Source organism: Lissotriton helveticus, chromosome 1_1, assembly GCF_964261635.1.
Source record: "Lissotriton helveticus chromosome 1_1, aLisHel1.1, whole genome shotgun sequence".
In the NCBI taxonomy this organism is placed as follows: Eukaryota; Metazoa; Chordata; class Amphibia; order Caudata; family Salamandridae; genus Lissotriton; species Lissotriton helveticus.
The window spans coordinates 103,276,570-103,348,658 of record NC_136057.1 but is presented as its reverse complement, the minus strand read 5'-3'; the positions used below and the strand labels follow the sequence as shown (position 1 = coordinate 103,348,658).

Below are 72,089 nucleotides of genomic sequence, written 5' to 3'. Positions count from 1 at the left end.
AGCACATGTTGCCTGTACCAGCCAGCACTCAAGATGGCCACCACCACCACCCACATGGCCAGTCCACATCAACAGTACACCCCCAAAAAACAGAAAAACAGCCAGAAATCACCACAATCCAATGCCATCCATGATGTTTACATCAAAGAGAGTGAGACCACACCACAGGCACACTCAGTCCATGCACCCCACCCCTGGGCAAGCAAAAGGCCACACCAGCAGCCCCCCAAAAACGACAAAAAACAATAAAATAAGCACAATCCCAACCCATCCATGGCCTCAATTATGTTTAAATTCAAGAAGACACCCCACAGAAAGACTAGGCCCATGCAACACTCACCACCCCTGGGCAAAGGGCCACACCAGCAGGCCCAGAAAAACGACTAAAAACAATAAAATCTGCACAATCCCAGCCCATCCATGGCCTCAATGGTGTTTAAATTCAAGAAGACACCCCTCAGAAACACTAGGCCCATGCAACACTCACTACCCCTGGGCATAAGGGATGAAAAGTAGGCAAAATAAGTGCAGGCCTCAGACACTGCCTCTCCTCAAAATGGCCCCCTTACACCCCAAGCACATGTTGCCTGTACCAGCCAGCACTCAAGATGGCCACCACCACCACCCACATGGCCAGTCCACATCAACAGTACACCCCCAAAAAACAGAAAAACAGCCAGAAATCACCACAATCCAATGCCATCCATGATGTTTACATCAAAGAGAGTGAGACCACACCACAGGCACACTCAGTCCATGCACCACCACCACCCCTGGGCAAGCAAAAGGCCACACCAGCAGCCCCCCAAAAACGACAAAAAACAATAAAATAAGCACAATCCCAGCCCATCCATGGCCTCAATTATGTTTAAATTCAAGAAGACACCCCACAGAAAGACTAGGCCCATGCAACACTCACCACCCCTGGGCAAAGGGCCACACCAGCAGGCCCAAAAAAACGACAAAAACCAATAAAATCTGCACAATCCCAGCCCATCCATGGCCTCAATGGTGTTTAAATTCAAGAAGACACCCCACAGAAAGACTAGGCCCATGCAACACTCACCACCCCTGGGCAAAGGGCCACACCAGCAGGCCCAAAAAAACGACAAAAAACAATAAAATCTGCACAATCCCAGCCCATCCATGGCCTCAATGGTGTTTAAATTCAAGAAGACACCCCTCAGAAACACTAGGCCCATGCAACACTCACTACCCCTGGGCATAAGGGATGAAAAGTAGGCAAAATAAGTGCAGGCCTCAGACACTGCCTCTCCTCAAAATGGCCCCCTTACACCCCAAGCACATGTTGCCTGTACCAGCCAGCACTCAAGATGGCCACCACCACCACCCACATGGCCAGACCACATCAACAGTACACCCCCAAAAAACAGAAAAACAGCCAGAAATCACCACAATCCAATGCCATCCATGATGTTTACATCAAAGAGAGTGAGACAACACCACAGGCACACTCAGTCCATGCACCACCACCACCCCTGGGCAAGCAAAAGGCCACACCAGCAGCCCCCCAAAAACGACAAAAAACAATAAAATAAGCACAATCCCAGCCCATCCATGGCCTCAATTATGTTTAAATTCAAGAAGACACCCCACAGAAAGACTAGGCCCATGCAACACTCACCACCCCTGGGCAAAGGGCCACACCAGCAGGCCCAAAAAAACGACAAAAAACAATAAAATCTGCACAATCCCAGCCCATCCATGGCCTCAATGGTGTTTAAATTCAACAAAACAGTTGTATCATGCACCCATAACCAACCCTGGTCCTACTGGATACTGTGGCTACCCACAATATAATTTATTTAATTTTCTGAAAAAGTTCCAAAATTGTACTTGCAGCAACTGTAATGCCCCAAACAAACTTACTTGTGAAAGTTGATTTCTAATCCAAAAGTGATCCAAAGACAGTCAAAAAGGCCTCAAATCCAAATATCCAGCAGCACCCACAAAAAGTAATCCTTCCAGCTCCAGATCCAAATGAAAGTGACCAGGAGATGGACAAAGCACTGGGAGGAGCCTGCTGGACAGGAACAGGAAGTTGGAGACTGTGGGGCACTTCCTTCCTCCCCCCCCCCCAAAATGGACTCCTTGCAAAAAAAAAGGCCATGCAAATGTCAACCTGAGGAGTGATTCTGATAAAAATCATAATTTTCTGAAGGTTTATCCTGTTTGCTGGTGATTTTCTTGTGCGAAATTGCAAAATCTCTATTTTGCAAGTGCGAGATTGTTCCTTTCCGCCGCAACTACGTGTTCGCAATTGCGAACTCTCGCGAGGTGTGCTGTGCAAGGTGGCAAGCCGCGAGTACGTATTCGCGGGCGACAAACTCCCGCGGGAACACGCAGCAAGATCTAAAATGGCGCGTCACTCGCAAAGAAAAACAACTCGGCAAACGCTAAAATGACGGAAAGTGAACGCCGTGCACCACGCCGCGCGCCGCAACCAAGCAAAAAATCCGCCGCGAGCGGATTCACGGATTTTCGACAAATTCGCGAGAGTTCGCGGATTGCGAATTTGCCGAAAATCCGAAAAATCAGCGATCGGAGCGGATTTTACGCCCATGAGTCGACCACACACCCAACAATTAGTGGCATTGCTGGTCTGGTGTGAATAATGTAACATGCGGATAAAAGAATTGTTACGCATAGCGAGGCGATAAGAGAGTTCATGAGGAGGCAGATCACTAAACGTGTGCTCTACTGTAACATTAGAAGACTTATTTACATGAGAAACTGGAAAATACAGATAAAATGCATAACTGGTGCAGGAAATCATAACACTGAGAAATAATATGAAACTTAGAAAAACGATACATCGGATTGAGTTTTGACTAACTCTCTCACTATGGGGGTCTATTTTATACATGTCAGAAACCGGTCTAACCGTTTCACCTAGGGGAGGACTTAGACAATCAAACTGGCTGACTTATTTTACTAGACCTTAACTTAAGTTTATACTCCTGTTGCGGAGTTTTCTCTAACAGGGAAGGGTTCGTAGCAATGTCTTTTGCGGGACAGTCCTTAAGAATAGTACTTTGGCAGTCTTTTAAATGCTCGGAAATGTTCTTTGAAACTGGTTTCAATCCATAACATTTTTTGATGTGCGAAAGATGCACCCAGCCTTTTCGTCCCTCCAACTTCACGGCTGTACGGGTGGCCAAGAGGACCTGTCGGGGCTCCTTCCAGCGAGGCTCCAGCGGACTTGAACGATCAAAGTTTCGCACTAGGACCATGGATCCGGGAACGATTTCATGCGGTGCCACCTCGGTATTGTCTGGAAATGCGGCAGCAACCTGTGAACGACAAGAGTTGAGGGCAAACATCAAGGAAGCTAGGTAATCTGTCAGCATATTACTTGATACATCGGTAATACTTCGGGGTCTAGGTGTACCCCACATGTTAGGGGGGCGGCCGAATACGACCTCGTACGGGGACAGACCTGATCTGGAATGTGCGACCATGCGCATGTAGAACAGAGCAACTGGCAGAGCTACTAGCCAGTCCACACCTTTCTCTTGACAAACTTTTGCAATTCGGATTTTCAGGGTCTGATTATGTCTCTCTACGAGACCAGCTGCTTCAGGATGGCGTACACAATGGAACTTCCACTGGTACCCTAACAATAGGGAAACGTGCTTCATCAACTCAGATGAGAATGGCTGGCCGTTATCAGAATATACGACTCTAGGGAGTCCATAACGGGGGAAGAACTCACGAACCAACTGCTTGGCAGTGGTCGCGGCTGTGTAATCTGGGACTGGATATGCCTCTGTCCACCTGGACAAAGCGCATACAACTACAAGGACATACTTGAAACCTCAACATCGCTCCATCTGAATATAATCCATCTGGAGGACTTCAAAAGGGTGGTCAGGAGGTTGGAATCCACCTTGTTCCACCGGCACACTTTTACCTGGATTAAACTGGCAACATATCATACAGGTACGGACTTTCTGCTTGGCTGCAGCTCGTAAATGCTTGTTGAACCAAATGTTCTGGATACTGTCTAACATAGCTTTTTCTCCTAAATGTGCTGGACTATGTGCGGTATTGATAATGACTTGAACCATAGAGTCGGGGAGAAACCATGTGGTTCTACCCTTCGTTAACCATCCTTGATCTGTCTGGACCCCTCCTTGTTCGGACCATTTCTTGATTTCATCGGGAGTAGCATGTAACTGGATATCTATGACATCTTGAGTAGGGTCTTTAACTGTCATACAGGTAGTCGGATCTGGAGTATGTGTCGGTGTCTTATTAACTGGAATGTCTAATGTCTGTGCTGTAAGCTTGGCTGTGCGATCTGCTAGATCATTACCTTGGGTAATAATATCAGTGACTTTCGTATGTGCTTTGCACTTCATGATAGCGATAGATGTCGGTAAATGTATAGCATCTAACAGAGCCTGAATAAGGAGACCATGCTGAATCTTGGTTCCATGAGAAGTCATGAAACCTCTCTCCTGCCAGAGCACTCCAAAGTCGTGTACGACTCCAAATTCGTAACGTGAGTCTGTGTAAACATTAACTTTCAGATTCTTGGCGTGTATGCAGGCTTGTGTCAGAGCAACTAGCTCTGCTGCTTGAGCAGACAGGGTGTCAATACGGTGTGTTTCTATAACTTCAGTGTCAGTAGTTGTCGTGTATTTCTATAGGTTCTGAATCGATCCCCCTATTCCTGACCATATTCTGGTTAACCTACCTAGCTAGTTAACTAACAGTCAGCCCATGAGGCAAGAAATCCCCCATGATGCAGATACCGTTATCTGACGCAGTCACACTACGGCACAGGAACGTGTTATCTGATTAGGTCATAACGCTTGAGATCTAATTAGACAAGCGACATTCCTCCAGCCCCTGATAAGGCATACGACGTTCTCATAACAAATCAAACCTATGACAACCTGGATAATCCGTGCGGCCATTGTTTTGATTTCACAGAGAACTTTAGTAAAGAATGTGCTAACGAGCAAGTCGTATGACATCTTTATTGACGTACCTATGTCCATCCTTACGTCAATCCCGGCACCTTTAAGGTATAAATATTGCCGACCTTGCCCTATGCAAACACACGCGTGGTGACAAGACGGAGCAGCCACCCTTGCCGAAGCCGAGAGCAGAAGCAGACCCCGCTGGCAGCAGCCCCGCCTTCCTGACGCGCTGAGAGACGCGCTGCTATCTCAAGCCGAGAGACCCAGCACCGGCGCTTCCGGGCAGCCCTCGCAGGCAGCCTGGAATATCGAGAGCAGGGAAAGAGATACCATTCCTCATTCATCCTAAATTCCAGGTACAGAACTGAATAACCCCTCCTAGAGAATTCTTTAGTTATTCACTTGGCAAAAACAAACTTAACTTAAACTGTAACTTTCTATTCCCGCCCACGTATTAGACTTAGGTCAGGTACACGGGGTAGGCGTATTTAGAAACACCAGTTGAGTACGTTTAGTCAAATGTATATGTGTATGTAAATATATTTTAATCATTTTAAACATCATATGGCTCAGAAACCATATCAATGTTTTTACAGTATTATTTTATACTATTGCTTTTAATGTATGCACTTTACTTAACTATAAGTATCGCAATAATATCGATCCATTTCTCTTGTACGAGAAAAGAGACTGATCAATAAATAACATCTTTTATTGAACACGCCCGTCTCTTCCTTTTCTCTACACTCTGATGAGACTAAGAATGCACGTACTGACTGAGTAAAATAATTGCCTTGTGCTCACACGACTCTTGAGATTGACTCTTGATTAGGGGAGAGCAAAGTTGTCATGTTCTATGGTTGTCAGAAACTAAATCCCTTCTTGTCTAATCAGGGGAGTTAATCCTTCCTTGAACATTCGAGAAAGTTTCTAGCGAACTCTGAGCTTAGCTGGCAAACCCAAAAATTAAGTCTAGTATCGACAGTAGTAGACCTAGTTAACGTCTGGCCTAGGCCTTTACTGCTGTAGGTACTATTCCAATGCGCAGAGCCTATTGGGAAAATAGGAGCTACACTACATGGCGCCCAACGCGTTTGGAAAGGGCGATAAAACTAACGTAAGACATTTAGAGTAACTCAGTCGTGCTTTCTCACTCAGACCCCTTTTCCCAAATACTCCAAAGACGTCTGGAGTGGGTGAAAGGTTATAATATCCTCCAAAACCTCGCAGGAGGGAACTCCTATATATGGTTCTTGGTCTAGTCAACGTTGAAGGATACACTGTTCCAAAATATTGTGCATCTAATCTCTGTTTCCATAAAGAAACCTGATCTGCAAATAAACATAATACCATCCTGTCAGCAAAATGGACAGCGATGAAGAACGAGAGGTTACTAGATTAGCTACTGAAATAGCAGATGCTGATGCTACCATGCAAGCAGCAGACGCGGATATAATACTCATTCCGGTCGCCAAAAGGAGATCTATAACCTTAAAACTTATAGAAAATGGACTGACACCTAGAGGTGGCACAGTCATATTCGTAATCGAGGCACACGAATATCGGCAGACAGAGGTATACTATACATGGATACATTTTCCAGCAGCTAATACTATAACAAAGTACTTCCACTATTACAAAGTAGAGGAACCTCCTAATGAGTACACTCCTTTCGAGGAGGTGGAAGTAGCACTCAAATTCCAAGAGCATTTGCTCTTATTTGATGGCGCCCTAAAACATAATAATCACATTACAAGGCTCGGTCCTTTAGGAAGACCAGGAGCAACGTGGCCGGTCTTAGCCGGATACACACCATATCCAGACATCGAAAGAATGCCTGCAGCAGAGCTGTTAATACAGCTAAAACAACTACTAAAAATTCACAGACAATTAATTCAGTATGTAATGCGGACTTCAACAATTCAGCCAGCGATTAAACTTCCACAGCTGACCCCTCACCAGGGGAACACAAATAAAATTACACCACAGAACATCCAATCCTGCCTAGGTAAAGTTCCAGCTAAACGGGAACAGATACCATTCTGGTTGGCACAGAAAATTACCCAAATAGAGGCGGTGTTTCCTGACACCACCCCGCAGGAAAAACACAGGATTCTGACTATATGTCTCCCAATGGGAATCGCACCACACATTGAGGACTGTGACACTTGGGGTACAGTCTTTGCTTCCATCTATACAAAAACGCACGGTGTTCCATCCATTTCGGTAATACCAGATGTGCTTAAACAAATTCAAGATGAATACGGTCCAGAACCTGCTTTAACTCTTGGTATGAAATTACTAAAAGACTTCAAACAGGTTTCGGCTATATTACTAGCCAACATAAAGGGTGAAGCAGCAAACGTGGCGATCCGCCAGAGGTTAAAAGAGACAGATATAGCAGACCAACCAGCTGAAATTGCCAGAATCATAGAAAAATCCTATGAAGAACTAGGCAGAGATAGTCTAGGTGGAATACCAGTAAAACCGCAACTGACTACAAGTCCAGAAAAAATATTTTTTAATAATAATAATAATTCACCAAAAAAGAACTGGGATGGAAACAAACAATCCAATCCTAAAGAAAAGAAATTCCAGTCCAGAGGAAGGTCTCCTAGGCGAAGAGAGAAATCTCCAAACCCGAGACAAAGGTCACCTCAGAGTGAACCCTCTGGGAATAGATATAACCTTAGAAATAGGGATAATATTAAAAAACCTGATAGATATCAAGACATTGATACCCGTCCCTCTCAATCTTTTCAGAATTCCTCGCAGAAATCGGAAAGAAGAGGACGATCAGAAGAGCACGCCAAGTCCAAAGACAAGGAACCTGCTCAACTGAAAAAGAAATCACAATTTCCAAAAAAGAAGGTAGCCAGTATCAAGGTAGTTAACAATGCCGAGAATACTGAGGACACAATTGAAAAACGGAGAGTGGGCTCAGACAATGCTAGACAGCGCAGCAGAGGTGAGCATAGCTCGCAAAGTCCTTATGAATCATCTGGAGACAGTGGACACGAATGAATACCTTCAAGTGGAAACTGCAGATACCAGAGTTAGCAAGCCCCACAAAATATACGAGATAACATTACGTATAGAGGGAGATAAGACTAGGAAAATAAGGGGACTATTTTGGGATAACCTCTCAAAGGGTTATGACATACTTCTAGCTGAAAAAGACTGGCCACCAGAGTTTGTCAGGGAGTGCCCTCATGGCGAAGAAGTAATTATGCCTGCCTTCTCGAATCAAATCCAGATTCATAAAAAATACACACTTGCTAGAAAGTGGGCAGTGGCCTTAGCACCTGCTTTATATAAAAATCATGTAGGATGGGATGAGGATTCTCCTCCTCACAAAATCCAGTTAAAATCACAACCAACTGCACAAAGGCAGTACCCAATTAAGCAAGAAGCTAAAAAACAAGTAAATGAAATACTAGATCAGCTAGAATACCAGGGGGTGATTGAAACTTGCACCTCACAAATGAACAATCCTTTGTTTCCGGTCTCCAAACCAGACAATTCGTACCGTCTAGTTTTGGATTACCGACACCTTAACACATGTTGCAAAACTTTTGAAGTGCAAAACTCACACAGTGCTGCGCTAATGAATAACATAGTGCGCAAAAAATACAAAACTACCTTGGACATCTCCAATGGATTCTTTTGTCAAAACATAGCACCAGAAAGCAGATATTTAACTGCATTCTCAGTAAATGGCACTCAAAAACAATTCTGTCGGTTAGCCCAGGGGTACAAGAATAGCCCGGGGGTATTCTCAGCGAGAGTAACAGAATTACTACAACAATATGATGATGAAGCATTATCTTATGTCGATGACATTTACTTAACAGATGATGACTTGGAAACTCACTTGAAAAGAGTGAACACCATAATACTTGGTTTCGCTGCAGAGGGTTACAAATTCAACTTTAAAAAATCCAGAATTGCCCATCTGACGGTCCTATTCTTAGGATATGAGTTATCAAGTGAAGGCAAAAGCCTGGCAGACAATTTCCTAGAGAAATGTGCCGTAATCCAAGCTCCTAAAACACTAAAAAACCTACAGTCAATTCTAGGCTTCCTAAATTTCGGAAGAACATACATTGCAAATTACGCAGAAAGGGTCAAACCCCTTTATGATCTAATTAAGCCAGACTTTAAAAGATCCAGTTGGACTCAAACACACACAGAAATTTTGAGATCCTTACAAACAGACATGCTAATTAAAACAAAATTAGAAACACGTGATAACACACGCAACCTTGTGATCCGAGTCATCCCAGGGAGATGCGGATTCACATACCTAACCTCTAATGAGGGAGATAAGGTACCAATTGCATTCAAATCACACATGTACACAGAAGCTGAACAGAAATTCAGTAATACAGGAAAAATCATTCGTGCAGTTCAAACCGCAATAGCTAGAGAAAAAGACATAGCTGACGGTAGACATATCACAGTCAGAACAGCTGAATCAGCCTTTGAGGCACTAACAGCACCGTGTAATTTACCAACAACAACATTGAATCCGGAATGGATACAATGGGTGAATTCAATCACAACGGACAAAGTAGACTACTACTTTGATCCAGAACTAGAAGAATTAAAAAATCTAAAATATGAAAAGACGTATCCTCTGCCAATCGACATTCTGCCTCTACGACATTACGCCTGTGTAATCTATACAGACGGACATGCTCAACCCTCCGTTTGGGGAGAACAAGCATACAACCCCACATGTGAGATTACAAAAGAAGTGTGGCGCGGAGGTATATTAAAACCTCTATTAACAAAATCACACTCAGTAGAAATTAATTCAGAAAAACAAACTGAAATAATCGCATTGAAAATGGCGCTAGATAATGCGGATCGCGAATTCCCGACACTTATAGTGTCAGATTCATATTACTGCATCAAATCATATAACAGCGATTTGCAGACATGGATTCAGAACGGTTACAAAGATGACACAGATGCACCAATAAAGCAGAGACTGCTCTGGGAACAAGTAGCTCTTTTGAAAAAAGAACTACCAAAGACTCACGTGACTCACTCACTGAGTCATCAGCGTGATGGCGTTCACGTTGTAGGGAATTCATTGGCTGAAACAGCCGCAGCGGCAGCCACTAAACCGGCTCCCGTAGATCGAAAAAAGCGTACATTAAAATACATTGACGGTGAAACATTGCTGGCGGTGAAAACGTCATCAAAAGGCGACTGCTCAGCGTTACCGATCAACTATCCACTCAATTATACATACATAATCGATGCAAACTCCGTCCCTTTTGCTCGAATCCCTGGAGTGGGGGATAGAGTGATTCCAAACATGGACAGGAGACACTTGTTAATCGCAGACGCACATATGGGCGAGGGTCTTGGACACCTCAAACTAAAAGATTCTCTGGAAGATTTACAATCACGGTACTGGTGGCCTGGCATGAGCCTACATCATACCATGTTTGTAAAAAACTGCCCAAACTGCAACAGAAATCGCAGTGGGGAGAGAAAAAATAAAATACGGTGGAATCTGACTGCAGATAACATCACCACTAAAAAGAATGGCTTGCGATTAACATATACAGGCTAGTTTCCACTTATAATGTAGATCACCAGCACTCGGCTGACGTCCGGACTGTTATACAAGATTTGCGAGTCTAAATGGCATATACGCTAAGAGCATGCTACGTTCGACCATTGTTTTCACTCAGGCAATCCAGCCTGGGGGGGAAACATGGCCAAATGAGCACAGCCCAGCGGGAATCTTCTCACTTCCTTCCTGAGGGTACGGGATGGTGTAAAGAAAAAACCAAGGCAGAAAGCAATCTATAATAGAAAGGATATTAGGTTCGGGAGCTGGGTGGGTCAAACATCTAATAAGTGTCCAACGTAGTCTAAATAACTTGCAAAGAAATTATCTGAAGGGATTCAGTCCGTACGAATTATTATTCGGAACTAGGATGTTGATCTCTGACCTTGATAGTCAGACTTCAGTGGTAATAGAAAAAACCTTTGATGTCAAAGACCGTTTGGCTATTTTACAGGACTTAAACAAAACAAGAAAAGACCTGAGCAACATACAGTTGAAACAACAGCCAACAACCACTGAAGAATCACCACCTGTCCCAGCAAGACCTGTCTGGATTCCAAAAGTCGGGGATCTAGTCAGGGAGAAGATCGCGGTAAAGAAGGAATTTGGGCCTTCTTACAGAAAAGCAGTTCCTGTCTTGTCTGTCAACGGGACAAGATCAGTTGTACTACCGCCACTTGCTGGAAAAAAGGAGAACCGAGTTGTATCCATCGACCTGGTAAAACCACAACATGTGGCCAATAACAAACAGTAGGCCAAGTGGACTCCCAATAAGTAGCAGAACACCAAGGTTGCTACCAGTACAGAGGTCCTAACAAAGAGGCTCATCACATTCGAAACGCCTACAGAAGAACAACAAGGACTATGCAACAATGCAATAGAACTTAGACCTCTGAAAACCCAAATAAAGACATTTAGCAGAGACACACCAATCTATACTGAAGTACCAAGTGAAAATGCAAAAAACAAAAATCCTGAACCAATTGGAACAATTGACAGAACTGCATCCGGTTACTTCATCAACTTCGATGATTCCTCTGAAGGCTTCAGCGAACAAAAGACACAGCCATCATCAAAATCCTTTAAAGACAAAGCGAAGGAACTTTTGAAACAACTAAAAGAAACATATCTGATTTCTCCATGGATTGAATTTTGGGTGGGTTTTGGTGCATTTATCCTCATACTTTGGCTCATCATGGTATTTACTTTGGGACGCTTCATTGAGGGAAAATATGCTAAAATGGACACAGCAAGTCAGAACATCAACTTGGTCCTCAAACCACACACATCTTCACACGTCGAGAAACGAGAACTTTCTTCAGAACTTTCTTCAGCCAACTTCACAGCAATTCCAATACCTGGTGGGGTAGCCTGGGACAACACTGACTATGAAATTTATGGTCCGGTCGAGATCCTGAAATATCCACACCAAATTAAGATCTCTTTGAGTGACTTTGCAAAACCAAACTCATTTGCTGATGATTGGGACTTTGAAAGTATAAACAATATGATGTCTGACTTAGTAATGTCTGCTAAATTTACAAAACATGATTATTTGCAAGGTTCTACAAATTATGATAGTATGTATTGCTATAACCACTATGGTAACCATTTCTTGCATAAATCTGCACAACCTAGAAATGTTTTAAATTTTAATCAATGGGAACATTGTGCTACTCCTCCAAAAGGGAGCTCTAGAACCGTTTATGACAAATATTCATACTTTCAAGGTTTTAACACTAGTAATGCTGAAACATTTTATTATAAATTATCAAACAAGACAGGGACCAAAACCATGATAACCAACACAAAATTGATTTATTCTGATTCATTCTTTGAAAAAATGAATACTTTTGGATTCGATTATTGGGACAAAAATGTTGATTTGAAAAGTGTTTGGGGCACAAAAGAATGGCAAGTACAGGGTTTAGAAGCTTTGTTTAGAGCCTGCATGATCCCAGAACAAATGATATTTTTAAATGACACTGTTCAACAAACCACCTGTCTTGGCTTAGCCAAAATCAAAGATTTAAATAACCCGTCTATTCCAAAGCCAACAATGTTTAGCAATAACTCTGATACAGATGAAGGAATAGACATAAACCATATACTTAACCAAAACAGAACAAATCCTGATTGGAAACAATGGTTGATCTGGCCCACAGATACAAATAACTGTCAAGATAGATTCCTGAATAAAACACAGGGTTTCAAAATGACCAGGCCAGACCCTAGATATCCCCAAAGACATCACCCAGGGATAATAACAACCTACAGTGTGGGCAAATTATGCCTTCAATGGCTACAAACTTCCACACTGCCTGAAATTAAGCAACACCTAACTTTACTTACTGATGGTGCTGACTTGCGTGATTTCATAATGGGACCACGCAAACAGCGTCAAAAGCGTTTCATAGCAGCCTCTGTATATGCAGCATACAATGAGGCCTGGAAGGTTACTCAAATTGAAACAGCAGAGAGAATACGTGAAATTGATCGTATTAATTTGGAAAAATCACTTTCTGTAGTGGACAATGGGTTAATGACTCTGTCCTCCAGAATTTTTTCATTGGACAGCATTGTGTCTTCAGCAATCGATATATTATCGCAAGACTTACTGTTATTACAACATGGTCAGTCACAATTGCGTTCTATCGTACAGCTTGGCTGGACGTTACAAAATCTGCGTTCAGGCTATGTGCCTTGGCGTTTAATCAACACAACGTCACTATTCCAAATCTTTAACCTTACTGATAGACAAATCGGTATGGCGCAGAAGGGTGCTGATTATACAATCTTGAGCATTGAAAAACTAGAAAGATTACCAATGACAATGTCAGAACGACCTGTCAGTGAATGGATAATCCACGGAATCATAAATATTCCAATCTCAACCTTCAGGTTTCAATACTGCCAAAAATATATACAGGCTGGCATGTACGAGAAATTGGGAAAGGGGTACCTTAAAACAACTTGGAACCTGCCCTATTCACATGCATGTGTCAGTAACAAAGGACAGAAAGTGTTTCTTAGTGGCAACAATTGTGCTATGTCACTAAGCGGCACGCTTCTGTGTAACGGTATTAGTTTGCACGGAGCCTGTGAAGGGAACTCATACAACCTTTCATGTCACCAGCAAGGCGCACCTGCAACTGAAATAGAACCATTCTTTCAAAGACTCTATAATGGGAGTTACATTCTTATTGTAGACCGCAGATGCTGTAGTCTTATGCCCGGGACTCCTTATCTCGTCACTACGACGGCGAAGGTCAAGTGCTGTGGACGTTCTTTGTTCCCCAGCTCCTTTCCAGACAGGGAGGCGAGGGCATGGCCCAGTTTGAAAATTACTTCTATTCGAATAGACACTTTAAGCAGAATGAAAACAGTGCTTCTTCAGACGCCTACAAGGCTCACGTCATCAAAAGAAACGTATGATCTACAAGTCGCAAGGACGACTGCAGAGATACATACATTATTATCAACCAATTCCCCCGTACATTTCGCGGAAATCCTGAGCGAAATCTTAAATATTTCTGATACCACAGGGGTCTCAAAGGTATTTAAGACAGTATTTTCGATGGCATTAACACCATTCAAAGCCATACTGGGTATTTTTCCAGATTTCGTCCATTCGATTTTTGGCGGACTTCCCTTGATCCTGGGACTAATTGCAGGAATCCTATTCCTAGTCCTTATTTTTCGATATGGCAACCCATGTCACAGATCAAACTCTCGCGACAATGGAAGATACGATCCTAGCCATTGGATACCGGGACCGGATATCAAAAATCCTGGGACTCTCCCGGCTTAGAGACCTGAACATGACTTGGTTTCTATCATTTCGACCAATGTGGCAAAGGTGTGTTTTACCTGTACTAAGGTGTCTGCTATGCGGAGAAGAATGCGTGTTAGACACCTGTCTGACGCTACAATCGGATGCGCCGGTGGATGCAGATACACTGTTGGTTCCTACCAAGGTTCACGCACTGTGCTGCCCTCAAAGGCTGCCAATTCTGATGACGGCATTCCTGGAATCTTCACCACTGCGATTGAAGAGTAGTGAAGTTCAAGATGAAAGCAGCATCGAACAGGTACGACCTTCTGTCAGCAATGCAAATCAGAATGTCAATGGAGACAATCATGCACACGAATGTATGGTTACCCCTATTTCCGACTTAGAGGAACTTTCCCATGAAGCTGTTGACAGTTTTTTCGAAAGCCTGAATGATATGATGTTCTCTCCGGAACAGAAATAGAGACTTTTGAGTAAACTCGCACACGGCGTGCCCTGAATTCGGCCTTCAACTTAAAAAATAAAGTCACATGAACAATTACAATCCAGTTCACGGACAGCAACTTTTTTCAGCAAGCCCTTAAAATATTTTTCTATATATTTTTCCCCGGGACACTGATCTTCTGCTTAAAGTAAGAAACTATTCCTAGAGAACTAAGATTTCTATTTTTTTAGATACTTTATAGACTTTATATAGACTTTAGCTGCCCGCTGGTATGTTCACAATATATTTTATGTGATGAAATGGTTTCGACTTTTTTTCTGTATAGCCATATTAAGAGCCATTTCATGTGTATTTCTCATATACCAAAAAGCAATAATGCATAACGATGCATGTTTACTTTTGCATTTAATTCATAGCTTAAGTGCATACTATATATATGACTGCAATTTTTCAGTATATTTGAAAATTTCAAAATGCATTTATGTATTTTGGGGTGGTAAGGTATACACTATACTCTATAGTATGTTGTACTATGTTATACTATGCATAGATTAGTAGATATGACCATAGTTAGCGTGGAGTGGGTGTCGTGTATTTCTATAGGTTCTGAATCGATCCCCCTATTCCTGACCATATTCTGGTTAACCTACCTAGCTAGTTAACTAACAGTCAGCCCATGAGGCAAGAAATCCCCCATGATGCAGATACCGTTATCTGACGCAGTCACACTACGGCACAGGAACGTGTTATCTGATTAGGTCATAACGCTTGAGATCTAATTAGACAAGCGACATTCCTCCAGCCCCTGATAAGGCATACGACGTTCTCATAACAAATCAAACCTATGACAACCTGGATAATCCGTGCGGCCATTGTTTTGATTTCACAGAGAACTTTAGTAAAGAATGTGCTAACGAGCAAGTCGTATGACATCTTTATTGACGTACCTATGTCCATCCTTACGTCAATCCCGGCACCTTTAAGGTATAAATATTGCCGACCTTGCCCTATGCAAACACACGCGTGGTGACAAGACGGAGCAGCCACCCTTGCCGAAGCCGAGAGTAGAAGCAGACCCCGCTGGCAGCAGCCCCGCCTTCCTGACGCGCTGAGAGACGCGCTGCTATCTCAAGCCGAGAGACCCAGCACCGGCGCTTCCGGGCAGCCCTCGCAGGCAGCCTGGAATATCGAGAGCAGAGAAAGAGATACCATTCCTCATTCATCCTAAATTCCAGGTACAGAACTGAATAACCCCTCCTAGAGAATTCTTTAGTTATTCACTTGGCAAAAACAAACTTAACTTAAACTGTAACTTTCTATTCCCGCCCACGTATTAGACTTAGGTCAGGTACACGGGGTAGGCGTATTTAGAAACACCAGTTGAGTACGTTTAGTCAAATGTATATGTGTATGTAAATATATTTTAATCATTTTAAACATCATATGGCTCAGAAACCATATCAATGTTTTTACAGTATTATTTTATACTATTGCTTTTAATGTATGCACTTTACTTAACTATAAGTATCGCAATAATATCGATCCATTTCTCTTGTACGAGAAAAGAGACTGATCAATAAATAACATCTTTTATTGAACACGCCCGTCTCTTCCTTTTCTCTACACTCTGATGAGACTAAGAATGCACGTACTGACTGAGTAAAATAATTGCCTTGTGCTCACACGACTCTTGAGATTGACTCTTGATTAGGGGAGAGCAAAGTTGTCATGTTCTATGGTTGTCAGAAACTAAATCCCTTCTTGTCTAATCAGGGGAGTTAATCCTTCCTTGAACATTCGAGAAAGTTTCTAGCGAACTCTGAGCTTAGCTGGCAAACCCAAAAATTAAGTCTAGTATCGACAGTAGTAGACCTAGTTAACGTCTGGCCTAGGCCTTTACTGCTGTAGGTACTATTCCAATGCGCAGAGCCTATTGGGAAAATAGGAGCTACACTACATAGTCACTGCATACGCGGCTACTAGTTCTCCTGTATTTGTTCTCATACATGAACCATCCACATAAAGTGTCATGTCTGGATCTGGTAATGGAATATCTGTCAGATCTTGTCTTGGTTTTGTCGTAATGTTGACTACTTCCACACAGTCGTGTGTGGCAGGATTTGAATTAACTGACGGTAACAGTGTAGCAGGATTTAGAACGTTGCAGCGTCTGATTTCTATGTGTGGCTGGAACAGTGTCAATTCATAACCTGTTAAACGTGCAATTGTCAAGTGCTGAGTCTGTGTTCGGTTTAAAAGAACTTCCACGGAGTGTGGAACTTGTACTGTCAGGGAGTGTCCTAACACTATGGAATCACTTTGTCTGATAGCTAGTGCTGTGGCTGCAACTGACTTGAGGCACGCAGGCAGAGCCTGGGCTACAGGATCTAATGTGCTAGAAAAATAAGCACAGGGCTTGTATTGTCCTGCTTGATCTTGTGTAAGAACAGATAATGCTGTACCTTCGCGTTCTGTGACGAAAAGTGTAAAAGGCTTACTGTAGTTCGGTGTAGCTAGAACTGGAGCTTGGCATAAAGCTTTCTTTAACTCATTGAAACTAAGTGTATGTTCAGATGTCCAAGGGAGGACAGTCGATACGGCTGCCTCCTGTGTCGTTAACTGTATCAGTGGTTTAGCTAGAAATGCATACTGAGGAATCCATTGTCTGCAATAAGAAGTAAGGCCGATAAAAGCACGTACCTCCTTCTGGGTCTTGGGCTGAGGAAGACTCGCTATTAACTGGATACGGTCTGGTGTCAACTGCCTACCCCTCTTGGACAGTAAGTGGCCTAAATAGATCACTTGCTGGACACAGAATTGAAGCTTAGAAGGGGACACCTTGTGCCCCATCTCGGCAAGGAAATACAAGACTGTAAGGGATGCTCGCTCGCAAGCACGTTCAGAACGGGCTGTGATCAGTAGATCATCGACATACTGGAGCAGGGCAGTGTCAGTTGGCATGTGAATATTGTCTAGTTGTCTCTTAAGTGCTTGACTGTAAATACTTGGACTTTCTGTGAAACCTTGAGGAGCGCGTGTGAACATATAGCTCCTTCCATTTAAACAAAAACCGAAAAGAAACTGGCTGTCTGGATGAATGGGGACACTGAAAAATGCGTTCTTGAGGTCTATGACTGTGAAAAATGAAGCTTCTGAATCAATGGCTGTCAATAGGGAAGAAATATCTGGGACAACTGGGTACTGGGGAATAATACATTTATTGAGTTCTCGTAGGTCAATCCCTAATCGATATACTGGGGGTGCATTCGGATCAGTACGTTTCATGACAGGAATGATCGGAGAATTACATACATTGGAGTCAGTTTCTACAACTACTCCTTGAGCGATGAGCTCGTCAATAATTTTGGATAAGGCTGCTACAGCCTCAGGTGGCAATCTGTACTGTCTGATTCGTGGTAACACTACACCTGGCTTGAGAGTCACACGATGGGGTGTGATTTGCATATAACCAACATCAGTTGGACCTTGCGCCCATAGATGCTGCGGAACATTAGACAATCTCGGATCAAAATCTCGTAATACATAGTGACCCTTGAAGTCACGTAGGAACAATCGTATTCCCTCTGGGGAACAGCAAATAACTGCACCTAATTCTTTCAGTGTTTTAATGCCCAACACATTTTCTGGACAGGACTTAGTAAGTAACAGATCAGTAGTGCGGGACAATGGACCTACTTCTAGAGTAACTGGCTTTGATATTTCATTTACAATAGGTTTTCCTGAAAATCCAAGGGAAACATTTCTTGAGCCTGAGAGTGGAGCCCCTGGAACTTCGGCGTGACTGATGGTGGTCCTACTTGCCCCTGTATCAATCAAAAACTTTCTGTCTTTCCCTAGTACTTGACTATGAACATAGGGACCCTCTTGATCTACAGGTATCTCGATGAGAGGCAAGCCGACCTCCCTCTCTAGGCTGTTTCATGAATATGGCTGATACTCTGGATACTCGGACTGTGCATACTGGTACATCTGCTGTGTAACATGCTGTGTTGCAGCAATAGGCTGCGGTGCTGTAACTGTCTGTTGTGCATTCTGTGGTTGAGGAGTCTGTGTAACTTGTTCTTGTCTAGGCGGACGTGGTCTTTCTTTAGTCTTACCGGTAGCTATGTTGTGTTTCAGAACTGCACACTCGTTTATAAAATGACCTGGCTGTTTACAATAATTGCAGTTCCCTTTAACGGGAGCTGCAGGGTGACTGGCTTGATTCGGACCCCTCTTCTGACTGTCTTGAGGAACAGATTGTGCAACTAGTACTTTCATTTTCGTGTCTTTCATACGTTTTCTCTCGTGTTCTTGCTCTTCTCTGATTCTATTCTGGTGATATTGAAGCATCTGTAACATCTGGGAAGGGGTACTAGCTTGCCAGGTACTTTCGACTTTCAAAACTCGATTCTTAACTTGTGGACTTGAATTCTCGACTAATTTAGTAACAAAAAGATGAGGGTATGACTCGCTACTTGTCTTGAGGCCACTGTTTATACTAAAACATTTCTCGAATCTAGAATAAAAATCACTAGTGTCTTCGTCTTGTTTCTGTTTACAGGCTGAGATTGCATCCCAGTCTTCTTTTCTAGTTGTCAATAATCTAGGCAAAACTTGTATTAACAATTCTGGTAATTCTTTACATTTATCTCCTAGACCGGTACCTGGTACTCGTGCCTTGTCTTCAGCTTCTAGGACTGTCCAATCGATCTTTTTCTCTCCCACCTCCCAATCTTTTTCCTTGAGTTTCTCATATACCCCTGCGGGCAATAGGACTTTTAGCATTTTAATAACGTCTGGATACGTATATTCTCCCATACGGAGCATGTCTTTTAATTCTCGGTGGAACCCTGCTGGATCTTTGTCATGACAGGGAATTAACTTTTTCATCTCTAAGAGTTCCATCTTTGTAATCGGAGTGTAAACAAACACTCGTTGCATTTCACCATCTGTTGTCCTAACTGGGTGTACTTCTCGTAACGGATTCTGTCTGTCTATGTAAAACGGTTTACTTTCTGGAGGTGAGACATGAACAAAATGCGGGTTCAAAAACATACTATATTTGTGGCGCTATTCTAGAATGACACTAATTAAATCGGTACCTAAACCTTTCCATCTATACTGGAGTAACTCGTTCAGGACATCGTGTAACGGACCTGGATCAGAATGTTGACCCTCATACAAAGTAATGAGGTGCTGGATCATATACATACCCACCAGTCGTTGCTCGGCTGGGGGCAATTTCAGAAACATTTGTGCCACTATTTCGTCTGGAAAAGTGGTAGAATCAGTAATCCATCGGATTGCTGATCGAGCTAGTTCTTGTTCATGCATAGTGCTTAACTCACTATAACCGATTCGTGACTTCAGAATGTGATCGGTAGCTTGAAATACTTGTTCTAGAGAACCTTGTTCTGGGGCTGGATGGTGGAAAGTTGGCTTGTGTTCTAGGCGTAAATGGCGATCTGGAAATCTAGATTTTCCTACATACGCTATTCTGGCGGAATTCTCGTCCTCTACCTCTTCCGCAGAGTCATTTTCTTTTTCGCTTACTTGTGCTGCCTTACGTTGATCGTGTAACCTTATTATTTCCTTACGGATTTTCTTGTACATACTCTCTATACTACTGATAGTCTTGTGTTTACCCTCGGCTATATTATCACTCCACCTTGTCAGGATTTTCATTTCGGCCTGATCTTTAGTCGGGGAATCTTGTTCTCTTATTAGACAATTAATCAAGAACTTTAATAACATGAGCTGGATCTCAACTTTCCTTTGAGACATGACGTCACTAATACTTTCTGGATCATCCCCTGTACGGATGAAACGATATATTCTGTCTAGATCTTCTTTCATATCTGGTAGGGTGACTAGATACTCGGTCACCTTTCTTACGCGTAATGAATATAAAACCATATTATCCTCGCCTGGGACTGGGTCATAGCCACATTCGGTAAGGGCTTTTCTTATTTCTGCAACAGACTGATGTCTGGGCGTACGCTGTGACGCTTGTGCATGTAATTCGACTAACGTTAAACGCTTGTGTGGCGGCGGGGTTCCAGGAGGACCTCCCCCTGCGGCCCCTAAACTAGAGTCTTCAACTGATGCTCTTCGTGCTGGCAAAGTGGGAAATTGAAATGCAGGCTGGACTTGTATGGCGGGCTGGACCGGGGGTACCGTAGCAGGTACTCCGGTGTCTGGAGGAGCGGGAATTGCCTGATTTACAGGGACCGGCGGAACAGGATTTGCATATTCCGGGACTGTGTCGTCCAAATAGGACGAAATGAAAATATCAGCTGCGGTCGGTTTGTGACGTAGCTTGGTCGGAACTAGTGGTGGCGGAAAATTACTGGATGCCTCCGGGGTCGCTTTTGGCAAGCCCTCGGCAAGAAGAGGATACATACCCTTAATAAGGGCATGCCTCTGTCTGTCTGACTGTTCTGTTTTAACTCGTTCACCTATCTCGATTAGTTCCCTTTCTTGGGCTCGTTCTAAGGATTCTCTACTTAGTTCTGACTTTCTGATTTCTTTTTCGGTTCTTTTATGAGATTCTTTGCGCCATAGCTCGATGGCATCTTTCTGTGACTGTCTGGCTTTCTTTTTCCATAATGCTTCTTCTACTCGCATGATGCACTCGGCATCCCATGTGCCTGATACAGGCCATCTATACTTTTCTTCTAACTCTTTGGTATACTCTACCCATAAATCTAGATATAATATGGCACTTATGCCATGCTTTTGATACATAAAATGACCTGGACTGTCCCTAGGCGGGACAGGAACTGCTGCTTCTAGCAGACCTTTTCTGGTTTTTAACTGACGTAATTTCGAGAATAAGGGCATGACTGAACTGTAATCTAGACACAATACAATACACAATGAACACGATAATTACTTCACATTCATACCACGACATTAAAATACATGAAGAATATTTAAAATAACAGTTCGAACAGAATACTACCTGGAATACTGGAAACAGAATACATGAATTTCTCGAGAACAGAATGGACTAGAACAGAAACTAGATGCACTGCTGAAACAGTACGAAACTTACCGGTCTCATAAAGAGACACGTCAGGACCCGCATCCACCGAAGTGGACACTTCGTTTGTGGGTCTGTGTACCACCAACCCACGGACCAGAGTCAATTAGATTGACCCTGTCTAGATACTACCCCAGCAATGGTACTCACCGGGCAGCAAGAACGGAAGGCCTCGGACTGGACTGGACTGCTTCGACTCCAGTTACGGGTGGGCCTCCGGATACCTCGGACCTTGGACTCTCGGCTTGGGCTCTGGTCGGGACTCGCCGCGTTCCTCCACCGCCTCGTCTGGATGCTGGACCGCCACCTCCATCTCCTCCGTGGGCCTGAGGGATACTTGAAGCAGAAATATCTGCACGTGGCCGGTATGGTTCCGTCACGGCTGCAGAGGGTCAGGGGGCCGGCGTGGCTTCACCGGCGCGTGGGGAAAGGGCAAGTCCCTGTTCGGGCGCCATTATGTGGTATATAAATATATAATACCGGATCTAGGTTTGACTAGGCATAGCAATAACAGATAGCTCAATAAATAAGAGTCAAGATTCGAGGTAGTAGGAGTTTGCAGGTTTAATACAGCATAAGGACAGGAACAGGACAACCTGCACAGGAATAGGATGGCAGCGCTTGACAGGGGGGCCCCGACAGCTGCCGGGCAGGATCTGGGATGAGCGCGCTAACATTTAATAACAATACACGAACATATATACTAAAACAGTTGCATTACAATACATACGATAGGCGGAGCAGTGGGTGTGGTCAATAGCAGTCGCGAAAGATAAGGGTGAAAATGGGTGTAACAGGGGCGTATACATAGACATGTGATGCCAACGTAACAGAATATGTCATAAATGGGGCGGAAACATGGAGGGGGCTACCTAAGGAGCCGGGACCTCTAACCTAATGGTGCGCGCAAACTGACAATGACGTGTTACTAGGAGAAGCTGGGGGCTATGAACTCTGTACTAGGAGCAGAGACTGGAGTCTGGAGAGTCAGGGCGACATGTACCTAAACAGTATCTAGTATCTGATGTTTAGAGAACATGTTGATAGAATCCAAAAGTTATCGGGGTAAAGGCTAACAGACTCTAAGACTGGAGCATGCATTATTCTACATGTAGTGCGTGATGAAGAATATTAAATGACCATTAAATGCAGTATTTCTCTTACATGGAGACGTAAAGGCTAGACAATGACGGAAACTATTGATGCGATTCAGTAGCTTAGGAATGCAGAGAAGGAGGGCTGGACTGATAACTAGAATCATAACATACTCTTGGCAGACTCAGAGGCAGAGCCAGGCTGAGCCGGGCACTGCGAGGCAGGAAGTAAGTGAAGGGTCGAGGATACAGGTGGGGGCTGTATCGCTCCTCAGCGAGGCTCAGGAGACAGGAGCTGAATCTAGTGTCCGGGCCCTTTTGAGGCCTAGAAACGGGGACTTTACAATGAAATAACGTGCACACTGAGAAACGTGGCAACGTAACTTTACATAGGCCTGATACTCGTAGCTTTCACGAGAACTGGAAACTGGCATACTAGAGATGGACACAACTGTAATTGCATCTTTAATCGAACATGGGGAATACATATGCATATTAATCATGCACAGATAACATATGATGGAGGACGCGTAGGGACACAGAACATGGCAAAATTTACTTTTCCACAGCTGAGTGACCCAGACTCTGTCCCCTCTGCTTTCAGGTACTTTTCGACTCGAGTCCACCCTTGGACTCCACCGGACACTTCTCTTTCACCCCGCCTGCAGCCCTTTCAGCTTCAGGCACCAAGAGCCTGCGTGACGAAACCCGACTCAACTTCGACCCTGTGCACCCGCTTCCTGTGGGTGAGGTAACTTTGCTCCACCGGTGTTCCCACACTGGTACACATCTCTAGGGTCTGTGTCTTAAGTTTTGTTCCTCTAGGTTCAGCGGAAGTGTCCTTAAACTTTAACTTTGTAACTTTTACGCACCATTGGTTAACATTGGTGCATGCGTGCGCTTTCCGCACTGCTCCCGAATCCCGTGGGCCTCTCCCGACTTCAGCACTGCTTGTCCTGACTGCTCCCAGCGATTCCCTAGGCCCTAGGCCTAACCACTGTTCGATTGGTATCTCTTATACCACTTGTTTAGTATATGGTTTGAGTGGCCACCCGCCCTCATCCATAATTGTGCAACTTGTATGTTTAAACTGTGCTTTTGATTTAACGCTTGTGCCCCTTTATTCATAAAGAATACTGGGGATTGTTTTTAGTAATAAACACATATATTTTTATAATATATACTTGTGTGGTGTCCTTTCATTTGATATTACAGGATTGTATGTGGTAAAACAGCTCGCTTAACACGACCTCTTAAGTTAAGCCTTTAGGCTGCTTAGTCCATGCTACCCCTAGGATAGCTTGTCTAACAAGGTTGACTTACAACCTGACACCATAAGGGATTGTTTGGTCTGATAATAGGTGGTTCCAGAATTGGAAACATCACCTATCAGGCCAACTTCTCACATTGTTCGATAGTTGTTTTTCAAATGTATTTTCCAAATTGTCGAAGTCAAATCAGCAAATGTTAAAACTGTACATTTCTGGTTAATTGACCGCTCGTGGAGAGCGGCGGCATCCACACAGTCATCGAGTTGGTATTTTTCAGAAATCAGTCTACAGTGAAGCATTGTTACTTGTTATTTGCTGTTCCCCAGGGTTCATGCTCTAGCAGTTTGGGCATACCTTTGTTCTCTTTATAGCATCACTTCGTTGCGGCGCATCAGTGAGTTACAGGCACCGTGCGGTCGCCCCTCACATGCTTCTTCCTGGAGGAATTATTCCTCAGAACTACATCGCCTCTCCTTCCCAAGGTGGTGACCTCTTTCCATCTGAGGCGATCTGTCACCCTTCCCACCTTCTACCCCCAAAGGAGGCGAGATTACATCAGTTCGAGCCCAAAAAGGACGTCTATTTTTATACTGACCCTAGGTGTGGACTGTAGAGGCTGCAAGAAGGGCACCTCTGCCCAGAAGAGAACCTTATCTCATTGCATCATCTTGTGCATCACAGAGGAACTGACTGAGGGAATCTGCGCTCAGTCCCCCAGAGCAGAGTCCTCTGCATCAGCACTTGTCAGGGGTGTTCATGTGGCTGAGATTTACTGTGCAGTGACATGGGCTTCCCTCCTCCACACCTTCACTAAGCGTTACTGCATGGATTCAGAGGGATGGGCAGTTCAGACGTTCAGTGCTTCAGGTTCTTTAACAGCATTATTTTCCACCGTAATGACTCTTGGTGCGATTCCAGAATCATGGAAGTCTTCCACAACTGTGATAATTCACAAGAAAGGGGGGGGGGAGATGACCCCTCCAACTATCGGCTAATTTCCCAATTAGGCAACATCAGGAAAATCTTTGGGAAAATCTTACAGTCACGACTTGAGACCTGGACAGAGGAGGACAATATTGCCTCTAACCCTCAGGCTGGATCCTGAAAAGGCCAAAGTAGAATGGACCCGGCTCTGAGGTTGTACATGATCTGTATGAAGTTTGTGTCCCTGGAAACTCCCCGCTCTACTTGGTCTTAAGAGACCTAGAAACAGCATTCGATTCTGTTGCCGCTCCGTCCTTCTGAGTCTTATGGAGGAAGGAGGTTCCCAAGCAACTATTTGAGTATCCGAAAGGATCTGCCGCGGCAATCATTCCAGAGTAAGATTTGGTGTAAAAGAAGAATGCACAGAGAAGTTTGAAATAACCATTGGCGTTGGGCAGGGTTGCGTACTTGCCCCAGCTTTATTTAACATTCACATCAGTGGAACAGATTCTCTCTGGAATCTTCGTCTTGATGTTCCGATATTGGAAAAGGAAAATATTCCGATCCCGCTGGTTGCAGATGATGCAGTAATATTAGCGCGTACTGAAAAATCAATGCATCAAATTTTGGAAGGCTTCGAGCTATTCTGTAAGGTACAGAAGTTAATATTCAATAAAGAGAAAAATATATGATAATTATTCCTAAATCAAAGGTATTGTTGACATTCAGGATTTTTGGTAAACCAACTAAGCGACGTAAAACATGACTACCTCTGCATACGAATGGATGACCATTTATATTGGAAAGCTCATATGGCGAAGGCGGAAACAAACTTGACGCCACTATTCAACATTTTGCTAACCCAAGCAGCAAGAGACCAATAAAACTAGCACTGATGCATTCAAGACAAGTGCACGTGTGGCCTGCCCTTATGGTGCTGAACTGTGGGATTTTACGAAAGTTCAGGCTCTTCTTAAACTGGGAAACATATTCTTGTAACATGTACTAAACCTGGGTCCCTGAACCCCAATGACAGTATTAAGAGCTGAGCTGGGGTTCACCGGAGGATCTCACCCCGTAAGATAATGGATGCGAGTGTGGTCAAATCTATCCTTTGCATCATATAGTATGGTTCCGCAGGAACTGCGACGATGCAGGATTACAATAATTTACTCCGGTTCAAGCACGCTGAGAACATTCTAACATACACTAGTTGAGTAGAGAAATAGAACTGAGGAATAAGGCAACACTAGAATTGGTTAAAAAGAAATATTGTGCATTCATGTGGAGCTAGCAAGAAGCAAGGAAAGGCATCCTTCCGACTAATTACCAGAAAGTAAAATGTGAACCGCGCCTGGAGCAGTTCATGGACTTTCTGTTCCCTGCTGAGAAAATGGCTTTATATATCATGTTCAGATTAGGAACTCTTGAGGTGTGGACCTTAACTAAATCATGGGTATAGCCCCTGGAGGCGGACCGGACACGTGTCCCCGTACATAAGGGGGCCAGAGTCATTTATGCATTTTAAGCTGCTGAGTTATATGTCGCATAAAATCCGAATGTACTACCTATGTCCACTTTTTCTAACACGTACTCTGAGATGCTGCAGTGCAGTACTTTTCTTATGTTATAGAACTGATCGTATGGAGATTTGCCAGGCAGTTGCTTCGTATATGCAGACCTGCCATAGACAGCAGCGAAGGAAGTGGGTTCAAACCATAAATCAACTGTAGTGATGGTTTTGACATTTTCCGTTTATCTCTGGGGGCTGTGCTCGTCCTTTGACATATTTGATCTCATAAACTGGGGCGTAGCTCGACTCCAACATGAAAGGCACTGGAGAACCTTATGGACTGGACAGAGCATCGAGAGGTATTGTTGCACATTTCTACTTGTACCTGCACTTTATAAAATGCTCGCTTAGGTGTTGGCCGTCTATTGGCCCATATCTGAGGGTTTAATTTCCACCCGGCTGTCAGCAAAACTAAAACTATTTGGACAATCCTCATTTTTTTAACACACTAGGTAACGTCTGCGCAGCAGGCTTGTGCTCTTCTTTTATTTCTGATGTTTATAAGACAGCGGTCAGGCTTGCTAGGGGTTTACTTGCTCTGAGTAGGCAACAAGCATACGGAGATGCCGGTATCTGCACCTATGTACGTGCTTGTTAGCTGGTACGCTTTGTAAGATCTAATGACCGCTCTATCTAATTGATTGGTTTTAAAAGTGATGTACGTCCACCATTTGCACTAGCATTTTACGTCAGATCATGGATTATGCGCAAAGTGTAGTATTTGTATGAACTGTGCTTAAGTCGTTTTAAATCAACACGAATTGTGATTGTTTTATTATCTGCTGTAAATAACGCTGACAATAAACCTTTGCTATCAAGTACCACACCTGCAGGAATTCTCAGTGGGTTGTGCGAAGCTAGATTTAACATGGTTGTCTGTGGAAGTGTGTCCCTCCAGAAATCAGAGTAGATCATACGGTGGGGGTCAAGAAAGGTTTATTTAAGTATCACAGATGCAGAGACCCTTTCCATCATCAAGCTAAGACCAACGGACAAATGTCTCTATTCTAGCTCACGGCCTAGCAACTATCCCCACATTCCAGAATATCATGACACAGGACATCACACCTTCTCCCCCCTTACAAATAGGGAGGAGTCACTTTAGTCTGGTGCTCAATTACATGTGCAGATGTGTCTGGTGGTGCCTGATAACTGAAAGGCACACATTTGTTTACATACAATTTCAAATATGTCTGATTTATTATTCCTATTATCGCGCTTTCAACCTTGAGAAGGCCCATCCTAGACCAGTGCGTGGACAAAACACATGCTGACAAATCGAGGACAAAGGGATTGGGACATGGTCTAGGGACACTAACAACAACTCCCACATCAAACCTCACGTTTAACTGATGAAGCGCAAAGAGCGATAAAGCGATATACTGAGAAAAAATAACCTTGAAAATTGCTGCAAGCTAAAGTAAATTTTTAAAAACTAATAAAAGTACTACATATCCACAGCTGTGAGACCTGGAAGCCGATTATTTCTCAATATAGCCCTAGTTTATGATTACCTTACAGTGCTCACCTTATCATCCGCGCTAGAAGAGATGGGAGCCTGGGGTGTCTGGTCACGGAAGCTCATTTACATACAAAGGGGGTGACAACCTGTTCACAACGCACAGCACAGCTTGTACACAGAAAAGGTTAAAGTCTTGTGTCTCTTTTTTTCATTTTCTTTAATATATCCTGCACCTCGCTCTCTTCTTCTCATTTCATTCATCATAAATTACTCAAATTCACTATTGCTTTATCAGCACGGCACAAGTCGGGGGTAGCCACAGTTTAAAGGGGTCCCCCCACTATTATCTAGAAACTTGACTCAGTTCCATCTAGATCCTTAGCCTGCGACTGTTTGTGTGAGTGGCGCAAGAGAGGAACAGAGAACTTGACAAAATTAGCCCTTCTTTTGCTTAATACACAGTAAATGTGAACCACTTTGGGGCTTAGGGGCTGGAAAAAGAATAGCATCAGGAAACAAACGCAAATTAAAAGCACATTTTATTTATTTGCTGAAAATTGTTTAAAAATGTAATTTCAAAGTTTCACATATCTGTTTAAAAATATTTACACTTTCCGTCATTTCCGAGTTTAGTTACAAACTAATAGTGGGAAAAACACATGATGTATAAAAACTGAAACCAAAAACATATTTTTACATTATTTTATGTTTCTTGTTTTGTGTTTTTAACCTCTTCCATGCTCATGACAAGGTCAGCTCGTCATGCAGTACACTGGAGCTGTGCTTATGACGAGCTGACCTTGTCATGAACAATGGAGTTTCTTCCTGTTCAGCACCCAGCGGGAATTGCCTTAGCATTGAAGGTGTTAAAACTGGCCGTCAACCTTTCACGTGAAAATTAGTATAAGGGCCTGACATCACTTCTTGTGATGTCACTACATGTGACGTCACTGTGATTTGCATATGATAATGGGCTCCTTTACTATTTTCCTTACTTGTGCGCTGTTTATTGGCATGACATGGGTCTATAGGTATTAAAAATAAACATATAAATTCACAGGTGTTCAGACCATTTCTCTGGTGATGTGACACATTGACATGTATTTGGCTGCTTCTTCTATTTTTAGGTGAGTACATATAACGTGCCGTTCCCCCTCCTTCCATTTCTCTCTATTTCTCGCCCCTTTCTTTGTCTCTCTCGCTCTCTTTATCTCTCACCCTCTCTATCTCCCACACACTCCTGTTAGCGTTAGCTTCATGAATGTCACTGCCACTTCTGGCATTCATACGACAAATCCTTTAGAAGATTTGAGGACAAGGGACAATCAAGTGTGGAAGACGAGTTGCTGGGAGTGCAACTGTTTGTCCTGGCACATATATGCTTTTGATGTGAGATTTCGCCATTTCACCACATTCTTCAAACAGAGTGTACTGCTTACAATGGCTCAATTCTGGTAAAAAGTAGAGTTTGGCAAGTCACAAACTGAATAGGGAGAGCCATGTCGGAGAGGAGCCACGGGTCACACTTAGTTATAAGGTCCGAGGCATGAGCTGATCCATCAACCGATAACAGAGTGTAAAAGATGCAGCAAACATTACTTAAAAACACTTATATGCTCTTTTATATCTAAAAACAGGTTATTTCTTGAACACCTGTGCTTCACTTTAATTCATCACATATACTGCTGCGGCATTTGTTAATAGTAATATCTACATTTTACCAATGAAGTTTCCCATCTCCAGAGCCCTGACAACGTGTTCACTCTGGGTGTGTTTGGTTTATAGGTTTTATCACTAATCCGACAAGTTAGCTGAAAATATCGTTGCTAGTCCCAATATTGTTCAGTGTTGCTTTAAAAGGAAGTGTGATCAGGTGCGATTGAATGTTTTTTTTGTATCTCTTCTTCACCAAATAAAAATCAACAATTTTTCTTTTCTTTTAGTCCACATTGTGCTAGCCTCCCACTGTGTATCCTGGTACATCATGCTGCTTTGCTATGTGTACGGAAGTGAACAATCACTGGAAAGAAACACTTTTATAACTCTGCAAATACTGTTATCTGTTTTCCTTCTTTACTGCTAGTCCGGTCTTCTATCATTTGGCATTTCAATGTCCCACATAATTTGAATGTAATTTTTTTCCGTAATTCATTCCTCTCACAATAACTGCACTGTTCTGCTATTGTCTTTGTCCTCAGATGGGTCAATATTATTTTTGATGTTCTTAAGTTCTTTCCAGAGTCTCTGTGTTCGCTGATGTGTTTGGAGGTTTGATAAGTGACTAAAGCTCTTCCTACATTCACTGCCGTTGAATAGTTTTTCCCAAGTTTTCCCAAGTGTGTGTTTGCTGATGACTTTGAAGGTGTGATAACTGACTAAAGCACTTTTCACATTCACAGCACTTGAATGGTTTTTCTCCTGTGTGTGTTCGCTGATGAATCCTTATTGCTGAAGAGTCGCGAAAACTACTGTCACATTCACTACAATGTTAGGGTTTTTCCCGTGTGTGTTCGCTGATGATTTTGTAGCACTAATAATTGACTAAAGCTCTTTAGACATCAATTGCACTTGAATGGTTTTTCTCCTGCGTGAGTTAGCTGATGATACCTCAATGCTGAAGAGCTGCGAAAACTACTGTCACATTCACTACAATGATAGGGTTTTTCCCTTGTGTGTGTTCGCTGATGATACCTTAATGCTGAAGAGCTGCGAAAACTACTGTCACATTCACTACAATGATAGGGTTTTTCCCCTGTGTGTTCGCTGATGACTTTGTAGATGTGACAATCGGCTAAAGCTCTTTGGACATTCACTGCACTTTAATGTTTCTTTTCCTGTGTGAGTTCGCTGATGATACCATAGTGCTGAAGAGCCATGAAAACTACTGTCACATTCACTACAATGATAGGGTTTCTCCCCTGTGTGTGTTTGCTGATGTGTTTGAAGGTTTAATAAGTGACTAAAACTCTTCCCACATTCACTGCAGTTGAAAGGTTTTTCCCCTGTGTGTGTTCGCTGATGTCTTTGTAGCACTGATAATTGACTAAAGCTCTTGACACATTCATTGCACTTGAATGGTTTTTCTCCTGTGTGAGTTCGCTGATGAATCCTTAATGCTGAAGAGCCGCGAAAACTACTGTCACATTCACTACAATGATAGGGTTTTTCCCCTGTGTGTGTTCTGTGGTAAATAAATAAATAATACCCTATTTTTGACTAGACTTATAGCATAACAGATAGCTCAATAAATAAGAGTCAAGATTCGAGGTAGTAGGAGTTTCTGCAGGTTTATTACAGCATAAGGACAGGATCAGGACAACCTGCATAGGAATAGGACAATAAGGCCCGGCAGCTGCCGGGGCTGGGTCTGGGATGAGCGCGCTAACATTTAATAACAAAACATTGACTTATATACATAGCGCAAACACATAGCATTACATTGCAGTGGGCGTAACAGTAGGTGGAGTAGGAGGCGTGACGCGTAGCAGTCGCGAGAGATAAGAGAAATAAGAGGTGTAACTGGGAGTTTACTTAGACATGTGATGGAAAACGTAACAGAATATGTCATGAATGGGCGGAAACATTGGAGGGGGCTACCTAAGGAGCCGGGACCTCTAACCTAATGGTGCGCGAAAACTGGCAATAACGTGTTACTAGGAGAAGCTGGGGGCTACGAACTCTGTGCTAGGAGCAGAGACTAGAGTCTGGAGGGTCGGAGCGACATGTACCTAAACCCTATCTGGTATCTACTGTTTAGGGAACATGTTGATATAAACTAGAAGTCATGAGGGGAAAAGCTAACTTGATTCTAAGACTGGACCATGCATTATTCTACATGTAGTGCGTGATGAAGAATACTAAATGACCATTAAATACAGTATTTCTCTAACGTGGAGACGAGAAGGCTAGACAATGACGGAAACTATTGATGCAGTTCAGTAGCTTAGGAATGCAGAGGAGGAGGACTGAACTGATAACTGGAACTATAACATACTTTTGGCAGACTCAGAGGCAGAGCCGGGGTGCACCGGGCACTGCAAGGCAGGAAGTGAGTGAAGGGTCGAGGATACAGGTGGGGGCTGTATCGCTCCTTAGCGAGGCTTTCAGGAGACAGGAGCTGAATCTGTGGTCCGGGCCCTTTTGAGGCCTGGAAACGGGGACTTTATAATTGAATAACGTGCACACTGAGAAACGTGGCAACATTACTTACATAGGCCTGATATTCGTAGTATTCACGAGGATTGGAAACTAACATACCAGAGGTGGACACAACTGTAATTGCGTCTTTAATCAGGCATGGGGAATAACATATGCATATTGGTCATGCACACATAACATATGATGGATGAAGCGTAGGGACACAGAACATGGCAAAATTTACTTTTCCACATTCCCTCCTTGTCACTACGTTTCCATCAGGAAACATCAATATTCATGATACCGTCTATCATTTCATACAGTACCATTTGCTCGTCTCGAATTGTCTTGGAACGGGATTTAGAACAGGGCTTGGGACTGGGAATACAAGAGGTAGCACACATGCTGCAAATCGCAGGGCCACATTGTATACAGAGGCAGCAGCTAAATATGATCGCTACTGCAATACCTAAAAAGGACAGGACTTTCCAACCCCATGCGGAAATTATATTCCAGAACCAACCGGACCATGTCCAGGTGCCTGGATCTTGGTGTAACAGATGGGCAATTTTATGGAGTCTGGTTATAGCTGAATAAACAGACGGCGCGTTATTTGGAATGAAAATACAACAACTGGATCCGAGAACTCTACAGGCCCCGCCCCTATCGGCCAGTATGACGTCAAGGACGAGACGATTCTGTAAAACGACAATTCTCATAAAGGATTGTTCTTCAGTTAAGTTACCTAGAGCGGAGGCAGTCTCATCTACTACTGCTTCAAGGGTTCTTGTTAACCTACGGATTAGCTTACTATTTACAACTGTACCTAAATAAGGGAAAACACCTTTATCTATATCAATGAATTGCTCTGCGGCAGTTTCAGTATAATCGACAATCGGGAGATTTCTCTTGTGTCTAGTGTGTATTAAGAAAGAATTCCTATGATAGTCAGGTGGGGCTAGAAAAACAGGTGGCAGTAGGAAAGCAATGTAACAGGTTCCCTCCCAATCGAGGGGCAGACGGACATATGCAGTTTGACCACAAATAAAATAAGAATGACGTGAAGCTTTGAAAATAGATTTCCCACTGTCACTATACTGGATAACAGTAGTACATTCACTATGACCTATGTGTACAGAACCATAACTACGGACACATAATTCGCCTTTGACTGGTAGTACTGAAATAGCGGGTGAGTCTGGAGTAGTATCAGACTGAACATTCAGAACCATGAAATTCGACGAATAATTTCCTAAATTATATACTTCATTTTCTAAATCTAAACCTGTTCTGTGGGGGAAACCTTGCTTGTCTGGAAAACATGTACTGTTAAGAAAAGACATATCTGTTGAGGATGACGTTAACGTGGACCATGCTCCACACGAACCATTGTGTGAGAATGGATAAGGAAAAAGTGGCAGAACTCCCTTCGGTGTCTGGAAAGGGGGGAGTCGACCACACACCCAACAATTAGTGGCATTGCTGGTCTGGTGTGAATAATGTAACATACGGATAAATGTGTTATTACGCATGGCGAGGCGGTATGCATATTCGTGAGGAGGCAGATCACTAAACGTGTGCTCTACTGTAGCATGAGCAGACATATTTACATGAGGAACTGAAAAACACAGATAGAAAGCATAGCTGGTGCAGGAAATCATTATGCTGATGAATAATACGAAACTCAGAAAAACGATACATTTGATTGAGCTTTGACTGACTCTCTCACTATGGGGGTCTATTTTATACATGTCAGAAACAGTCTAACCGTTTCACCTAGGGGAGGACTTATACAATCAAACTGGCTGACTTATTAGACCTGAGCTTTAACTTATACTCCTGTTGCGGAGTTTTCTCTAACAAGGGAGGGGTTGTAAAAATGTCTTGTGCGGGACAGTCCTTTAAAACAATGTTCTGGCAATCCTTCGAATCCTGGGAAATGTTCTTGGAAATGTTTTTGAAGACTGGTTTCGATCCTTTGAAAAGTTTTACATGAGAAAGGTGGACCCACCCCTTTCTGCCTTCCAACTTGACGGCAGTTCGGGTGGTCAAGAGGACCTGACGTGGCTCCTTCCAACGTGGTTCCAGCGGACTTGATCTGTCAAAATTTCTGATCATCACAAGGGAGCCTGGAACGATCTCGTGCGGTGCCACCTCGGTATTGTCTGGAAATGCGGCGGCAACCTGTGAACGACATGAGTTGAGGGCAGACATCAAGGAAGCTAGGTAATCTGTCAGCATATTACATGAAACATCGGTAATACTTCGGGGTCTAGGAGTACCCCACATATTAGGGGGGCGGCCGAATACGACCTCATACGGGGACAGACCTGATCTGGAATGTGCGACCATGCGCATATAAAACAGAGCGACTGGCAAAGCTACTAACCAGTCCACACCCTTGTCTTTACATACTTTTGCTATACGGATTTTCAGAGTCTGATTATGCCTTTCGACTAGTCCAGCTGCTTCTGGATGGCGTACACAATGGAACTTCCACTGGTACCCTAACAACAGGGAAACGTGTTTCATGAGTTCAGATGAGAATGGCTGGCCGTTATCAGAATATACGACTCTAGGGAGTCCATATCTAGGGAAGAATTCACGAACCAACTGCTTGGCAGTGGTCGCGGCTGTGTAATCTGGGACTGGATATGCTTCTGTCCATCTGGACAAGGCGCATACAACTACAAGGACATACTTGAAACCTCGACATCGCTCCATTTGAATATAATCCATCTGGAGGACCTCAAAAGGGTGGTCAGGGGGCTGGAAACCACCTTGTTCCACCGGGACACTTTTACCTGGATTAAACTGGCAACATATCATACAGGTACGGACTTTCTGCTTGGCTGCAGCTCGTAAATGCTTGTTGAACCAAATGTTCTGGATACTGTCTAACATAGCTTTTTCTCCTAAATGTGCTGGACTATGTGCGGTATTGATAATGACTTGAACCATAGAATCGGGGAGAAACCATGTGGCTCTACCCTTCGCTAACCATCCTTGATCTGTCTGGACCCCTCCTTGTACAGACCATTTCTTGATTTCATCAGGAGTAGCATGTGACTGGATATCTATGACATCTTGAGTAGGGTCCTTAACTGTCATGCATGTAATCGGATCTGGAGTATGTGTCTGTGTCTGATTAACTGGAATGTCTGGAGTTTGTGCTGTAAGCTTGGCTGTGCGGTCTGCTAAATCATTACCTTGGGAAATAATGTCAGTGACTTTCGTATGTGCTTTGCACTTCATGATAGCAATAGATGTCGGTAAATGTATGGCATCTAACAGGGCTTGAATAAGGAGACCATGCTGAATCTTGGTTCCATGAGAAGTCATAAAACCTCTCTCCTGCCAGAGCACTCCGAAGTCGTGTGCAACTCCGAATGCGTAACGTGAATCTGTGTAAACATTAACCTTCAGGTTCTTGGCATGTATACAGGCTTGTGTCAGAGCGACCAGCTCTGCTGCTTGAGCGGACAGAGTATCAATACGGTGTGTTTCAATAACTTCAGTGTCAGTAGTCACTGCATACGCGGCGACTAGTTCTCCTGTACTAGTTCTCATACATGAACCATCCACATAAAGTGTCAGGTCAGGATCTGGTAACGGAATATCTGTCAAGTCTTGTCTTGGCTTTGTCGTAATGTTAACTACTTCCACACAATCATGTGTGTCTGGATTTGAACTAACTGATGGTAACAGTGTAGCAGGATTCAGGACGTTGCAGCGTCTAATTTCTATGTGTGGCTGGAACAGTGTCAATTCATAACCTGTTAAACGTGCAATTGTCAAGTGCTGAGTTTGTGTTCGGTTTAAAAGAACTTCTACTGAATGTGGAACTTGTACTGTCAGGGAATGTCCTAAAACTATAGAATCACTTTGTCTGATAGCTAGTGCTGTGGCTGCAACTGACTTGAGGCACGCAGGCAACGCCTGGGCGACTGGATCTAATGTGCTAGAAAAATAAGCACAGGGCTTGTATTGACCTGCTTGATCTTGTGTGAGGACAGATAATGCTGTACCTTCCCGTTCTGTAACGAAAAGTGTAAAAGGCTTACTGTAGTTCGGTGTAGCTAGAACTGGAGCTTGACATAGGGCTTTCTTTAACTCGTTGAAACTAAGTGTATGATCAGATGTCCAAGGGAGGACAGTCGATACGGCTGCCTCCTGTGTCGTTAACTGTATCAGTGGCTTGGCTAGGAATGCATACTGGGGAATCCATTGTCTACAATAAGAAGTAAGGCCGATAAAGGCACGTACCTCCTTCTGGGTTCTGGGCTGGGGAAGACTCGCTATTAACTGGATACGGTCGGGTGTCAACTGCCTACCCCTCTTGGACAGCAAGTGTCCTAAGTATACCACTTGCTGGACACAGAATTGAAGCTTCGAAGGTGACACCTTGTGCCCCATCTCGGCTAGGAAATACAGAACTGTAAGGGATGCTCGCTCGCAAGCACGTTCAGAACGGGCTGTGATCAGTAGATCATCGACATACTGGAGCAGGGCAGTGTCAGTTGGCATGTGAATGTTGTCTAGTTGTCTCTTGAGTGCTTGACTGTAAATACTAGGGCTTTCTGTGAAACCTTGAGGAGCGCGTGTAAACATATAGCTCCTTCCATTTAAACAAAATCCGAAAAGAAACTGGCTATCTGGATGAATTGGAACACTAAAAAATGCATTCTTGAGGTCAATAACAGTGAAAAACATGGCTTCGGAATCAATGGCTGTTAACAGGGAAGAAATGTCTGGAACAACTGGGTACTGAGGAATAATACATTTATTAAGCTCTCGTAAATCAATCACTAATCGATATACTGGGGGTGCATTTGGATCAGTACGTTTCATGACTGGAATGATCGGAGAATTGCATACATTGGAGTCAGTTTCTACAACTACTCCTTGAGCCATGAGCTCGTCAATAATTTTGGATAAGGCTGCTACAGCCTCAGGTGGCAATCTGTACTGCCTGATTCGGGGTAACACTACACCTGGTTTGAGAGTCACACGATAAGGTGTGATTTGCATGTAACCTACATCAGTTGGACCATGCGCCCATAAATGCTGCGGAACATTAGACAATCTTGAATCAAAATCTCGTAACACATAGTGACCCTTAAAGTCACGTAGGAACAGACGTATTCCCTCTGGGGAACAGCAAATAACTGCACCTAATTCTTTCAATGTCTTAATGCCTAATAGATTTTCTGGACATGACTTAGTAAGTAACAGATCAGTAGTACGGGACAATGGACCTACTTCTAGAGTAACTGGCTTTGATATCTCATTAACTATGGGTTTTCCTGAAAATCCAAGGGAAACATTTCTTGAGCCTGAGAGCGGAGCCCCTGGAACTTCGGCGTGACTAATTGTGGTCCTACTTGCCCCTGTATCGATCAAAAACTTTCTGTCTTTCCCTAATACTTGACTATGAACATAGGGACCTTCTTGGTCTACAGGTATCTCGATGAGAGGCAAGCCTACCTCCCTCTCTAGGCTGTTTCATGAATATGACTGATACTCTGGATACTCGGACTGTGCATACTGGTACATCTGCGATGTAACGTGCTGTGTTGCAGCAATAGGCTGCGGTACTGTAACTGTCTGTAGTGCATTCTGTGACTGAGGAGTCTGTGAAACTTGTTCTTGTCTCGGCGGACGTGGTCTTTCTTTAGTCTTACCAGTAGCTATGTTGTGTTTCAGAACTGCACACTCGTTTATAAAATGACCTGGCTGTTTACAATAATTGCAGTTCCCTTTAACGGGAGCCGCAGGGTGACTGGCTTGATTCGGACCCCTCTTCTGACTGTCCTGAGGAATAGACTGTGCAACTAGCACTTTCATTTTCGTGTCTTTCATACGTTTTCTTTCGTGTTCTTGCTCTTCTCTGATTCTATTCTGGTGGTACTGGAGCATCTGGAGCATCTGGGACGGAGTATTTGCTTGCCAGGTGCTTTCGACTTTCAAAACTCGGTTTTTAATTTGTGGACTCGAATTCTCGACTAATTTGGTAACGAAAAGATGAGGGTATGACTCACTACTTGTCTTGAGACCACTGTTAATACTGAAACATTTCTCAAATCTAGAATAAAAATCACTAATATCCTCATCTTGTTTCTGTTTACAGGCTGAGATTGCATCCCAGTCTTCTTTCCTAGTTGTCAATAATCTGGGTAAAACTTGAATCAATAATTCTGGTAATTCTTTACATTTATCTCCAAGACCGGTACCTGGTACTCGTGCCTTGTCTTCAGCTTCTAGAGCTGTCCAATCGATCTTTTTCTCTCCCACCTCCCATTCTTTTTCCTTTAACTTTTCATACACCCCTGCGGGTAGCAGGACCTTTAACATTTTAATGATGTCTGGGTAAGTGTATTCTCCCATACGGAGCATGTCCTTTAATTCTCTATGGAACCCCGCTGGGTCTTTGTCGTGACAGGGGATTAATTTCTTCATTTCAAGAAGTTCCATCTTTGATATCGGAGTGTATACAAACACTCGTTGCATTACGCCACCCGCCCCTTGGACTGGGTGGACTTCTCGTAACGGATTCTGTCTGTCTATGTAGAATGGTTTACTTTCTGGGGGTGAGACATGAACAAAATGCGGGTTCAGGAACGTTCTATACTTGTGGCGCTGTTCTAGAATGGCACTAATTAAATCGGTACCTAGACCTCTCCATCTGTACTGGAGTAACTCGTTCAGGATATCATGTAACGGGCCTGGATCAGAATGTTGACCCTCATACAGGGTAATGAGGTGCTGGATCATATACATACCCACCAGTCGTTGCTCGGCTGGGGGCAATTTCAGAAACATTTGTGCCACTATTTCGTCTGGAAAAGTGGTAGAATCAGTAATCCATCGGACTGCTGATCGGGCTAGTTCTTGTTCATGCATGGTACTTAATTCACTGTAACCGACTCGTGATTTCAGGATGTGATCGGTAGCTTGAAATACTTGTTCTAGGGAACCTTGTTCTGGTGCTAGATGATGAAAAATAGACTTAGGTTCTGGACGTAAATGGCGATCTGGAAATCTGGATTTTCCTACATACGCTATTCTGGCGGGATTCTCGTCTTCCTCTTCAGGATCAGAGATACTTTCTTTCTCGCTTACTTGTGCTGCTTTACGCTGTTCGTGTAACCTTATTATTTCTTTACGAATTTTCTTGTACATACTTTCCATGGCACTAATGGTCTTGTGCTTACCCTCGGCTATATTATCACTCCACCTTGTTAGAATTCTCATTTCGGCGGGATCTTTAGACGGGTAATCTTGTTCTCTTATTAAACAATTGATCAGGAACTTTAATATCATGAGCTGAATCTCGGCTTTCCTTTGAGACATAATTTCGCCAATACTTTCTGGATCATCCCCTGTACGGATGAAACGATATATTCTGTCTAGATCTTCTTTCATATTTGGTAAGGTGACTAGATACTCGGTCACCCTTCTTACGCGTACGGAATATAAAACCATATTATACTCGCCTGGGACTGTGTCATAGACACATTCGGCAAGGGCTTGTCTGATTTCTGTAACAGACTTATTACTTTTAGGAGTACGCTGTGATGCTTGAGCATGTAATTCGAGTGCTGATAAACGCTTGTGTGGCGGCGGGGTTTGAGGAGGACCTCCTCCTGCGGTCCCTAGACTGGAATCGTCGACTGACATTCTTCGTGCTTGCAGGGTCGGTAATTGTAACGTGGGCTGAACTTGTATGGCAGGCTGACCCGGGGGTACCGTAACAGGTACTCCGGTGTCTGGAGGAACGGGAAGTGCCTGATTTACAGGGACAGGTGGAGCGCGAACTGGATTTGCATATTCTGGAACTGTGTCGTCCAGATAGGACGAAATAAAAATATCAGCTGCGGTCGGTTGGTGACGTAGCTTGGTCGGAACTAATGGTGGCGGGAAATTACTGGGTGCCTCTGGGGTCGCTTTTGGCAAGCCTTCGGCAAGGAGAGGATACATACCCTTAATAAGGGCATGCCTCTGTCTGTCTGACTGTTCGACCTTGACTTGTTCACCTATCTCGATTAATTCTCTTTCTTGGGCTCGTTCTTGGGATTCTCTACTTAACTCTGACTTTCTGACTTCCTTTTCCGTTCTTCTATGCGCTTCCTTGCGCCATAACTCGATGGCATCTTTCTGTGACTGTCTGGCTTTCTTTTTCCATAATGCTTCTTCTACTCGCATGATACATTCGGCATCCCATGTACCCGATACGGGCCATCTATACTTTTCTTCTAACTGTTTGGTATACTCTACCCATAAATCTAGATACAATATGGCGCTTATGCCATGTTTCTGATACATAAAGTGACCTGGACTGTCCCTAGGCGGAACAGGAACTGCTGCTTCCAGCAGACCCTTTCTAGTTTTTAACTGACGTAACTTGGAAAAGAGCGGCATTCTAAACTTGAATCGGAACACAATACAATACACGAAAAACAATAACAATTGGGAAAACAATTCAGGCATACCACGACGTTGAAAATACATTAAACAACATTATAAATAACAGTTCGAACAGAATACTCCTTGAAAATACTGAAAACAGAAACAGAACAGAATTCTCGAGAACGGAACAGACTAGAGTTACTGGATGCACTGCTGTAACAGTACGGAACATACCGGTCCCACAAAGGAACGCATCAAGACCCGTATCCACCTAGGTGAACACTTCGTTTGTGGGCTTGGGTACCACCAACCCACGGACCAGGAGTCAATTTAGACTGACCCTGTCTAGACACTACCCCAGCAATGGTACTCACCGGGCAGCACGGAACGGAAAGCCTCGGACGGGACTGGACTACGACGACGAACTTCGGACTTCGGACTTCAGTTACGGGTGGGGCTCCGGATACCTCGGACCTTGGACTCTCGGCTTGGGCTCTGGTCGGGACTCGCCGCGTTCCTCCACCGTCTCGTTCGGATGCTGGACCGCCTCCTCCGTCTCCTCCGTGGGCCTGAGGGATACTTGGAGCAGAAATATCTGCCAGTGCACGGTATGGTTCCGTCACGACTGCAGAGGGTCAGGGGGTCGGCGTGGCTTCACCGACGCGTGGGGAAAGGGCAAGTCCCTGTTCGGGCGCCATTATGTGGTAAATAAATAAATAATACCCTATTTTTGACTAGACTTATAGCATAACAGATAGCTCAATAAATAAGAGTCAAGATTCGAGGTAGTAGGAGTTTCTGCAGGTTTATTACAGCATAAGGACAGGATCAGGACAACCTGCATAGGAATAGGACAATAAGGCCCGGCAGCTGCCGGGGCTGGGTCTGGGATGAGCGCGCTAACATTTAATAACAAAACATTGACTTATATACATAGCGCAAACACATAGCATTACATTGCAGTGGGCGTAACAGTAGGTGGAGTAGGAGGCGTGACGCGTAGCAGTCGCGAGAGATAAGAGAAATAAGAGGTGTAACTGGGAGTTTACTTAGACATGTGATGGAAAACGTAACAGAATATGTCATGAATGGGCGGAAACATTGGAGGGGGCTACCTAAGGAGCCGGGACCTCTAACCTAATGGTGCGCGAAAACTGGCAATAACGTGTTACTAGGAGAAGCTGGGGGCTACGAACTCTGTGCTAGGAGCAGAGACTAGAGTCTGGAGGGTCGGAGCGACATGTACCTAAACCCTATCTGGTATCTACTGTTTAGGGAACATGTTGATATAAACTAGAAGTCATGAGGGGAAAAGCTAACTTGATTCTAAGACTGGACCATGCATTATTCTACATGTAGTGCGTGATGAAGAATACTAAATGACCATTAAATACAGTATTTCTCTAACGTGGAGACGAGAAGGCTAGACAATGACGGAAACTATTGATGCAGTTCAGTAGCTTAGGAATGCAGAGGAGGAGGACTGAACTGATAACTGGAACTATAACATACTTTTGGCAGACTCAGAGGCAGAGCCGGGGTGCACCGGGCACTGCAAGGCAGGAAGTGAGTGAAGGGTCGAGGATACAGGTGGGGGCTGTATCGCTCCTTAGCGAGGCTTTCAGGAGACAGGAGCTGAATCTGTGGTCCGGGCCCTTTTGAGGCCTGGAAACGGGGACTTTATAATTGAATAACGTGCACACTGAGAAACGTGGCAACATTACTTACATAGGCCTGATATTCGTAGTATTCACGAGGATTGGAAACTAACATACCAGAGGTGGACACAACTGTAATTGCGTCTTTAATCAGGCATGGGGAATAACATATGCATATTGGTCATGCACACATAACATATGATGGATGAAGCGTAGGGACACAGAACATGGCAAAATTTACTTTTCCACAGTTCGCTGATGTGTTTGGAGGTTTGATAAGTGACTAAAGCTCTTCCCACATTCACTGCAGTTGAATGGTTTCTCCCCTGTGTGTGTTCGCTGATGACCTTGTAGTACTGATAATTTACTAAAGCTCTTTAGACATTCATTGCACTTGAATGGTTTTTCTCCTGTGTGAGTTCGCTCATGATACCTTAATGCTGAAGAGACGTGAAAACTACTGTCACATTCAGTACAATGATAGGGTTTTTCCCCTGTGTGTGTTCGCTGATGTGTTTGGAGGTTTGATAAGTGACTAAAGCTCTTCCCACATTCACTGCAGTTGAATGGTTTCTCCCCTGTGTGTGTTCGCTGATGACCTTGTAGTACTGACAATTTACTAAAGCTCTTTAGACATGCATTGCACTTGAATGGTTTTTCTCCTGTGTGAGTTCGCTGATGATACCTTAATGCTGAAGAGCTGTGAAAACTACTGTCACATTCACTACAATTATAGGGTTTTTCCCCCGTGTGTGTTCGCTGATGACTTTTTAGGTCTGATAACCGACTAAAGCACTTTGCACATTCACTGCACTTGAATGGATTTTCCCCTGTGTGTGTTCGCTGATGAATCCTTAATGTTGAGTAACGACTAAAAATGCTTTCACATTCATTGCAATGGTATGGTTTTTCCCCTGTGTGTGTTCACTGATTTGTTTGTAGATTTTCTAATCGATTACAGCTCTTCCCACATTCACTGCACTGGTATGGTTTTTCCTCAGAGTGTGTTCGCTGATGTCTTTGTAGGTGATCTAATCGACTAAAGCTCTTCCCACATTCACCGCATTTAAATGGCTTTTCTCCTGTGTGTGTTCGCAGATGATTTTGTAGGTGTGATGACTTACTGAAGCACTTTGCACATTCACTGCACTTGAATGGTTTTTCCCTTGTGTGTGTTTGTTGATGTGTTTGGAGGTTTGATAACCGACTAAAGCTCTTGACACATTCACTGCACTTGAATGGTTTATCTCCTGTGTGCGTTCGCTGATGAATCCTTAATGCTGAAGAGTAACTAAAACTACTGTCACATTCACTACAATGATAGGGTTTTTCCCCCGTGTGTGTTCGCTGATGACTTTGTAGCTTTGATAATCGACTAAAGCTCTTCACACATTCACTGCATTTAAATGACTTTTCCCCTGTGTGTGTTTGATTATGTCTTTGAAGGTGCGATAACTGACTAAAGCACTTTACACATTCACTGCACTTGAATTGTTTCTGTCCTCTGTACGTGTGCTGATGGAGCTTGAGTTGTGTTGACAAACTAAAGCTCTTGCTGCATGTGTATGATTCTTCTTTCTTGGTTAGCGTCTGTTTGTCGGGTATATATTTGTCTACATCCCATGACTGTATTTCCTGATGGGCCAACATGGCTGTTAAAGCACTTGTGTTTTTCTCACACACTTTATATGTGTGCAGTATTTTGCAAGTTTGAATTCTGTTTTAACAATAAAATACAATAGCCACCAAATATTTGCCACACACCTAATACGTAGAATGTGTCTTTGTAGGGTATTGTGCCTTTAGATTGGATTATGGCTGTGCACCCTTGCAGGTAAAGATGTATCTTCCTTCTGGCCGGTGCAAATTTGCACAGTCTGTTGTATTGTAGATAGAAGAGCGCCTCTTTCCATTACCCGACAGTTGTCTGGCTCCGCTCTGTTGTGCTTTTCTCTGGTTACTGTGGTTTGGCCAGAAAGAGCTTACAATTCACCTAGAGCACGGAATGATGGCTTGTCTTCATTTTAGAAAATAGAGCACTGCGGTAATCACATCATACCGATACATTGATCAAAGTTAGTATTTGACACTTGTTTATACAGGAGGTGGTTTGTTATTGTTGTTGCCTTGATTTTTCTATGGTCATTTATTCGTCTTTTGGCGTGGAGGTGCACAGCTCAGCGTCTTACAATCACTGAAATGCCCTTGATGCTTCATCCGGGATCTGTTAGTTTGTCTGCAGGTTCCTCTGTCGCCGACTGCGCTGATGTTTTCCTGAATACTGTAGCTCATTATTTCTGCTATTATTGAAGATTTACAGCATTCACTTCATTATTGGTGGTCAATTCATACATTCAAGGCTTGTTTTCTTTTGGATGTAAAGATATTTAAAATTACTAAATTGAAACAAAATGGAATGAGAATTCACAATATTTAACTGGTTGTAAAAAACATTTCTGGGGAGATTTACCAAATCTCCACGCAATGTGGTGCAGGCCTCCCCCTGCGAGGCTGCGCTGCGTGACAGGGAGGGAGCAGGAGAGCACCATATTTTTAAAGATATGGCTCTCTCCTTCCCTTTCCCTTGCGCCGGCACTGATTACAGCAGCCCTGCGCCATGCACACACCTTAGCACCAGAGCGCTAGGGTGTTTGTGTGTGTGAGTCCAGCATAGGTTTTGTACATGAAGGACACCCTTCCTGTACAAAATACTATGCCTAGACATGAGGGAAACCTTTTCCAACTTTGTATGCATGTTGCACAGTGCACCACGCATGCAAAGTCAGAAAAGGAAGGAGAAAAGAAAGCATTTTTCCTACCTTGTGCCTAGTTTAAAAGTTCCCAGGTTCTGAGCTGGGATGGTGCAGTGAGCTAAAAAACGGTGATGGATCAAGCCCTGATCTTTTGACTGGGTATGAGTGTTCTGTTTAATTCAGATGCTCTGTCCATCACCACCCCCCTTTTATGAATAGTTTAAAAGTGTGCAGTTTTTCTCATGCTAAACCCAATCTACTGTATTTGGTAAATTGGGTTTAGCATGAGAAACCTTGGGTGGTTCCATGGGAACGCCCATGCACCCCCCTTGGCAGGCCTCCATGGCGCAAAGTAATCTGAAGTAGTGTTATGCGATACATTACATTCACGTTATTTGCTGTTTTGTGCCACTTTTGTGACGCAAACATGGCGCAAAATCTTAGTAAATCTCAGCCTTCTTCTTTAAAGCCTTTGAAACTTAACAAGGAATATCATCATACACAGATATTTAACTAAAATTTCTGTTGATCAGGTGACATCTTATTAATGTCTGAAAAGGAGGTGATTTACCAGTAACTTAGCAAAGTAAGGGCGCTCTCGGAGAACCCAAGTGCTTGAGGTTTTGCTTAAGATAGACGCATATGGTCAAGATTTCATTGTAACAACAATAGATTTTAGAAAAAGAGATGGATCAGGCTGGGCTGCAAAATTTCCAGCAACTCTTTACGAAGTATACAAAAAAAGTAACTCCATTCACACACTTCTTCTCGTTCCTTTCTTATTCTCCTAAGATCATCTCAAATACCAACTCCTGTCTTTACCTTGCTGTTCATAAGTCACTTTTGACACTTTCAACAGCTCCCTTGGTTCAAGCATTTCTGGTTTCTTCTAACCAGGAAGATTGGAACATTATTGTGGGTTGAGGGGGGTTTCCTATCGCCCTAACATCTGTCCATCTCTCTGAAACTAGTGCAGCTTACAGAGCGTGGTTCTGGCCCTGAAAGACAACTTTAAAAAGCAAGTCCTTAGATCTTCCTTAAGTAGATAAAGTTCTGTAAGATGCAGCTCCTTCCGGGGCTTTTGTATAAAACAGAGCGGGGGGTTCACTGTAAGGCCCATCCTGTACATTATAAGCGCAGATAAGGCACACAAACGTTGATTCATAAAATGTAATATTCAACGATATCAGTCATTTAGTACATATAGAGAATCCATCACAACCAATAATTTACCCGACATATCCCAGCAGCAGATGCGTGCATATTACTCTTTTTCCCCCTTTTCCACCATTACATGGCATCTGGCATGATGTTGTCCGTTTGGGGCCCAGGATGCCACTTTGTGACTGGATGGGCATTTGGAAGAGCGGGAGGAGGTGTCACTTATACACAGGTGATGCACCATTTCTACCCTTCCATATTTCTCATATTCAAGGTTACCCAATTTCCTGTCCTTCGGCCCCCGTACTGCACTCTGGCTGCCCACTCACTCTGCGGGGTTCAGCAGAAGTCAGATAATGGCCTGATAGTCACAAGGCCATGGATCTCACTTCTTCTACAACACTTATTGCAGACATAGGGCCTAGTTAGGAGTTTGTCCAACAGATTATTGCCTCAAAACTAGGGGTGGTGGAAGAATTCCGCTCTGCCGGGGAAGCTTGCGAAGTTTTGCCCACAGGGACGGAGTTCCAAAAAACTCCACAAAGTGATGCAGAACTGAGTTTTTTTTCTCAAGCGGTTCGCCAACGGTAAGGTGGCGAGCGCTTGTGAGAAAATATAATGCGCTAGACCACCTGGTGAGATTTCTCATTGCGGGAGGTCGCGACCACTTGAGTGTAGAAATCTTTTATTCTTGTTGATGAAGCAGCCACTCAATTAGAATGTCAATTTGAGCGGCAGAAAGCAGCAGCGCCCTCTGGAGTGACGCATAGTGCAGTTCATGCTGATTTTACAATGCGGGACAAACTCCTGGCACTAAAGATCAGTGAGAGCAGCGCAATTTAACAAACTCTACCACTTGCGGAAGTCCGCAGAGTGTGAAGTTTCGTGGAGTTCTGCAGAGTAAAACTCTGCGAACTATTCCAAGGCATTATCAAAACGTGACGTATATCCTGCCTGTTTTATTATGATTGCCATAGGATGTAATGCATTTTTAATAGGGTGGGCAGGATACCTGTCACATTTGTGATGGAATAAACCATCCGCTGAAATCTAAATCAGGCCTTTGATGTACATTGCGTCCAGTGTGGCTAGCTGGGCTTGAAGGATCTTGTGGTTTGTGGGTCTCTCACTGCTTTGAGGTCACCGCCAGGAAGAACTTCTGTCAGCAGCGCCTTGTGCAGATCTTTCTTCCGGGCAGGACTTCTGTCAGATGCACCTTGTGCATATCTTCCTTTCTAGACAGGACCTCTGTCAGCTGTGCCATGTGCAAATCTTCCCTTCCAGGCAGCACTTCTGTCTGCTGCGCCTTGTGCAGATTTCCTTTCTAGGCAGGACTTCTGTCAGCTGTGCTCTGTGCAGATCTTCCTTCCAGGCAGGACTTCTGTCAGCTGTGCCTTGTGCAGATCTTCTTTCCAGGCAGGACTACTGTCAGCTGTGCCTCGTGCAGATCTTCTTTCCAGGCAGGACTTCTGTCAGCTGTGCCTTATGCAGATCTTCCTTCCAGGCAGGGGCTTCTGTCAGCTGCACCCTGTGTGAATCTTCCTTCCAGGCAGGGCTTCTGTCAGCTCTCCCTTGAGCAGATCTTACTTCCAGGCAGGACTTCTGTCAGCTGAGCCTTGTGCAGATCTTCCTTCTAGGGTGGACTTCAGTCAGCTGTGCCTTGTGGAGATCTTCCTTCCAGCCTGGTCATCTATCAGCTGTGGCCTGTGTAGATCTTCCTCCCAGGCAGGGGCTTCTGTCAGCTGCGCCTTGTATAGATCTGATTTCCAGACAAGGGCTTCTTTCCTCAATGATCAGTTCAAAGGTCGGGAGAGGTAGACTGGTCTAGGTCATCTTCTTTATTGCAGTTCTACTGGTCAAGCCACAGAGCTCGAGCTCTGAGATGAATGAGAGTCTGGATTTTATGAGCTCTGTAGAGCATTGAGACAGTTCTACCGCATCCAGCACACGCTACAAGACTCCAGAAGTCAACACTACAAGTGCTGTTCCAAGGTTTAATTCAACCACTGAATCTGAACATCCCGTGCAGGAAGCTTTTCAAAACTAGAGGTACCTGGGCTTTCTCTCAGTGGCAGCTGGTGACATTTGAAAGTGGTGAGGCATAAAACAATTGTTGTACTTCACTGTGGCGAGCGAGCGAGACTGAACCACCTACGGAGGGTGCAAATTGTGCATTTTCAAGCAAATATGAGAGTATAATCCCACTACTCGGACTCCTGCTTCATATTCGTCATTCCTACTGATGCCCTGCACCAAAACACGGACAGACCACACCTACCCTACATTAAGATAATGTCTTCTGCTACTACCACACGCTACACAGAGACAGATCCCACATAGTACATCACAACAAGTGATACCCGCAGAGTCCATATTCAATGGCTTCCTGCGTGCATAGACAAGCATGGGAGAAAATTCAAAGATAGAGCCATATCAAACAGAAGAAAATATTTTAAAAACATGATTTTAAAAAAACGAGGCCTGACAGTTTCCATTCACTCACCTTTTAGATGAGCCTCGGTGTGAGAAAACAAAATCCTAGCCAAGGAACGAATAGTTTTTCTGATGAATTGGTGTTATTCCCGACGTCATTGCGGGGCAGTTACAAAGACACGTTTTATATTTCACAGACCAAAGTTGAATACATCTACCACTCAAAAGAAGTTAATAATTAATTAACTAAGAACTGCTTAAACAATTGCAGACAAAGGTTGTTTCTGGTTTGGTAACGCCTGTCACAATGCAGCCCCGATTTCAAAAAATGAACTCTTCACAGTTTGTACAACACAATAGCAGATGAAAATGATGTTTAATAAAACAAACACTTATGATTTTTATGTACATACGCAGCCTGTGGTGTGATTCTTAAGCACGCAGCCAGCTCCAATACATGTCTGTTGAAAGAAGGGCGAATGCCAAGAGTAATGATGTAGCTAGGTTAAAAAAGAAATAACTAAGGGCCAGATGTAGGTAGCCTAATACCGGTCGGTAATGGCCGAAATTACAGAATTTCGTCCGTTACCAACCGGTATTAGGCTTTTCAGATGTAGGGGCCTAATTTAAGGATTCGATAATTTACCGAATCGGTAATTTAAGGAATTGGTAAATTACCGAATTCTTAAATACCGATTCGGTAAATTACCGAAACCTTAATGTAGGGAGCACTCAAATGAGTGCTTTTCCCATTTTAGGATTTGTTATTTACCACCAACTACAAGTTGGTGGTAAATATCAAAAACCCCAAAAGAAGCAATTTTTTGCAAATTATTACAGTGCCATGTGGCAGACATGCATGCCCTTAGGGCATGTATGTGTGCCACATATGCACCCATACACTATTCAGGGGTGCAACAGGGTGTCAAAGTGACACCCTGCCACCCTTCAATGTGTTCCCCCTTTTACCGAATCAGTATTGTATTTACCGAATCTTACCGATCCGGTAATACTTACCGAATGAATACCAACATCCCATTTACCGATTCTAAAATACCGAATCGGTAAAATTCGGTATTTTAGAATCGGTAAATCTGGATTACCTACATCTGGCCCTAAGTCTTGAACTGACCCACCCACTGGCACTTTGCACGAGATGGGGAGTGAAAAACACTCGTATTCATGACCAACCTTCACGATTCCCACTGCTTTCGTACATTCCCTGCTGCGACTACACCTGGAAACAGCCAAGATAAAAGTGGCCTGACCCCATAGTTATGTGTCCCTCTTCGGGAAGCCCTGCAGAGGACTTCTGGTGCCTCTGCAGCCTCTGTGAATGAGAGTTTAGCCACACAGCTTGTTAGCAGGAAAAGAATAATAAAGTTCACTATCGTAAAGATTAAGGACTGAGCCACACATAACAGGCAGTGAGAGTGTGAGATGCCTCCTGCTTGTCTGGCATCTGGTCGACGAGACTGCAGGGAAGACAATCCATGGTGCACAGATACGGCCCTGGCAGGGTGGACTGGAGGACGGGTCATTTAGATCGTATTCCCAAGCAGGGGAGGCTATTAAGATATTATCAACATAAACAAGGCAGCATCTTTGAAACGGCAGATAATATATTGTGTCAGGAGAGATGCCGATTTCCAAGCAGGAACACAAGCAGCTCGGCGGGAAGCAGAAAACAGGCAGAGAGTTTTTGCAGGCAAGGCCAGGCACTTAAGCGCTCAACCCTCCAATGACTCCTGAATAGCCTGTCATCAGAATGGAATAGCGTTTGCAGGACACGACAGATCAGTAAATATGCACATGCTATGTATATTGTATTCAAGTTTGATTTGTTTTGCTCGGTTTTACAGTGCAGAGACTGCGGGATTTAGGATGCTAATGATAATCCACAGTTCAGAGCTTAGTAAAGAACGTTGTTGATGTAGATAACTGTACTAGACGTTGATACAACTGTATCGTCTACCCTGGGTGGGCGGCTTTATGTGCACCGTGTTTGAGTCTCGCAGACTATCTTTATTAACCAATACTCTACTTGGAAAAACGCCATCTTCTTTTTATTCCAGTGTCTTTTTCAGCTCAACTGTTAAGTGGCTATACGGTTATGAAAGTTCCTGAATAGTTAGCAAAGACACAAGCCCAGGGACGTAACACAGGCCCCCACATCCCCCGCAGCCCCCTCAGTACGGTACTCATGCCGGAGAGCTCCGGATTAAACCTGGAGGGGGACCCCTCTGTGAACCTTGCCCCTTCAACTTTCGTTACGCCACTGCACAAGCCTTCTCTACAAAATGCATCGGAGGATAAGGTACGTTGGAAAACCGTGATAGCATCTTGCTTGTTAACAGAGAATGCTTTTGGTTTTGTCAGCCTGAGAAACGATGGTGACACTATACGTAAGAACCCTGGCATATTAATATGCAAATTCATGCAAACAGTGCTACCATGCACTGTCAATCAAAGAAGACCCCTGCTGTTGATATATAGCCTAATTGTTTTCAATGATAGGGTTCCATAATTTTAGGAAGATGAAGCATTTATGGTGGGAACATTTAATCGGACCCCATGCGGTCATGTAAACAGTCGCGGCCGGCAAAGCGGGTGAGTTCACACCGGGGGGGGTAATCTATCAGTATCTTATCTATATAAAATAAAAAACGTACCTGCTTCCTCAGGGACCGCATCACGCGCCTCCGCCTCAGCTCCTGCTTGCTCCGGAGTCCTGGCGCCCCTTTAGGCAGCCTCTTTCTTCCTTCTGCCCTAATCCAATCACAACGCTGTGTGATTGGTTAGGCGCAGCGGAGAGCGCCCCGGCAGGGCCATTTTCTATATGTAGGCTGCATGCAACCTAAAAAAAAGGTCAACACCAGCTACAGTATGATTGCAGATACTAAAAATGTAACATCTGATAGCACAGTAAGCATTTACACGCTCTACCTTTTTGCAAATAAAGCGTGACTGATCTTATACTCTCTCCAGCCCATCCTATAATTTGTGTAGCGTATTTCATATTTTGTTTAATTCTTTCTTTAAACTATTGGCTTTCATATTCAAAGTGCTGTCTCTCACAGGCAGGGCTGTCATAGCACTGTAAATATACAAGTCACTATTCCCTAGTGCACCAACCAGGATTCAAATTAGCGACCCTTCAGTTTGAGATGAAGGCATCAGAAATTGTAACACTAAGCAATTGACCACTTCATACAGAATAGTTTAACTTGCATTTTCTTTTCATTTTAGATGTGTATATTATATTACAATTCCTCCCACTCCTCCCTGATTGGTAGGACCCTCATACAGCTCAAAGTTCTGCTGCATTTTTTTGTAATTTTATAAATGAAGGCTAACATAAATAAATGTAAATATCAGAGGCCAATTGATTTAGGGGAAGACAACAATATAGACTGGCTAAGCCCTGCTTGGTCACCCTTTCCCCCACCTCGGCCAAAGCCCGTGCACCCTTGCCTTGAGAGACAGAACTGCAAGTGACTCTGGTATCCTGATTTCATTTTGGCCTCAGCAGGCAGAAGATACTTTGTTCGCACTGCATGACTAGGCCCAAAATTGACCCGAAGACCCAGAGCCTGGCTCTGGGGACGTTGACGGACACTACAACCACTCTGTTGGTGGGGCAAAGACTACGGTCTGTGTCCCTGGCTATGTAAAGTGAGTAGTGGTAGAAGTGTACCATGTTCTTAGAGGTCACCAGCTGAACTGGTCACTTTACTTGTCAGAGGGCAGCTGCGATGCTTACAGGGCATTGAGTAAAGTTCCATTCACGTGTCATGACCAGACCTCGCATTGGCATCCCCGTTTGAATTTCGAGACGTGTATTTATAATATAAGGTAGCAGGGCTCTATATTGTTTCAAATGTGTAAGTATATTGTTACCAGTTACATCCATGTTCGATTAACCATCATCTAACATGGCACAAGATGGGCAATATTGTCAGCAATTCAGACAAGAAAGGTGTAACTTTGGACACAAGGGTGGAGGGATGGAATCAGGACCGCCTTTTAGAAGGTTCACACTTACTGTGCTCATGTTGTGAGTATTCCTGCATGGAAGCAGCATCGTCACTACCTGCTGTGAGCAGCAATCACCCTGCACAAAGTCCTTGTTTGTGCTACAGAAATAATTGGACGATGAAATGAAACCAGGGAAACCAGTAAACCCAGAGAGGGAATAAGCATTCAGGGTCTGAAAATACCACAGAAAAGTGGGTGGCAAGCATATGGGCTTTGTTGTAACTCAAGTTGCTTTACTGCCCGACACGAAGAGCCGCTGTTTCAAGATAAGTATCACTGATAGTGACCCCTCCGTAGGCGAGGGCACATTGACTGGTTTCTGCAAGTCTTCCGGAATGAAACTATTGACCCGGGCAGTGGCCCTGTGAGCTGCCTGTCTGATGAGAGGGAAGAGGAAAGAGCTTTGTCTGGAAGAAGTCTGCCTGCCCTTTGAGGAGGACCAGCAGCAGAGCCCGTTGTGAGAAACAGCCCAGAAGGAACAGAGGAAATGTGGCAGAGTGCCGAGAAGTCCTGTGAAGTGCCCAGAGTCCCCCAGTCTCCTTGACTGAGCAAGTCTGTGTAGAGGTTGTGTCTCACTTGCCAGTGTCAACTGCTAAATAAAAAAGCTGATTTGGAGACCCCAGAGGGGAAGATGCAGACAACCACTGCTAACTCTACCGTTGTTACACTTCTGCGATAACACCAGCACCTCAGAGCGAAGACTGTGACTACTCGACCTTCCGCCATGACTTCTGGGGCAGACATCTCAATGTGTCTTCATGGAGACACTGTCACACCAGCGAGCTGCCCATGGAGAGGAAATCAAAGGGACAGCGATGGTCTGTCCCTTTGCCCCAGAGCTGGCCGTGTTATTCATGGCCAAATTTTAGGAGAAATTTACCTATGATAGCAAACCATTTGTGCATCATATCCACAAATGGTTTCGGTTTATTGATGACATTTTTTGCATTTGGGATGGACAAGATGATATCTTAAATGTGTTTATTGAATGGTTGAATGCCAGATCAGTAGATATACAATTCTGTGTGTCCAGTAGCCAATCATCTATCACATTTTTGGATGTAGCAATCTTTGGCCACAATGGCCGATTATGAACTACCATCAACGAGCCTTCTCTGGCGCTGCACCAAAAATTTGGAACTCGCTTCCACCGGAAATTCGTAGAATCTCTTCCAAGGTTGCTTTCAAATTGGAAGCAAAAAGATTCCTCATGAATAAGTTCTTACCTTAACACGATGGACCCTAATCGCTCTGAAAATACTACAGCATTGGTTAATAATTCTGTTTTTTTTGTTTTTTTGTTTATTGTTTTACATCAGCAAACAACAAACAGTCTTTATAACAGTAAAAAATCATATACCTTGAATAGGACACAAATCATTATACATAAAAATCAAAATGCAACATAATTTTATTCTCCAAAATTAGGACATTTATAACTAAATTCAAATCCATTTAAATAAAGGAGCCCATAGATTCGACCCAAATAGCTTTTTTCTTACCCCCTTTGATTTATATGCAGCCATCTCCAAGTGATATGTAGATAATAATCTAGATTGACAATTATTCAAAACTGGTGGATCAGAATCTAGCCATTGCGCAGTAATACATGATCGATAGATTGACATACAAATAAATAAAAACCCTTCCTCTACTTCAGTTCTGAATCCAACTTGATGTGCCTGCATACCCAGAATTACCATTTCTGCTGATAATTGGACACGGATCCCCAAACTATCATTCAGGAAAAACTGAATATCGGTAATGAATTGCAGCAATTTGGGGCAATGAAAAAACATATGAGTAGAATTGGCGGCAATACACCCACATCGATTACATTTATCACCTTTTTGCGACTTCCATTTTGCCAATTTGGCAGGGGTGTAATAAAGATTAAATATAGACATGAAATGTTGACTTTTCAGCGAACCATTAAACAAAACTTTACTTGATAATTCAATTACCCTAGTCATGTCTATTTTATCGATTTCTAGCTTTCTTTGCCATTTATCTTCAAAAAAGATTAAATCATCTTGAAATCTATTTAACAACAATTGGTAAACTGGGCCAATTTTCCATTTAGCTCCTATTGCTTCCAATATATCCATTCTATCTGTTATTAACTGATCTTGGACCTTTTTTTGATCCAAGAACCTTCGAATTTGAAGATACTTAAAAAAATCTGTCCTCACCAAATTATATTCATGTTGCAAATAAGTAAAGGAGACAATTTGGTCCCCCTGATATAGATCTCCTAATATACATATTCCAGCGGAATGCCATCTATGCATCACTTGATCCCTAAAAATATCTGGTAGTACCCTACAATTATTTAAAGGTGTGTAATAATTCAACTCAGATCTCAAGCCAATTTTATTTTTTATTTGTTTCCAGATTCGAAAAGCCGTCATCAAAATCTTAAATTTCTTTCTTTTGTAATAACTGGGCCCAATTAATCTCACTAAGCATTGGCTGGCCTCCTTACCAAATACCATTCCATAGATTGAGGGGCTAACGGATTCTTCAATATTTACATCCTGGAGGTAACATTTCAACATTACCGCCCAATAATGCAACCGAAAATTTGGGATCCCACAACCTCCCCTAGCTCTAGGGAGTATACACCATTTCATTGCTCTCCTAGACCTATGATAGCTCAAAAGAAACCTAGAGCAAAGTCTATCAATTCTAAGAAAAAAAGAAGTTGGAAAAAGCAGAGGGATCGTACGAAATAAATACAAACATTTCGGAAAAATTAACATTTTTAAAACATTGCTACGACCGTATAAAGATAAATGAAGATTATTTAGCCTTTCCAGCGTTCTATTTACTGAATCTAGAATAGGATCTACATTCAGCCGCATTATGTCATCTATTTTTGCTGATATTTTAATACCCAAATAGAGAGCATCTGGAGAAAAATGTATATCTTTTGGTCGACCCACTTCCGAATGAATCAACTGAGTTTTGGAGACTTTCAGTTTATACCCCCAAGTATAAATGTGGGTTCAGGGCCACGGAGACTCCCCAGATTCCATCAGAGCCCCCAATAACCACCAAACTGAACGTATACAGTCTGAACTGTAGGTCTCTGGTAAAACACCACGAAGAGGTATTTGACCTCCTTATGGACCAGTCACCAGATCTACTCTTTCTAACCGAGACCTGGTTAACCAGTGATTTGACGGCCATTCCAGCCCTGGCCCTTCGTCAGGATTTTCGATGTCCTTTCAGAACAGACCCATAGGTAGGGGAGGTGGGTTAGCTGTGATATTTAAAACAACCTACTCCTGCACTCTCTCCCCCGTTACTATATCAGACTGTGAATGCACCCTATTTAAGATCCGAATATCAGACAACTTTACTTTTTTGGGGCTTCTCATCTACCGACCTCCTGGGCCGGCGAGCTCTTTTAAAGAATCCCTAACGCTGACCATCTGACACTTCAGACCTTAATCTTCATCTAGAGCGTCTCGACTCCCCTGTCATCTCTAACTTTTTGGACGACCTGGAAGCATGTCAGCTAATCCAGCTAGTCGAAGACCCCTCACACCGAGCAGGGCATTTACTAGACCCTGTATTCTCCAATATAGAGGGAATTAAAGTCCATGCCACTCTTCCGCTTATAGGAACAGACCATTTTCTCATTCACTTCTGCATCAGCATAAGAGCCACTGTACAGCAGACCTCCTCCCTCCCCCTCTGGAGGCGCCCTTGGCACAAATTAAATGCTACCTGTCTGGAATCCAGAGTAGTGTGGCTCACTGGTTAGAGGCGGCAGGCCTGAGAGCAGAAGTCAGCCCGGGACCAGGGTTCAATTCCCGACGCGGCAGGGTCGTGGACCTTGGTCAGCGGACTCGATAATTCTCGCTTCGGTGCTTACTCTAATCAGGGGTTCCACTCGGCAACTCTGGGCATTAGCTTGCCTAATCTCCACAACGGCCCCATCAATTCCAGGGATGTCTGGCTCCACCTTGGGCACTCCCAGCAAGGGACCATGCCACAGGGAAAGCCAGGACGGGTTCCCCAGAGTTATACAGCGCCGGGACGCCCCGTTGCTGGGGCAGCTGTGCGCTTTACAAGTATACTACATTTACATTTACATTTTTAAGACCCTGCACATGGGTGCGTGCACGTTGGATGCATGTTTAGATACGGATCTGCGCCAAGGTACTTGTGTGTTTTCATTCAGTGTGCAGTGTGTGATATGTGTGTGTGTATGATGTGTCTGCAGGTGTACGAAGACCGTCTGGTGAGTCTACGTGGACATGTTGGAAGTGCGTGAGTGCGCTCTGGTGCGTGCCTTTGTCACGCCTGGCTACGTGTGTCTGTACCTGGTGTGTGTGCGTGTTTAGATCCGGTGAGGTGTGCGCCAAATGTTGTTGTGCATGTTGTTCGTTTGTCTTTGTGATATATATGTGCACCTGTTGTAGCTCTGTGTATTTAAGCCGTTGTCAATGTTTGCGGTGTGTTTCTATGAGGGATGTCTGCATGCGTAGGTGATTCGGCATGGTTTGTGGCGGTATGTATTCGTCCGTGTGTATGTGCATGTGTCTTTGTGGTGTAATTGCGTGCACCTGTGTTGTGCGTGGCACTTTAATTTGTTGTCAATGGATGGGGTGTATTTGTGTGCGGTGTGTGTCCGTGTCTGTGCTTGGGTGTTTTATGTGCGGTGCGCCTGTGTGTGGGCGTGCATGTCTGACTTTGTTGCGTGTCTGTGCTCATTCGTATCCTTGTGTCTGTCAATGTTTGGTGCGTGTGTGTTTCTGTGTGGTATGGGGTGTGTCTGTGTGCCTGGTACCCGGCAGGTTCTGAACTGAAACTACCGTCTCCAAAACGTGTATGAATCGCCCGCCCAGTCAGTGCCGCCGACACCGAGTGACGTACACCCTCATGAGGACAGCTCGGGGGCCACCAAACCCCACTTAACCCAACTGCTTGCTCACAGATTCCCACACCCCAAGGAGAGGGGTGTGGGGGCGCTATGGGTGAAAATAAATCCCCAGGTCGTTAACCCTGTCCTCCCATCAAAATAGGCCCGCTCCAGGAAAGAGTGAGAGCGTTCTCTCCAGCGCTTTGAAGAAAGTGCTGCTAACTATTTTCAGAGGCGCTCCCGAAATAGATTGTTCCGCCCAAGCACACAAATTGCCGGGATGGGGTGGTTTCCCGTGGAGGTTACACTGGCAGTACCCGGTGCATTGACCCAACGAGCATCAACCAAGAGCTGTTGTGCCTGGCAAGGAGTGAAGGCGTTAAATGGGGTTTTTGGCAGGGCATCGGTGAATCGGAGAGTGGCCGATTCCGGGTCTGGCAGGAGAAAGCGCCGCCCCGAGACAGCCTCCAGCTCCGAGACAGCCTCCCGCTCAGATGGCCTTGAATATTTGAAGCCCGGCCTTGGAGGGGGCAGGTTCACTGCAAGTTCACCTTTTAACCCTGTGGATTCTGATTCCGGTGCCGCCGGGGTCAGGTCTGCCGAACAGGATACTTCTGAGACGCTCCTGTCCTCCCGTTCCCTGACGACCGGCCAGCGCCACGAAGCCGCTCACTCTAGGCGATGTCTACGACGGTTCCGGCCAAAAGCAGCACTTAGAACCGCTGTTGTGTCCACCTGTGAGAACAGTGACACCTGTGCCATCAGAGGCTTGTTTTTCAAAGAAGGCGGCTTTGCCCGCGCACCCCCTTCCAGACGCAAATCTGGAGACCATTACGCTTTGACGCTGTGAGAGCACATTCTGTTAAATTAAAGCGGAAAAAGACATGGGAGCGGGCTCGGCTTTAAAGTAGCGGTGTGGAGTTAGAAACATTAGAAAGTTTATTAAACATTGCGAAAAGAAAGTAGTTACTCTACTGTGGAATTGGGTCTAAGAGCTTCTTACGGCAATCCAGCTTCCTCTGAGACACAGTGGTGCGCATGTCACACACAGCGCAACAACAAGACGTGCGCGTGCACTGGCGAACATGAAACCTGTGGTGGGGCGGGACTTCCGTCTTCTGCGAGAAGCCTGCGCCCACGGAGTGCCTGGCCAGAGAAGCAGTGGAGACGCGGGGCTCCCATGCCTGAGGGAGAGCCCCGCGGAGGCTGAAGAAGTCTGGAGTGGCGCCGATGAGGTGAGTGGGGCTTAGTTGGAAGGGGAAGGCGGGGGTGTCTCTCTGTACGCTTGTGTGTGTGTGCGCTCGTGTGTGTGTGTGTGCGCGTGGCGGCGGGGGGCGGGGGTGTCTCTCTATGTGTGCGTGCGTGTATGTGTGCTCGTGTGTGTGCGTGTGTGTGTGTCTCTGTGTGTGCGCTCGTGTGTGTCTGCTTACATGGAGCTAAAAGGGAGACAGGAGATGGTGAACGCGCGCGCGACCTGATCCGGTTCCTGAGGCTGCGCGTGCCCATCTCTTGTCTCCCTTTAGCTCCTTGTAAGCAGAGCTGACAAAAATAGGTCTCGGTGCGACATCGCTTTGCGATGCGTCGCAGGTGCGAGACCTAAAAAAGAAAGCTGCTTGCTATACGAGAATGATTAAAATCAGTCCCAACCCATCCAAAACTATCTTCTCACTAGTTAAAGATATGACTAAAGTAACAGAGGGAACCAACAGTACAAAAGTTTCCAACTTCCAATGTGAAGATCTGGCCTGCTTCTTTATTAATAAGGTAGAGGGGATCTATAAACTGCTGAATACTAGTGGACCCTCCCCATTACCCGGCCGACCCCCCAAACCCCCTGACCAGCTGGACTCCCGTTACTCCCTCCCAACTCTCCCGCTCATGACCAATAAAGACCTTGAGCTCCTGGCCGTAAAGGTAAAGTCTGGGTCACCCAATGACCCTGTCAAACCTGATACCTTCAGGCAATTCCAGGACTCCATTCTGCTCGTAGGCGGGGAACTGATTAACAGATCCCTCCAGTCCTCCACAGTCCCCAGATCCTGGAAACATACCAAAGTCACCCACCTGCTAAACAAAAACACCCTGGACCCCTCCCTGCCAGAAAACTTCAGACCCATCTCCCTCCTACCGTACCTGGCCAAGGTGATGGAGGCCCATATGAACTCCACCCTGACCAAATATCTGGAAGCACATGGGATCCTGGACGAGTCACAGAACAGCTTCCGGGCAAACCATAGCACGGAGTCTGCGCTCCTGGCAGTCACGGAGCAACTAAGGGCATCACAGGACCTTGGACACACCTCGGCTTTGATCCTGCTCGACCTAAGTGCGGCGTTCGACACGGTCTCCCACGAGATTTTACTCAAACGTCTCGGGGAGATCGGGGTCTGGGGCAAGGCTTTGGCGTGGTTCTCATCCTTTCTGTCTGATCGTTCCTTCCAGATTCACGCCCCACCTTTTTCATCCAGCAAATTCCCTCTCAAATGCGGCGTTCCCCAGGGCTCTGCCCTCAGCCCTACGCTGTTTAACGTGTATGTTCGCCCCTTGGCCCTGCTAGCAAAAAAAGCGGGATCAAGTTGATCTCGTACGCTGACGACATGCAGCTTATTTTCACCTTTTCCAATAACACCATATCGGATCAGGTGCAATTTCAGGAAGATGTCACAGCCATCTCACACTGGATGACGGAGAACTGCCTCCAACTTAACTCCTCGAAAACGGAGGTGCTCCTGATTGGTCGGGACTCACAAAAATGGGGCGACCAGTGGTGGGCCCCGACGATGGGCCCTCCCCCGATTCCCAAGAAGGAAGTTAAGAATCTGGGAGTCCTAATGGACAACTCTCTCTCCTTTGAGTAAAATATAAAAAAGGTGGCTTCTTTGAGCCGCCCACCAGACAAGTAATAGTCCAGTCCTTGGTCCTATCCCACTTGGACTACTGCAATGGCCTATTGGCTGGTGCTAACCTGACAACCACGAATAGACTCCAAAGGGCTCAAAATGCAGCAGCCTGTACTCTTTTTGCCCTACCCAAACGCTGCCACACCTCACACATCCTTCGCCGTCTTCACTGGCTGCCGGTGAAACAGAGAATTCAATTTAAAACACTCTGTCTAACCTACAAAATCCTACATGGCCAGGCCCCCCAAATACTACGGGGTCTCTGCTCTTTCTACGTCCCCACACGTGCCCTTCGTTCTGCGGACCTCCACCTCGCCCACACCTTTAGGGTACGCAAGAGCAGAGCAGGCGGACGTTCTTTCAAATCCCTGGCCTCTGCGCTATGGAATTCCATCCCCCTTGAGGCATGCGCCACGCAAGACCACTGGCTCTTCCTGAAAAAAATTAAAACCTGACTGTTCGCCTCCATTTAGCACGAGCTTCTCTAACACAACTTACCTATCCTGCTCACTCCTCTGGTTGACTTGTCTGCAAGCGCTGGGACGCCCTGTTGCTGGGGCAGCCATGCGCTATACAAACATACTTAACATAACATAACATAACATCCCCCGAACTGTTCCGCCAATTCCACTATCTTCGGTAAAGCACTCTTAATATCCGAAGTTACGATAGCGACATCGTCTGCATAGGCAAACACTTTATATGCAGCCTGGTGTATCCTAACCGGAATGATACCTCTTGTTTTTCCCAGTCTACTTAAAAATGGGTCAATGTACAAGGCAAATAACAAGGGGGAACAAGGACAACCTTATCTGGTTCCCCTTGTTATTGCCAAATTGTCTGAAAGATCTCCAGAAATACAGATTGCTGCCTTCGGGTGACTGTATAATGCCTGTATTGCGTTTATAAATTCTTTAGGGAATCCCTTCCAAACTAAAGTAGACCACAGAAACCTCCAGGAAACCCTGTCAAATGCTTTTTCAGCATCTAACAGTGCTACCGAAACAGGAGTTCCTGTAGCTTGTGCCCAATCCAGAAGAGAGATAATCCTTTTCTTGTGGCCTGTTGTATCTCGATTTAAGATAAATCCATGCTGCCTTATTGAAACTAGACTTGGCATTAAGTCATTCAATCTGTTAGCCAATATTTTTGAAAAAAGCTTGCTATCCGTATTAATAATTCTGTTTGTTACAATTGTATTCGCCCCGCTTACATCATTATGTATCATCACTTCCTTGATGTCATTTTATCATTGACTAGCCCATTCTACATTAACCCTGAATTAGATAGGATCTGTTATGTTTGCACTATATGATTTTATGCATATTAGTTTCACTATTTTAGTCTTGTTGTGATCTTTTTCCTTCCTCTCCCTCTAACTGTAAAGCTCTCTGATATCCTTCGGGATCAAGTTCGCGCTATATAAAACTTTATAAATAAATACATTGTTTACCAAATCAAGGGTTAGGAACAATGCCCTGCATTATACAAGTCATCATCCATGCAGTCTACATGACAATTTGCCTCCGGGCCACTTTCTCCGAATAAGACGGAATTGCTCAGGTAAAAGTGATTATTTCATGAATGCAGAAATTCTTGTGCACAAATTAAAGGAACGCGGATACCCAAACAAGTTGCTGAAAATACAATGAAACGTGCTTGGTGGACTCCAAGAGAGACCCTTCTGGAAAATAGACCCGCAAATGACAAGTTTGAACGCATGGTATGCATCTCTGCATTTTGTTCAAAGACTACCTGAAGGAAAGTGGGTTTCTGTTATAGTAACCCCCCCCACTTTTTTCCAGACCACTGATGCACTTTGACTTGATGTGCCCTGGGACCCTGCCAATCAGGTTCCCAGGGCCTGTGTTCTTTCCCCCAAACTAACCCAATTGGCCTATCTGGCAACAGGTAAGCCCCTGGTAAATGGTACCACAGGTACACAGGGCACTGTCACCAGAGAAGGCCTCTAAGGGCTGCAGCACTTATTGTGCCACCCTTGGAGGCCCTGTACCACTACACACACACACTGCCTTTGCAGGCTGCGTGTTTTGATGCAGAACAAAGTGAAGAGTCAACATGGCACACATCCCTGTGACTTTTATGAGATATGGAGATGCACTCCCTTTTCCAAGTACCTAATCTCTTTTAACTGAATTTTCTCTGAAATGATCAACTTTATCTAGCGTGCTGCAGGAGTGACACGTTTGTCCTTTGCCGTGTCTCTAACTGAACCTCCCTACCTCGAGACCTTGGGTCCCGACCCCTACGCACAATCTCAATGGGAATTTACCACTGGAATTTGTACTACTATATATACATTAAAAAACAAGATTTGAATTAAATTTGAACATTTATTTCCGACACCATAAATGTTATTTCAAATGACTTCTTATAGCAAATCATAAAGCATGATTATAAAACATATGCAATCTTAAATTTCATTTACACATGTAAGGTTTTCGAATTAACAATTCATCTGTGATTTCTTGAAGATGCTCTATGCATTTCGGGTCACACCGGACCCTTCATCAGGAGCAAATGCCATATGATCCATCTTACTCAATACTCATGAATCGAAGGACTTCCACAAAATCAACTGAATGCCGCTGCCACCTTTAGAGATACTCTCGTGCTTTCAACTCTCAAGACGAAGCCTATCTCGGGGAACCCGGGACTTCCTCGTGCTTCCTAACAACTCCGCATCAACGAACCTCCTTGGGATACGACTCTATCAGAGTTGAAAGCACGAGAGATCACAGATGAATTGTTAATTCGAAAACCTTACATGTGTAAATGAAATTTAAGATTGCATATGTTTTATAATCATGCTTTATGATTTGCTATAAGAAGTCATTTGAAATAACATTTATGGTGTCGGAAATAAATGTTCAAATTTAATTCAAATCTTGTTTTTTAATGTATATATAGTAGTACATATTCCGGTGGTAAATTCCCATTGAGATTGTGCGTAGGGGTCGGGACACATCCCTGTGAGCCATGCCTACAACCCACTGCCCTGGCCTAGATCAGCCACCCCTCCAGCTGGGTTCACTATGCCAGTGGTGAGGGTACAGGTGAATGAGCCCTGTACCCCTACAGTGCCCAAGTCCATTCTTAGGCATTGTAAGTACAGTGCTGCCATTAAGAGTATATGGTGCTGGGAGTTTGTCATTACGAACTCCACAACACCATAATGGCTGCACTGATAGCTGGGAAGTTTGGTATCAAACTTCTCAGCACATTAAACTCACACTGATGCCTGTACCTCATGTATATTTATCTGAAGTGTTTTAGTGCGCCAAATTATATTTGTACTGGGGGATTAAAATTAGAACTGTTTATAGGGAGTCACATACATAATCTCCTTTTTACGTACAAAGGACATAAGATGAGTTGTATTTTTCTATATTAAAGCTATTATGTGGAATTTCTTTCTTGGTGGTATATATGTATAATTAACGGATCTTGTGTAGATGTGATTGAGTAGAGTGGATTGAATGGTGGCTATACCTACTTGGTGATACTTTTGATTCCAAGAGGATATTTTAATTTCTACTCTTCAATAAAGACCAGATCTCCAGAGGACAGCGGACCTGTCCAGAAAACCTCTAACTTCAAGGATTTCAAATGATTGAACTCTGTAGTTCCGTTGTCTGTCCTTCTCAACTCTCAACGCACCTCCAGGCCTGGCCACCGTGACTATAAACCTGTCAATTTATAAAGATGTGTTTTCTTCTTGGTTTCAGTGTCTAAAAGGTGTCAGCCAAGTATGGTTATGGTATGCCTCTCCTGGAGTTCACGGACCTAAGGGTTCGTTCCTGGTATATAGAACGGATGACAGAGGGCGTCCCCTCCCAGTGCCCCAGGCGATCTGAATGGCGTCTGAGTTGAGCCCATTTACGTAAACTCAGGCCATAGGCTGTGTGTTCAGCAGCTTCCTACGTGACATGAAACTCTCTGACATACCATGGTGCCTAAACGTCTCGATCATAAAAGACTGTTCCAGGGAGTCAAACGCCTTATCGGCATAATCAGTCTTCATGTGTGTGTTTTCCCGATGCAGCACTGCGAATACCGTCCGTAGATGAACCGCTGTGGGTTTATGTGGGACAAATCCCAACTGTAACGGGGAGACAATTCTCTCTCGTAGGAGGGATAGCCGAGTCGCATCACCTCAGGCAGGAATTTATTTCTAAGCTTTGTAAAATTCTACACTTGACCTTCAGATCCCGGAGCCTTTCCTCCTCCTAGGGCGTCTATAGCTGCAACGATCTGTTGCCCAGAGATCGATGGCTTATGAATGGATGGGAAAGCAAATTAATATAGCACTGAATTACTAGTTCAGGAAAGAAGTGTCCTGGCGCTAATATAAGCAGATAAGTATCAAAATCGCACAGCCCCTGAACATGAACAGAAAGGTTTTGATTTGTCTCCTGAAAGAGCTCATGTTGTCTTGGGCGCACAGGGCAGGTGGGAGCACATTCCATTCCTGGTACCTGCAGTCACCACAGGCAGAGAGCAGCCATCTATTCTGATTTTTATAAACTTAGAGACTTTACGCCGCAAAGCATGATGGGCTCTCACCACTTGGCCAGCTGATACCAGGCAAAAGGCGAGGACATTTAAGAATGAATCCCCTGATTGTAGAGCGTTTATGACATAAAGTGCTTTATATTGACATCTTTTCAGGACAGGAAGCCGGTGCAATTTGACCAGTTTGTTGGAGATCGACCTTGATTTTATTAACCTCAGAACAAGCCCAACTGCTGTCTTTGTAGCAGCAACAATCTATGTAGGCGATATTCAGATATGCCTACGTATAAGGTGATGCAGGAATCCATTCTCAATAGAATCCGAACCTGTACCAGGTCCTTCCTAGATGAAGCAGGGATTAATGGAAGTATTTTTCTGATAACTTTCAGCAGTCAGAAGCCTGTAGAGCAGGTGATTTTTTTATGTATCCTTTTATGAACAGATGCAAGTCCACCCAAACTTCCAGTTTTCTGACCTGATGAAATGGGGTGGGCAGAGCTCCACAAGCCACCGGCCGCCACCCTTGTGCCATGAGGCTCCGGTCCCAAATACCACTATTTCCGTTTTTCCACTGTTTAGCGCCAGGGAGTTTGAACTCATCCAATCAGCGACTTCCTGGCGGCAGCTCCTGAAATTACTGGGCATTTTATCTGTATTTAATTCTAATCCAATGATTTGTGTACATTCAAGTAGAGGTGATATCGATAATCGAATGACTCGATCAGGCTGGCCAAGTGGGCCATGTTAAGATTGAAAAGATTGGGGCTCAAAACCATCCGGGGGGAGGGGGAATTGTCTTAGGGGTTGATCTGAAGTTAGCTGATGCCACCGCTTGGGTCAGATCTTTCAAAAAGGATAAGAATCAAGCAGGTACTTTCCCCAAAGACCCACCATCTCCAATCTCTGTAGTAAAGTGGAGTGGGAGATGGTGTCAAAGGCTTCTGATAGATCTAATCAGATCAGAGCCCCCACCTCCCCACCCCCATACATAATGTCTCTAATATCCCACGTGGCTTTAGCCAGCACAGTCTCTGCAGAGACCTCTTTTGGAGCCCTGGATGGGCTTTGTGCAGAAGTTGGTGGGACTCAATATATTTGGTGAGCTGCTTGTTCACCGCGGCCTCAGTTAGTTTGGTGAACATCAAGGAACAGAGAGACAGGCCAATCCTTAGAGTTAGAACTGCTGTGACTACTGGAGCATACATCTGGAAGTAATGTTGTCTAAAACACTCTGATTGGCTGCACGCTGGGATGCAACGGAGGGCAAGAACAAGAAGGTTGGGCTTGGATGTGTCCCAAAGTAATTACCAGTGGCAGAGATGAACTCAAACATTCCACCCATAATTTTTCTTATTCATAAATACGCCAGGTGTGCCCATGTGTGGTTTCCGTGCTCGCTGCACCACTGGAATGAAGCCGCACCCTACAGTCAACACCCAGATAGGCTGAAACCAGTCTTGGGTTGCTTCTGTTCCGGTTCAGGCTGGACTGCTCCTATTGGAAGAAGTCTAAAGCTGATTTGCATATGTCTGCTTCCTGTTTGAGGTGGCATTGTGGGCCAACAACCAATTGATCTCCCTCTCAGACTTGGCCTGGTGAGTACCAGGACGTGAGCCGGAGTCTAGTGAGGAAGAGGATGTGATCAGGGCCTGTTGAGGACCAGGACGTAAGTCAGGGGCTTGTGAGGACCAGGACGTGAGCCAGGGCCTGGTGAGGACCAGGACGTGAGCCGGAGCCTGGTGAGGACCAGGACGTGAGCCGGAGTCTAGTGAGGACCAGGATGTGATCAGGGCCTTGTGAGGACCAGGGCGTGAGCCGGGGCCTTGTGAGGACCAGGACGAGTGTCAGAACCTGGTAGGGACCAGGACGTGAGCCGGTGTCTATGAGCACAAAGATGTGAGCCAGAGTCTGGTGAGGACCTGGATGTGAGCCAGAGTCTAGTGAGGATGAAGATGTGATCAGGGCCAGGTGAAGACCAAGATGTGAACCGGGGCCTTGTAGGGACCAGAACATGAACCTGGGCCTTGTGAGGATGAGGGTATGTGTCAGGGCCTGGTGGACAGGACGTGAGCCAGGACCTTGTGAGGAACAGGACGTGAGCCTTGGCCTGGTATGGACCAGCAGGTGAGCAGGGGCTTGGTGGACCAGGACGCGAGCCGGGGCCTTGGGAGGACCAGGACGTAATCCAGGGCCTTGTGAGGATGAGGATGTGTGCCAGGGCCTGGTATGGACCAGGACGTGAGCCATTGCCTTGTGAGGACCAGGACTTGAGCCAGGACCTTGTGAGGACCAGGACGTGAGCCTGGGCCTGGTATGGACCAGCACGTGAGCAGGGGCTTGGTAGACCGGGACGTGAGCTGGGGCCTTATGAGGACCAGGACGTGAGGTGGGGCCTTGTGAGGACCAGGACGTGAGCCAGGGCCTTGTGAGGACCATGACGTGAGTACCCCTGGCCAGGCCTCACCTCCTCTGCACCCCTGGACGGGCCTCACCTCCTCTGCACCCCTGGACGGGCCTCACCTCCTCTGCACCCCTGGACAGGCCTCTCCTCCTCTGCACCCCCACGGAACAGGCCTCAACTCTTCTGCACCAGCTTTGCAGGCCTCATCACCTCTGCACCCATGGATAGGCCTCATCTCCTCTCCTCCCCCTGGGGAGGCATCACCTCCTCTGCACCCCTGGACAGGTCTCATCTCCTCTGCACCCCTGGACAGGTCTCACTTCCTCTGCACCCCTTGGACAGGCCTCACCTCCTCTGCACCCCCTGGGGAGGCATCACCTCCTCTGCACCCCTGGACAGGCCTCACCTCCTCTGCACCCCTGGACAGGTCTCACTTCCTCTGCACCCCTTGGACAGGCCTCACCTCCTCTGCACCCCTGGACAGGCCTCACCTGCTCTTAACCCCATGGACAGGACATGCTTCACCTCCTCTGCACCCCGTAGAGGCCTCACCTCCTCTGCTCCCCCTGGACAGGCATTTCACCTGCACCCCTCAGGACAGTCCTCACCTCCTTTGCACCCCGGGACAGGCCTCACCTCCTCTGCATGCCCCGGGACAGGCCTCACCTCCTCTGCACTTCCCGGGACAGGCTTCACCTTCTCTGCACCCCTGGACAGGCCTCTCCTCTGCACCCCTCAGGACAGGCATCACCGCTTCTGCTCCCCCTGGACAGGCATCTCCTCTGCAGCCCTCAGGACAGGCATCACATCCTCTGCACCCCTGGACAGGCCACACCTCCTCTGCATCCTCACGGAACAGGCCTCAACTCTTCTGCACCAGCTTCACAGGCCTCATCACCTCTGCACTCATGGACAGGCCTCACCTCCTTTCCTCCCCCTGGGGAGGCATCACTTCATCTGCATCTCTTGGACAGGCGTCACCTTCTTTGCAACCCCCCTGAAAGGACATGCCTCACCTCCTATGCACCCTTTGGACAAGCCTCACCTCCTCTGTACCCCCCTGGACAGGCCTCACCCCCTCTGCTCCCCTGGACAGGCCTCACCTCCTCTCTACCCCTGGACAGGTCTTACCTCCTCTGCACCCCTGGACAGGCCTCTCCTCCTCTTCACCCCTGGACAGGCCACTCTTCCTCTGCACCCCTGGACAGGCCTCACCTTCTCTGAATCCCATGACAGGCCTCTCCTCCTCTGCACCCCTGGACAGGCCTCACCTCCTCTATAACCCTGGACAGGCCTCACCTCCTCTGCACCCCTGGACAGGCCTCACCGCCTCTGTATCCCTGGACAGGCCTCACCTCCTCTGTCCCCTGGACAGGCCTCGCCTCCTCTGCACCCCTGGACAGGCCACTCTTCCTCTGCACTCCTGGACAGGCCTCATCTCCTCTGCACCCCTGGACAGGCCTCTCCTCCTCTGCACCCCTGGACAGGCCTCACCTCCTCTGCACCCCTGGACAGGCTTCTCCTCTTCTCTACCCCTGGACAGGCCTCAGCTCCTCTGCACCCCTGGACAGGCCTCAGCTCCTCTGCACCCCTGGACAGGCCTCACCTCCTCTGCACCCCTGGACAGGCCTCTCCTCCTCTGTACCCCTGGACAGGCCTCACCTCCTCTATAACCCTGGACAGGTCTCACCTCCTCTGCACCCCTGGACAGGCCTCGCCTCCTCTGCACCCCTGGACAGGCCTCACAGGACTCTCCTCTTCTGCACCCCTGGACAGGCCACTCTTCCTCTGCATCCCTGGACAGGCCTCACCTTCTCTTCATCCCATGATAGGCCACATCTCCTCTGCATCCCTGGACAGGCCTCTACTCCTCTGCACCCCTGGACAGGCCTCACCTCCTCTCTAACCCTGGACAGGCCTCTCCTCCTCTGCCCCACGTCTGGACAGGCCTCACCTCCTCTGACCCTTGGACAGGCCTCTCCTCCTCTGACCCCTGGACAGGCCTCACAGGACTCTCCTCTTCTGCACCCCTGGACAGGCCACTCTTCCTCTGCATCCCTGGACAGGCCTCACCTTCTCTTCATCCCATGATAGGCCTCATCTCCTCTGCATCCCTGGACAGGCCTCTCCTCCTCTGCACCCCTGGACAGGCCTCACCTCCTCTCTAACCCTGGAAAGGCCTCTCCTCCTCTGCCCCACGTCTGGACAGGCCTCACCTCCTCTGACCCTTGGACAGGCCTCTCCTCCTCTGACCCCTGGACAGGCCTCACCTCCTCTGTCCCCTGGACAGGCCTCACCTCCTCTGCACCCTTGGACAGGCCTCTCCTCCTCTGCACCCCTGGACAGGCTTCACCTCCTCTGCACCCCTGGACAGGCCTCTCCTCCTCTGCACCCCTGGACAGGCCTCTCCTCCTCTGCCCCTCCTCTGGACAGGCCTCTCCTCCTCTGTACCCCTGGACAGGCCTCACCTCCTCTGCACCCCTGGACAGGCCTCACCTCCTCTGCACCCCTGGACAGGCCTCTCCTCCTCTGCACCCCTGGACAGGCCTCTCCTCCTCTGCACCCCTGAACAGGCCTCTCCTCCTCTGACCCCTGGACAGGCCTCACCTCCTCTGTCCCCTGGAAAGGCCTCACCTCCTCTGCACCCCTGGACAGGCCTCAACTCCTCTGCACCCTGGACAGGCCTCTCCTCCTCTGTACCCCTGGACAGGCCTCACCTCCTCTGCACCCCTGGACAGGCCTCTCCTCCTCTGTCCCCCTGGACAGGCCTCACCTCCTCTGCACCCCTGGACAGGCCTCTCCTCCTCTGTACCCCTGGACAGGCCTCACCTCCTCTGCACCCCTGGACAGGCCTCACCTCCTCTGTCCCCTGGAAAGGCCTCACCTCCTCTGCACCCCTGGACAGGCCTCTCCTCCTCTGTACCCCTGGACAGGCCTCTCCTCCTCTGTACCCCTGGACAGGCCTCACCTCCTCTGCACCCCTGGACAGGCCTCTCCTCCTCTGCACCCCTGGACAGGCCTCTCCTCCTCTGCACCCCTGAACAGGCCTCTCCTCCTCTGACCCCTGGACAGGCCTCACCTCCTCTGTACCCCTGGAAAGGCTTCACCTCCACTCCACTCCTGGACAGGCCTCTCCTCCTCTGCACCCCTGGACAGGCCTCTCCTTCTCTGCACCCCTGGACAGGTCTCTCCTCCTCTGCACCCCTGGACAGGCCTCACCTCCTCTGCATGCCCCAGGACAGGCCTCACCTCCTCTGCACCCCTGGACAGGCCTCTCCTCCTCTGACCCCTGGACAGGCCTCTCCTCCTCTGACCCCTGGACAGGCCTCACCTCCTCTGCACCCCTGGACAGGCCTCAGCCCCTCCGCTCCCCACTCAGACTCAGCAGGAGTAAGAGCTGAGCTCTCCTGACATCACCATGAATGCCAGGGGGGGGGGGGAAATCTGATCGATGGATTAATAAATTGCAGCCAAGTGAGTTAGCAGCTCTCCTACCTGAGTAGAAACCTGTCCGGGCCCTCTCCTCCTCCTGGGGGGCAGATCTGGGCTCTGTGAGGGTCTGAAGGTGAAGGTATTTGCCCACCAGACAGGGGATCCTTTCTTCTCTGAAGCAGGATGCAAACACAAGGAGAGACAGGAAGTGATGTCAGCACCGCTGCTGGTGCTGTCTCTGCCGCCGCTGACCCGGAAGAGGAAACCCTTCTCCTTTCATGCAATGTACAGCTCAGTGGGTTTCATCAGCAGATGAGGATCGTCCTCTGGTGGCCGCTGACGGAACCACCGCCTCCAGGCTCACACAAACAAGCATTGGTGCCTGTAAAGACCTGGGATTTTAGATGTCACAGATGTGAATGTTTTTAAGGGTCAGACAGTTCAAGTACAGGGCCTCACACTTGGCTGCTGCTGTAAAAAAGTATTTACAGCTTCACTTCAGATGAGCATCTTCCAAACACTGACGTAAAGGACTTAAGAGTATTTACAGAAAGGTGACGCCAACTGGAAGAGACAGTATTTCAAAGAATATATCTGTATTTCAATGAATATATCTGTATTTCAAAGAATATATCAGAATATCAGTCAGTTTTCCAATTAAACTGGGCAGCTTATTTATTCTTTTAAATAATTTATTTGCAGTTTTTCAAATCCCCAACGTCCAAGATAGCAAAGTAAACAGAGGTAAATACCATGGAGTTCTAAACACCAGATCAGTGACAATGAGGCATAGGTCAAGTGTCTAAGCAACAATTGAAGGAACAGCTTATTTCTAATTTTCCTATGTCTGTGGCGTATTCCTTACATTGAATTCGTTCGTTCATGCTCTGTTGTCGCCTAGCTCAGCCTTGCCTTGCCAGACCCAGCCAGTCGATCGCGGATCGTGGATCAAGCTGTTCGTGGACTGCAGGAGGAGACCGCCGGCTCGCGTGGTGGGGCGCACCGAGTGAGGACACCGATAGTGCCGCCTAGCCAACACTGGTGAGCCCAGAAACTCCTTTCCGCCGCTAAACGCCCCCCAGCCTCGCAGCTCGCAGCTCGCGGCTCGCGCTGTGCAGGGAGTGGGGTGGAGCAGGACGGGGGATCGGACGAGAGCAAACCGGAAGCCACCAGCGGGAGTGGAAAACGGCACCCTGCCAACACAGG

The 72,089-nt window shown here is 45.4% G+C and overlaps 1 pseudogene; it reads right to left on the bottom strand.

The window, feature by feature from the left end:
• Positions 1-25,040: 25,040 nt before the first annotated feature.
• LOC144759100 (uncharacterized) lies at positions 25,041-71,767 on the bottom strand (annotated as a pseudogene).
• Positions 71,768-72,089: the final 322 nt, after the last annotated feature.